The following is a 72,089-nucleotide window of genomic DNA, read 5'->3' on the forward strand; positions in this document are numbered from 1 at the left end:
TGTTTTGACAACAAAATGGAGCAGTTGGATTATTGGTGCTGAGGAGTTTATGATGACGACAATGAACAGTTTGATTATTAGTGCTGATTACTTTATCAGAAAAAAATGAGTAGTTTGGCTATTAGTGATGATTTATTTATGAGAACAAACATGAGTGGTTTGATTATTAATGCTGATTACTTTAAGAAACCAAAAATTAGTAGTTTGATAACTTTTTGATAACAAAAATGTGTAGTTTGGCTATTAGTGCTAATGACTTTTTGATAACAAAAATGAGTAGTTTGGTTATGGTGCTGATTCCTTTTTGATAATAAAAACTAGTAGTTCTGATTATTGGTGCTAAGCCGTTTCTGAAGGCAACAATGAACAGTTTAGTGTCAGCAGTAATTACATCATAAGAATAAATATGATTAGTTGCCTTGCCTTCTAGAGCACAGTAGGTATATTTATCACTCATATAGAATTGCTATTCAAAAAACAGAGATATAATATCACACCGAAAACGGGAAACGGTAAGTTGTTTCCCATGGCTAGAACAAAGATGAGTAGTTTACTGAGCACTTTTGCAATTAGTGATGATAATAATATGACTACTTATAGTAAGCCTACTTGTAGGGTATTATTTATTTTATAAAATAGTATTCTAAAATCGTACACGCAACTTGGGTACAACTTCCCTTGCAATTGATGAATGAATGAACAAAATGGAGAATGCAGACCATCCTTGTTGTTGTTTTTTTTTTTTTTTGCTATAAACTTTAGTTTTGATTTTGTGTGTAATATATTTTACGCCTGCTAATACAAAAATCTAAGACTTTTTGTACAATGTTACATAATGGATTTTGTTTTGGAAATTCTATGAAGTTTGAAATTTTTACACAAATTTTCAGTGACATTCACTATACGTAAATGCTCAAGGTACAAGGTATCACGCAAAAGCTCCCAGATTGCTTTCTTATCTCAGTGGTGAAGGGCGTATGATACTACAACATAAATTGGGCTGCAACGTTTCATGAAATTTGGTTTAATAGAAGCTGAGTTCTTGCGTTTAATGTGACAGTAGTTTTGAATCGTCGCTGGAAAAATAAATTTCGAACAAAGAAAAGCACAAGAATGTAAGACAAAACTGAACAGTGTTGCAAAACACAACAAAGTTTGTCTTATTTGGGTATCTGGACATTGTGGTATTACAGGGAAGGAGTTAGCTGAAAACTGGCTAATGAAGTATGCCTCTAGGCCCTGAATCCTTTCTAGTTGTCAATTCTGCATCACTACAACTGCGGTTTGAGGACTTCATGAGGTCTACCCATAGAAGACATTGGCCTGAGTTAGGCTCCTGCAGAGTAGCCAAGTGCTTTGGGAAAGAACCCAACGGGAAGCTAGCGATCTTTCTCCTAAAACTTAGTAGGAAAGAGCTGAGAGTACTGGTGGGTGTAATTACAGAGCACAATGCCTGCATTCAGCATTTTGCTACCTTTGGAATCATTGACGAGCCAATATGCCTACCCTGCCGTGAGAATGAGGACATTGCAGAGTATTTTATCTGTAGCTGTACGACGTTTTCTAGAATCAGATTTAGGCTATTGGGGTGCAATATACTGAGTATGAATAAAGTGCTTCTCTTTCGGAATAGGAAGAGTTCCGGACCTCTTAACCTCTTGCCATGCTTTAACGAGTCTGACTCGTGATGAAAATTTTGGCCCAAACATGAATATGACGAGCCAGGCTCGTGAATAGATCGTCGGGCTAAATTTGTATATCACGAGCCGAGGTTGTGATTAAATGTTAGTTTCTATCTGTACGCCACCAGAGTTAGTCACGAATCTCATAATTGCTGTTACACCATCTCACGCATCAGTCTGTTCTGTTTACCACTCGTTGACGCGTAACACTTGGGTCCGAGTTTCGTCGAGCAAAATGGCACGGCAAGGGGTTAAGATACATCAATGAATCCAAAAGATTCGAGGCAGAGTGACCTCAAACCAAGTTTTCCGTTTTCTCATCCATACTTTAACTATCCTGTAGCTCTATTCCTTCCGGGTGTAGTAAAATGGTGTTACTGACTGAGCGCTTGGACTTTTGTCCAAGACACCCACAAATCTAATCTAATCTAAGAGTTTTACCCCAATTTTTATTGTATTTGGAAAACGAGCTCCAAAAATTAGCAGTCATACAAACTTTCAGATTTTTAGCTTCAACGGCTGGTTTTCTTTTTTCTTTTGGTACTGCAAGCGTTAATTTTGCATCAGTTCGGGAACTCTTGCGCTAAACCTTGACAAGTATGCACAGATGAAAAGAAAATATCGCAAAATCAAAACAGAAATAGAGAAAAGAATAAAAAGCACTTTTACATTTAATTTCTTCTAATTTCAGTTTATATTATTTATGAGTAGTCGAAAGTAATAGTGACGAGCTCCTTTCCCCAGTCTGTATGCATGTGTGCGCTCGTATGTTTTTATTGTGTGTGTGTGTGTGCCGTTAGGTATTAAGGAGAATTTTATATAATTGCGCTCATACATAGTAAATGGTGGATTTTCTATACTTTCGGCATTTCATAGGTAAACCTTTCAATTGTCAACAGTTTATGGCCTAAGCCGAACTACATTTATACAAATAATCGATTAGTGTGTTAGCGTTTTTTTTTGTTTTGTTTTAAAAACCATTCTCTCTACATTACTAAATATTACAACATATTCTACGAATTATTTATTGTCTTCAGTACATTGTCTTTTGTTTTGTTTCATCAGTTTTTTTTTGAACTCTATTTTATTGTCTTACTCTTATACATATATATGTATATACATACTTGTGGGTATATGTATGTGTATTTCAACATGCATAGTTAACATATACATATATGTGTCTGTGTATATGTGATCGGATAGGTATATTTATACACAGGCTAATCTTCTTTTTCTACTTTAGCTTACTTGCATTATATTTGAACATCTGCTCACACAACAACATTACAGTCATTAACTACATACTTTTCATCTATTTCACTTGTCTTAATTTAACTAATTGAACTTTTTATGTTTTTATCTTTTCGTGTGTGTTTCTTGTTTTTGGTTTTTGTTTTTGCATTTTGCATTTCGCAGGGGATAATAGTTTTATATATGTAGCTCTATATATCGCATAGCATTTATACGTATACACATATAAAAATTAACTCATTTCATTTGTGTATATAAAAATATTTTCTTATATTTAGTTATATTTATATATATATGTATATATATATGCATATGTGTATGTATTTATGCAAGTGCTGTGCCTCTTTTGCATTAATTTTATACATCTGAATGCACATAGTTAAATATTTTATTTATTGTATACTCGTATTTGTGTGGGTATGCATACAAGCATTTAATTAGAATTATGGTTTCGCTTTTATTGTCGTTTTTGTTATACAAGTATGTATGTATGGACACGCCAACACATACATACATGCATACATACTACGAAACTAAGGAAAACTAAGGAAACTAAATTACTACCAAGGAAAGAAATTATTTGTGAAATTTTTTGGCAAAATTTGCATCGAAATCGAAAAAAAATTTTCTTGCACAATCGACTTGGGAAATTATTGTATTTGAAAAATTTGTTGGCAAAATGTGAATTGAAATCGTCAATCCATAAAACAAATATGTTTGTAATGTACTGAGCGCAGTTGCAAGGGAGACTGAACACTGGGCCTTTCAAGTTTTCTTCATACAATTCCATACCCCCAAAAAACAAAATACCTTCGCACACAATCGTCATGAAGGACAACGGAAGCTTTAAGGGAGACTGAGAACTGGGTCTCTCAGGCTCCCAGTTACGCAAAATCGTAGACTGGAAATTCACCCTTTTCGGCTCCCTTCAGCCATATCTATCACATCCGAAAAACAATCTTGCACAATCGCCTTGAGAAATTATTTGTGAAATTTGTAGGCAAAATTTGTATCGAAATCGTCAATCAATAAAACAAAAAGGGTGTAATGTAACCGAGGGCAGTTGCAAGGGAGACTGAACACTGGGCCTTTCAGGCTTTCTTCATACAATTCTATAATATCAAAAAAAAAAAAAAACACATGCGCATACAATCGTCGTGAAGTACAACGGAAGCTTAAAGGGAGACTGAGAACTAGGCCTTTCCGTCCATTTATTTCAAATTATTATTATTAAAAAAAATATTATATTGTAAATAAAATAAAGAAAAAAAAATAAAAAAATAGTTTAAAGAAAATAAAGAAAAACAATTATTTTATTAAAAAAATATATATATTTATTTTAAATTATTATTATTGAAACAAAATTTATTGCAAACAAAATAAAGAAAAAAAAAAACTAAAAAAATATTTTATTAAAAGAAAATATATATTTATTTTAAATTATTATTATTAAAACAAAATTTATTTCAAATAAAATAAAGAAAAAAAAAAACTAAAAAAATATTTTAAATAAAATAAAAACAAAAAAAAATTAATTAATTGTTTTTCTTTATTTTATTTAAAATCATTTTTTTTCTTTATTTTATTTTAAATATTGTTTTATTTATTATATTTTATTTAAAATAAAGTTTTTTTAATAATACAATAATAATTTAAAATAAATATTTTTCCTGTCTACGTGTCTCTCGTGTTACTGCTAGTATCTAGAATATTAGTCAAAAAAAAAAAATATTCAGTACTCTCTGTAGTTTGAGTAGTAACAGGAAGTTTGGAATCGGCTGGATCCCTACTTAGGAAATTATTCATGGGTACTCCAGCTAGCGCTACTAATCTCTCTTTTGAACGCGCTACTACTACTACTCCCATAGCTGCTACCTGAGTGTTCGCTTTTTTTTTGTTAGATGGGTTTTGTATGCGGTTTTGCGTTGTTACACTGAAAATATAACCGACAGATTCGGTATGTCCGTATACTGCATGTTTTGTTAGTTGCTGATTTTTTTCTTTCGCCGTATCCATGTGGCTGTCAGCCAAGAATGATAGAGAAGAAGATTTCGCCTTCCGAATTCGCCGTGTCGTAAGAGTCCATAAATAAACCAACAAAAGGAAGGGAAACTACTTGTTTGTGAAGAAGAGAAGTAGGCGAATGCAATGAAAACAACCAAACACAGGAAATTATACGCACACATACATACTTTCCAGCCACGGGGTTTTCCGCTTAAAAACGTGAAAAACTGCATTTGGAGACTTGATATTCATTTGTGCTTTAACAATTTAACACGCGCCACTTCGTTTGTATTAGTTTGTTTAGTTGCAATCTCACAAATCACAATATTACTAAGTTATTCATTGAATTTTCACAAACATGGAATTTTATTGTATTGCGAAGGGAGCGACGTCAGTCATGCCAAAATCGCGAAAAATAAAGTAACTGTTTTTAATGGCACCACCTTACATACTCAATTCGCCTTGGTTGAATACGACTTAAAATTAAATTTTGTTTCTTGCTGATTTGTTTTTTTTTATTTCGCCGTATCCAAGTGGCTGTCAGCACAGAATGAAACAAGGCAAATTCATTTTTTGTTTTCTACTTTTCCAATATTAAGCTTTTACAATCAAACGTACAAAATATTGTTGTTGGTCTAAAACAATCACCTTTAATGAATGCGCCTTGGTTTAGTGTCATCATTTTTAATGAGTGCGCCTTGATTATGATTAGATTTTATCAAGGCGAATCTATTAAAGGTGGTGTTGGTAAATCAGCTGAGTTGTTTTTTTTTCTTTCGTCGTGTCCATGTCGCTGTCAGCTCAGAATGGAACAAGGCGAATTCATTGTTTGTTTTCTAGTTTCTCAATACTTTGCTTTGACAGTGAAACGTACAGAACAGTGTTGTTGGTACAGTATCGCCCCTTCAATGAAAGCGCTTTAGATTTTATAGAATTTATGGAAATTATAGTCAAATCAGAAATGAAAAATGAAATGAAAACTAAATGAAATGCAGAAAAAAAACGAAAGACAACTGTTTTTGGTTCATTCTAGTATGTAAATATCTATAAGTAAACGCTTAAGAGTTAACAACAAATTAAGCAAAACTCACATGTATATGTATGTATGCATGTATGCGTGCATTTACGTACCATTACCGTTTTAGGATTGTTCTAAACATTTTTTAGTTCTTTCATTGCATTCAGAATGTTGCAATCTTTGTGTCAAATTGACATTTAAATTCGGGAATTGACTCGTTTGGCTAATATGTATGTATGTATGTATGTATCTTTGTGGTACCTTTTCTCAACCCCCTTTGTATTTGATAAAAAATAAATTGTTAGCACAAGTGAAGTGTTACACATTCTTTGACTAAACTAGTTTTTGTATGTAAACATATTCCATTTTTCAAATGGCAATATGCCACAAGGATATGATTGATTTTATTTGTTGTTTGCCAAATACATATAAACAAATTGCATCTAATATTGTCTAATTTTGTGTAGAAATTTAACTTTTAGTAAGTTATTTTTTATAATATTTTATATATATATTATTATCTAAAAATTGTCCATATATTCGTATGTATGTATGTATCTTCACACTCTGAATTATTATTATTGTCTTTCTTTCTTTCTAGTCTTTGTCACTATTCGTATTCATTTCAATACTTTAGCCTTCATACACTTTAAATTTCTCATATGTTTGCCAGTTGAACTTAGGTTTTTTTATAATTTTCATAGTAATCAACATCCATTGGACTACGATTTTGATTGTGATATGGTTTTTTGCTACGCACTGGTCCAGTTGCTATATTTGACAGAATATCTGGCCCACCCGGATGTGCGTCATATTTGGAGAACTTTTCTTCGCTCACAGGTTTCGAATACTTTGCCATTTGTTCCTGTATCCATGGCACATACTTGATCACATTCGCATATACGCCGGGTAATTTCGGATGTGCACACATTATGCCCCATGATACGATTCCACCAACAAACCAGCGATCTTTTTCGCCCGGATAGGGGCATAGTAAAGGTCCGCCCGAGTCGCCCTAAGTCGACATGAGAATCGGTTATTAAATCTTACTTATTACTTTTATTTTCACATTGGATTATTGAAAATTTGAAGGAAATTTGATATGATTGAACTTGGGGAAAATTCTTGCTTTGACTCATACCTGACACGCATCCTTTCCGCCTTCTTCATAGCCGGCGCATATCATACCATCAGATACTGTTAAATTGTCTAGCCACAGATCACATTGCTGACGACCAATAATGGGCACTTGCACTTCATTGACAATTGGTTCGTAAGTAGATTTGGCTGTAAAGCGAATTGGGATGATTAAAATACGTCTCATTGACAAAAAAAAGTTTAATATACGTGTAATGTAAATAACGGTATTAGATTATATTATATATGAGAGGGGTGAACAAGTGCAGGCACTCAGTCAAGAAGACTATTTTACTACAGCCAGATAGATTACAGCAGAAAGAATAGAGAGACAGGATAGATGGGATATGAGAAAATACTCTGCAGTGTCCTCATTCTCACAGCAGGTTAGGTATATTGGGCCACCAATGACTCTTATTGTATCCATATGCGTTGTACCCTTTGATTCACCCACCAGTACTCTCAGGTTCTTCCTACTAAGTTTTAGAAGAAATGTCGCTAATTTTCTGTTTGATTCTATTTACGGTGTCCACTATTAAAGTAAAGAATTGTGGGCAGGGTAGGCATATTGGGTCGTCAATGACTCCAACGGTAGCAAAATGCTGACCACAGGGATTGTACCCTCTCATTACACCCACCAGTTCTCTTAGCCTACCCTTCCTACCCACCAGTACTCTTCCTACTAAGTTTTAAGAGAAAGCTCGCTAATTTTCTGTTTGATTCTTTCCCACAGCACTTGGCAACTCAGATCAAGCGTTTTTATGAGGGGACCACATGAAGTCGTCAATCCATAGTTGAATCGATTCAGATTTGGTACCTAGAAATGGTTCATGTCCGACCGACTGTCACATATCCTGCTTTCATTAAGCAGAAGGGTCTGTAGACAGCTGGTTGAACGCCCATTTTCTATGGGCGAAGCACTCGGAAAAGATAGACATCGCAGGCACGGATCACTTTTTGCGCGTCTGTCCGGCCTTCGTTCAAATCAGGCTTGAGGTCTTTGACACTGATGTGTTAAGCACACGATCTATTCAGATTTCTTCGGAAGTGGAGTAGAAAATGAAAAAGGGAAACCGAGTTCAGTACAATGGACTTAATGTTGTCTAAGTGGCGTACTTCTAGTTGTCCCGACAAAAAAGAAGGAGCCTCGTAGTATGCTTTCAGAGCCTTCAGTAGCTAGTTTGTCAGCCAACTTGTTCACTGCAATACCATAATGTCCATGCACGCAAATAAGACAAACTTCGTGGTATTTTCCAACACTGTTCAGTTTTGTTTTACATTCACTGTCTAATTGCGAAGAGTTGCGTGGGTTAGCAAGAGCTTTTATTGCAGCTTGACTGTCACTACAAATTCCAATACTACTACCCCTTTTTACCACTTTTTCTCAATTAGCCAGTGTGCTACACTCAAGATGGCATAGACTACCTGTCCTGCAGCGTAGGAGTACTTAGTGTCTTCGTCTAAGTACCATCCAGATCTGCTACCATCACTGCTTTTGGATCCGTCGGTGTAGAAAGTATGCTGACATCCCATTGATATCTATCTGGGATCAGGACATTATTCTTCCTACCAAAGCTAATATAAGGCACACGATTTCCCGCTGGTATCGAGAACTGTGTGCACTGCTCCGACAACTGGTGGCATATATGACAGTAACCTCATTTCCCCAGAATTCGTTTAACTTGAGCCTGGACGCCATCTTCATCGCTTTCTTTCGAATTTGAAAATCTAGAGGTTGCAAGTTGATAATGGCATTAAGGGCATCGCCATATGTCATATTAATAGTACCTGTGATACACAAGCACACAGAGTTTTACTCTAGAATTAACTATAGTATATGTGTATGTAATAATGGGCCTAAACAGGGTGATGTACAACCAGTGTACTATCGCCGGTCTTAGACCCCATGTCTTGCCAAAGGTTCTCTTACATTGTCAAAAAACTTTTAGTGCTCGAGAGGTTGTCTATTCGCCGTGCATCTTCCAGGTCAGCTTACTATCTAGAAGATGATTACTTCTTTCCATATTGCGTTTCCTAGTGAGAAGTGCCAAGGTACTTTTTATATGATTCACCGAAACACCATGCGAATCGCGTCAATTCTCAATCTTGTTTAGAGCATTTTATTGCATATAGGTATGTAGCTTCTAGTGATCGTCCTGAGATTAGTATGCAGACATCGTCCGCACAAGCTTTGATGTATCCAATTTCCTGCAGATCGTTAAGAAGGGAATCCACAACAAAGGACTAAAGTAGGGGAGAAATTATACCCCCTGGTGGGCAGCTTTTCTTAGCTTCAACATTGAGTCCTTCAACGTTTTCTCCATCTGTGATAAGCAGTATCTTGGATAGCATAGAGTGAATCCATCTGACATTGATTTCTTATACTCCATGCCTTCTGATAGAGGAACACAAAGAGTCGAAGGTAGTATTGTCAAAGCTTCTTCGATGTCTACAAAAACCCCAATACTGTACTCTCTTGTTTCCAACCCTTTTTTGATTAGTCTAAAGCATTCGTGCAGAGCCGATTCACCAGATGACGGTATAGCCCAAATACTAGTTTATTTTTGAGTCCGTAAGTATTACCACATTTCTCCCTCCAAGGAATGAAATTATTGGCTTTATGCTACTCGTAGAACAATGAGTGGGAATATTACAACAACAACCCAAGGCGAGTGCTGCTGTTTCTGTCATTGCTCGATGTTGGCCAACGAAAATGTCTTTGAGAGTTTAAAACCATATTTTCATTTACGGGAAATGACCGCCTGGATTTTGATCTTATGGAGTCAATATCTCCAATTACTTTCAATTACTCTTTGTGGGTTGAGATTGAAAACATAGCATCGACGATCTTGGTTTCAATTGCATGCCATGCCATGCTACGCATCTCATAAAATTTTCGTGTAAGCCGTTGGAACTCTCGGAGCTTCCATTTCACCGCATGGGAGTTCAGTGGCAATTTTAAAGCGTTGGCGGCAGGTAGAAATATAAAATAAAAAAATAAATAAAAAATTAGGTGCCTCATTTTTTTGGCCATAAAGAAAATGTAGACGTCTCTTGGTGTGTTTGAGAGAAAGATTATACGGAAGATTTTTGGACCTTTGCACGTTGGCGACGGCGAGTATCGTAGGCGATGGAACAATGAGTTGTATGAGCTTTATGATGGCATATGCATAGCGCAGCGAATAAAGATCCAGCGGCTACGTTGGCTGGGTCATGTCGTCCGAATGGATACAAACGCTCTGGCTCTTAAGGTATTCGATGCGGTACTAGCTGGTGCTAGCAGAGGGAGAGGAAGGCCTCCTCTACGTTGGAAAGATCAGGTGGAGAAGAATTTGGTTTCACTGTCCAACTGGCGCCGGTTAGCACGAGAGAGAAACAAAACCCGACCAAAATCGCTTCAGCAGTGCAGTTATCGCGTCAATCAAGAAGATGAAGAGAAAATGTAGGTGCTAAAATGAGCGAATTTTTTCTTGTGGGACAATCTAATGCGCATATACAGTCATATATTAGATTGGGATGCAAAAATAAGTTTGCAATTATTATTAGGTGTTTTGGCTGAGCTTGGAGAACAACTGAAGTGACAGATTTCCCATTGACTCCCTATCTCCGACCGATTTGATGTTTCATAGCCGTAATAGATCTTAAATTTTGCATGAAATCCCACTGAGTGATAGTCACGCAAAATACAACTCGGCTGCGGCGGTTGGGAAAATTGCGTTTCCTTTCAAAAAAAAAACGTATACGAATGTGAGATGTGAGGTGTATGGAGGTTAACGAGATGTTATACAAATTATAAGCACATAGGTAGATAAATGTTAAGAAACTTACGATCTTTATTTTCCCGTTTTCCCCAGCCGATTACCGTGCACATTTGATCTGGCTTCAGTTTGATGCCGGGCGGTGGCAGACAAACCGGCAATAAATGCTCGTGAAAAGCGACCCTTGTGGCAAGCTGTAAAATAATATACATGTTGACATGGCCATACAAATCACAATCTTAGCTTTGTATGTGTGACTCACTTGAAATAGCGCTATGTCATTGTCATGAGTGATTAGAGTATTATAATGAGGATGCGGTACAACCGTTTTGACTTTAACCTTTTGGCCTGTATACGTAAAAGAATTTCTGCGCGTAACGCCAAGTTGTATGGTCCAATCTTCCAAGTCAATCACAGTGTGGCTAAAAAGCAAAAGATCCAGGCATATTAGAAAAATACTCACAGTTATTTATTTGATAAAAATCCACTTTTTTTGTTATCCAGGAAAAAGGAGTTTCAAGTTTCAAAGGACTAAATTTTCAGGATAAATAGCTATTTTTTATAGCATCCGTGGCAAACGCTTTATTGTAGGAGGAAAGTTCACCTTTTTTCTCAAGAGGGTATGGGAATAAGTTTCCGTCCTTTCTTAGCCAAAGTTTCGAATTATTTCAACTATTATTTATAATATTAACATATGTGAAGTATGTGCTATTGGAAGTTACAATTTTACTCCATTTTTCAGGCAGCATACGGATTCCTCTGACGAAAAATTCGAGTTCTTTTGAATTGATCCATTCGTTGAGCCAGTTTGCGATGCTCTCGTAAGAAGTGAACCGCTCTCCTATAAGGGCTGACTGCATTGATCGGAACAGATGGTAATCCAACGGTGCAAAATCTGGGGACTACGGCGGGTGGGGCAAGATTTCCCAATTCAGTCCCTCTAAATATTTCTGGACCGATTTAGCAACGTAAGGCCTGGCGTTGTCATGCAGAAAAAACAGTTTGCCATGTCTACCGTCCCATTCCGGTCGCTTTGCTATGAGAGCTCGATTCAAACGCATTAGCTGCAGTTGGTAACGATCGCCAGTGATGGTTTCTGATGGTTTAAGCATGAATATTTTTCTTCGCTGTCGATGGACCTGGCAGGCTCCAACATTTTCGGTGCTTAGGGCTATCATAATAGATCCATTTATCATCAACAGTGACGATGCGATGCATAAAACTTTTCTCTTTTCTGCCGTTTAAGAAGCATCTCACAGGTCACCAAACGTCTCTCGATATCCTTCTCCCTCAATTGATGTGGCACCCAGTTACCTGTTTTCTGGACCATTCCTATCGTCTGCAAACGTTTTCCGACGGTTGATCTGTCACCATCCAACTCTTTAGACATATCACCAAGGGTTCGGCATGAGTCTTCAACCAATAATTGTTGTAGTTGAGTATCTTCGAATTTTTTCGGTGCCCATTCGCGATCTTTATCACTCTCGTCGGAATTGCCACTTTGGAAGCGTCGAAACCACTCTTTCCAAGTTGTATTTGATGGAGGGTGATTACCGTAAATATTGATCCATATACGGACACGTTTCAGCTGCACTTTTCTTTAAAAGGTAATAATGAAGCAAGACTTCCCGCAAATGCTGCTTTTTCGAGACGAACGTAGACATTTTTGACGTCAAATAAAAAGGGATCGTTACAGTTGAAACGAATGTCAACTACTGCGATCGAGATTTCACATATACACCTTCAAATCACCAGTATATTACTACAGCGAACACAAAAATAGTATCAGCAGTGACACCTCTTTTACGAGAGCGAACACTTATTCCCATACCCAATATAATAATTTTGTATCTGTAGTGTGCCCAATGGTCGACATTTCGACCTAAAAGATCTTTTGTGTCTTATTACATATTTTAGAAGTAGTTAATACTAGTCCTGTTGACTGGCACTTCTACCATTAAATATTTTACATCAGGTTTTATTTAACCCATTTTGTCATTGCCTCAGGCTAGGAATTGGTTGAAAGCCAAATTCTTGCAGTAAATTCAGTAAATTTTCCGTCTTGAAACAAGAGCGTTCTTGATTTCATTCGAATCCATTTGATCTCCCTGAAAGATGTGCAGTCTTGTCTTTGCCAAGGCAATAGTAATGATAATGGTTGTACGGGTTAGGCTAAGGCCTTTATGCACTGCGACCAGATTGATCTATTGCGTTCCCCTAATTACTTAATTATAATAATTTAGTAGACCGGGCAATCGAACCAGATCCTTAGGAGTGAGCGAGTATAGGTCTTCCTCCTCTAGTAGGTACGAGCCCAGGATTCTGTGTCTCCTGTGGCCTAATGCCTCACAGTTGGTGATTAAGTGTTCCATAGACTCCTCTTCATCACAGCAGAACCTACATAATCTTGGGGGTATTGCCAAGACAACTGACAATCGGCTGCCGACCACGCCCTAGCGAGTTTATCAGAAATTTCATTGCCTTTTATTCCAGAATGGCCCGAAACCCAACAAAGTACAATTTAGTGGATTGCACTAAGTTGGCTCAGGTTGTTAAGGCATTCGTACACTGGTTTCAATTCCACAGAATGTGAAGCTAGTGCTTTTAATGCCGCTTGACTCTCCGAGTATTTATATACTACAGCTATGTGTGCACCCTTGTTGCTCCTCATATGAATTATTCTCGCACAGATTGAAATTACTCGAATATTTCAGCCTGAAAGACGCTAGGCCATTTGGCCATTGGTTCGGAGATTTTCGTGTTTGGTTCATAGATTCACGTTCAGATTCACGTTAGTATTTGTTTTCGAGCCGTCTGTGAACCATTCAAGACTTTCGAGGGTACGACCCAAGGTCCTTCCAGTTTCTATTTATCTCGGTCCACATTTTGGCATCATACAATCAGTTAATGAACAAATTATATTCTCCTCTGGTATCTCTGTTGTAATATTTGTATGACCAAAGTCACGAAGATCTTTCAAAAGTAAGATTTGAATTTTTAATGCCACTTCTGGCTGCAAATTTTTTGGTCCCTACTATAGCCACAGTGGGACAGCTGTTCATTGCACCGGTTATTGCCAAACAGGCTTGCCTTTGAAAACTACCTCCGATAGGCCCCCATGGCTGTAGTAGCTTTTTCTATCACCGCTTCGAGGTGAGTGTTCCAATTGAGATAAGATAAAGAAATTAACTAAAGAATTGGCGCGTACACTTCTGTTAGGTTTTTGGCCGAGCTCCTCCCCCTATTTGTGGTTTGCCTAGATATTTTACTTCAATTTTTATACCAATGTCCAACTTTAATTTTTGTGTACTGATTGTCTTGCTTGGATTAATAGATGAACCTTCAGCACGATCCCATTCTGATACGAGGATCAGCGCTTGGTTCATGATGTTCGAAATTGTACCTCCAAATGTGTCTGACACAATGACCGTAAAATCAATAAGATTTTAAGATTTACTTAAGCCCATTTTTCGGAAATACAGTCCTTTGAAACTTTAAAGATCTTCTTAAAGAATTAAATTGTTAAGCAAATGAAAAACTGAGTATGCAATATTGCGATATAAAAGCTATAGTTTGACGTGCATATGAAATTTCTCCTGGGTAACTTTTATGCTCGGACAGCGGTAACAACAACAACAAATTAAGAAGAAAGCTTACTTTCCTATACAATGCGATGCTGTGAGCACCCATTGGTCGGAAATTAACACGCCTGCACAGTAAAAGATCTTTTCGGGTCCACCCAAAATGGCGGCTAAAAATGGCCAAGATCCTGGATTTGCCTGATCGCCACCAATGATGCGGCGAGATGGCTTATGACGTCCTCGCTTCACCTTGCCGCATTCTAAAAACCGATTTAAGTTGTTTATAAAAAAGTATAAAAGCGAGCATGAATTTGGCTGTAATTGTTTGTAAAAGTAATAGCAGATAGTCACCATAGTTTGCACACGTCAACTCGGCAATGGGATAGTCCTCACTGGGTGTACAATTGGCGAACTCTTGCATCAAATTTGAATGCTTCTTCGCATACATCTTCCATATGTCAGTGGATACATTGATGGACGTCATTAGAGGTCGATGTGTTTTCAGTGTTACGACGCTGGTCGCATTGACCGCACTGTAGCCCAGCATGGAGCATACGGCTGAAGGAGATACCGCACGATCCCAGTTTTTCACACAGGCTGGTGCCCATTTTTGTGACTTTATACGATAGATTTCCAGCACACCTTTCCCTAAATCGCCATTGCGCTCACTAAGGCGAACTGTGACGTTGAGGAAATGGAAATTTTCAATTAAAATTATACCGATATTTTAAATTTATAAAGTCATCAGGTAATCCATACTCAATCTTGAAGTACTTACTGCAATTACGCTCATCTTGCCCGTATGGACAGTCGATTACACCATCGCATATGTGCTTCATACCTATACAACGATTATCGCCACAATAGATTTCGTCCTTTTGACAACGTTCACATTTCGCTTCATCTGCCTGATCCATGCAATCCAAATGTCCATCGCATACATACTCCTTGGGCAAGCAACGATTTTGGTCACACTGGAATCCATCACATTTGGGGTTCGTTGATGCTATCATCACCTCACGCACCTGGTCCAGTCCAACACAATCTTCGGGATTTTCAAAATCTTTAAACAGTTTACAATTGAGATATTCGGGTAAGGTGAGGCCGAATACATCAAAAAAGAAACCACAACGTCGCATGGTTTCGGTACATAGCGTCTTGCAGGGGGGTACTGTTGCGCCAGTCGCACCACATTTGGGTACAAATAGTGTACAGAGGAAAAGTGAGACTAATTCGTAACATCGCACATCTACCAATGCATCGTATGCATCCAGATCCTGTAGATAATTTTTAAGTAAAAGTAAATGGCAATAAGTAATTGAAGCTTTTACCACTTGAGTTTCCAGTTGACCGAAATGTCCGATATAATTGGGGAACACGGTGTAGTTGTAGGGGATTTGTGGCCCCTGACAAAACTTCACTATGATGGGCAAACAAGTACCGGGCGCAGGATTCTTACCATAGCTTGAAGCATCTTCCACATGGACGGTGTTTATAATAGTTTTGTTGACGAACTTGATGGTCGGATAGGCATTGAAGTATGCCGCTAAACCTCCAGCTATAGCCAATAGCGCAAAAGCATTTATTAATATTTGAAAGAGGCGAAATTTCAAACGACCATTGGTGATGTAAGGATTCGAGCTTTTACGACGATTTATAATCTGCTAATATATAAAAGAAAGGAAAAGAGCTGTAGACTAATAAACACGAAAACTATATAACAAAATGTGTCTATCATACAGGAATATTAAAAATTTTTTGCTAGCTGCTGGGGTGTTCAATAACTTTTGCACTTCGAAAAACACAATTTTATTATTTGAAGTACACTTTATTATTCCGTATAGTCTCCCTAGTATAGTGTAGCCACCCTGCCGGCCGTCGTAGCCGAATGGGTTGGTGCGTGACTTTTTTTTTCCTTGTTCACTCCTCTTGGGAGGATTGGGCCTCGGCAAGACTCAGTCTTGCGTTGGTTTCGTTACTTTATTTTGATTTCTGACAGGGTAGGTAATTAGCCTGCCGCTAACAGTCCTAAGTAGCGGGAATGCCCATCTGCCGTTGCTTAGGAACAACGTCTTCTTACCGCTTTGAGCGCCATCTGTGTTTTACATTTTCCTGGCAGAAGGATCACACAGATGGTTGAGGACTTCACTAAATTTGGTGTGTCTGCGCTATTACCGCGATTGCCCGCTTCCTCTTGCTGGCGCCACTGATACAATGTTTTAGACTCTTAAATAAATAAATAAATAAACTGTCTGTTTTTCTATGTTTTTGCTTGTTTTAGCAGCCACAAAGCAAATAATGCGCTGACTATTGTGCGGGAGTAAGGATTTAAGGGATGGAAAGGATAAGGTTTTGGGGTTGAGGAATGGGATTTTTTGTTTTAGAAACAGGGAAAGTAGGTAAATTTGAAAAAGTGCGAGGACCGTGCTTTACGTGTCATTCGAACCCACAACCTCTGGGATGGCAGGCTAGTGCACTTACGCTAGACTACCGAGGGCGCGTGATTACCATTCGGAATTCGGAGACAACGTAGGTTCGAGTCTCCGTGAAACTCCAAAATGAAGAAAAAGTTTTCTCTATTAGCGGCCACGCTTCGGCAGGCAATGGAAAATCTCCGAGTGTTTTTCTGCCATGAAAAAGCTCTTAATAAAAAAGCCATTTGCCGTGCGGAGTCGGCCTAAAACTGTGGGTGCCTTCATTTGTGAAACTATATCAAGAAGCAGGCCACAAATATGAATTCCATTCCTGAAGTGAGAATCTGGAAGGGCTGCAAAATATGTTTCCACGCATGAACTTTTTTTGGTCTGAAAATAGATGGAAGTTGCTATGGGCCAAATACGGTGATTACGGTGGATGCTTCAACAATTCGAACTTTAATTCATGCATTTTAGCCATTGTCAAAATGCTCTTGTGACAAGGTGCATTGTCCTGATGAAAAAGACTTCTTTTCTTCTTCAGCTAATCGAAAAGGTTACAAAAATATTCCGAATTTATTGTTTCACCAGTTTGCTAGTAATCAACAAATAAAATTATTAAATTTCTCATCCCAAAAATCTGATGATAACACCGTGTTGGCCGATTTCTGGTTCCCACCACTCTTTAGCCTCCCGTTTTGATTTAGGATCATCGTGAAGGACCAAAGTATCATCCATAGTGATGAATCGTTGCACAAAATCCACGTTATTCTTTCGCAAACGCTCTAAAAGTTTTTGAGAAAGTCGCATTCGAATGTGTTTTTGTTTCATTGTTAGCGAATGCGGCACACCCATTGAGCACACAGCTTTCTGAAACCCAATACTTCAGTGAAAATATTGCTTCCACTGCCCACTGAGATGCCTAGGGCTTGTACTAAATTTTTTTCAGCCACTCGATGATTTTCCAATACGATTTCGTGTATTTTTTCTACGATTTCTGGTGTTTTGGACCCCCTGCACGTGGATCGTCATTAAGGCTTCTACGACCACATTTAAACTCAGCAATCCATCTTTTTACTGTACGAATTGATGGCGAAGAGTTCTTATTCACTTTAGACATTCGTTCAAAAATTTCTTTTGCTTTTAAATCTTCCAAAAATAAAAATTCAATCACCGCACGATACTTGATTTTTTCCATTGTGACTCGTCGATACTAAATGACTTGTAACCAAAGAATGAATTGAATGATTGAAATGAAACTTCACATACGTTCATGTGAACAAAACTACACACAAATAAAAAAAAATTTGGCTCCTAGCAACGCTCTCAATTATCGAACCGCAAAACTTATTGAACAACCTAGTATTTAATAATATCTTTACCGCAGAATTCTTCAAACTTTCTGGCACTTGTGTCATTGATATTGCACGGGAAAATGCATACAAAAAATAGTTTTTTTTACCTGATGCTGCAGTGACATCGTGTTGGGCGCCCCATTTTGAAATCGCACAATCGTTTGCAGGCTAGCTGGAGTGGATACGCATTTAGTAAGTGGTGACATAGGAACCGATTGTTCCATCTCTTCGATGGTTTCATTTTGCAGTTTTTGTTTATAGACAATTGGCGCTGGAACTGAAATGGGATTGAGGTTTACATCAGTGTTAAAACATCTATAATTCATTTCACATACTGAATAATGCCAATTAGACATATCACATAATAGACGAAGAAAATGAAATGTAAAAATTTCAAAGAAATCAGAGGAAAACTGAGGGAGTTGTTCAACTGCGACTGATAGAATTTAGCCAGGACAGCTTGGTACAAGAGAGGTTTTAGGCTCAATTGACCGATTTTATTTTAAGAGCGATTTCTTTCACATATTTTATGAAACTTAAAATTACTTAATACCACTTAAAAAAATATATTCAGTTACTAACTACAAATTAAAAAAAAAATTGGTACACTTTGGTTCAAAAGAAAATATAATACTAAAAAAAAGAGAGAGAAAGAGAGAGAGACAGCACAAGTTTCCGATATATTAAATTTTAGAAGTCTCTTTCATATCAAATATTTTTTATCGTTGTATTTTCTGTGCAGGTATACAGATTGTCTCCAATATGGACCTTCTTCTGCTTACTAAAAGCTGCCCAACTAATTCCGAAATAGAAATACTCTCCGTAGAGCAGACGATAATGTTGCCAAAATGGCTTTTCAATAGAATCCGCAAGGAAGTCAACGTCAACCACCCACGAGAGTTCTTCCACCAGGAGTCATTGGAGAACATTTGTTTCCACCCTATGCTTCGACTAGGAGGGATAGGTATAACATGCATTATAAAAAAATTATTCTACAAATGTCAACTTTAAAATTTGCTTGGACTAAGGTACTCATCACAGTACTTGATCCAAACGAGTTCTTTCAGTAAACCTAGGATGCAGCTGGGTTGGGCTAAACATATGCGACTCGCTTCTGGCTGTTCCTCTTCTTTCCCGTTATGGCATCGTATTCTTCTCAAATACGTGTTCTGTTGCAGTTTCTGGGGACTGGTCGCAGCAACAAAATCTGTCGGTGGACCATATTCCAAGCCTGTGAAGATGGCTGCAGTGACTATTGAGTGGCAGTGAGCACTCCCCCCGTGTATTTTTAGGAAGGCTTATGAAACGCTTTTGGTTATACATTGCCAGTAGACGCTTTGCTGGGCGAAGCTTCGCAGTTTGGTGGCTGCTTACAACTTACAGACTTAGCTTTTGTTTAGTAGTGTATTTATATATGTATTTCTGCATGGCAAGGAAGGGATTGGGTTCTATTAGTAATGAGGCCACAGCCTCTCTCTAGGCAATGCATCCGCTGCTTTGTTCCTAGTGATACCCTTGCATCGTGAGATCTTTGTGAGCTGGATGCGATTGTACGTTCTTAATAAATTTGCATTCCATGTAAAATTAATCCAAAGGACTAATGAGGACTTAATCTCGAAGGATGGCAAAGGCTTTGAGTGTAGCCTGACTGTCGCTTAGAATGGTAATTCGATCATCCTGGAGGTTTCTTCCTAAATTGATTTCTGTACACTTCCATTTGGAAAATAAATTACCCTTCGGCTCAGAAAACCCGTTTGGTATTTTTGATTTTAGACACCTGTGAGCCCCGGAATCCGTTTCGCCAACGGCATACGTATTTTTGGAAGACCATTATTTGAAGGCTGATAACTTTTTGAACGATCCTCGTATGGCCAAAAAAAATTTTTGTTTTTAAAAAATAGATCAAAAAATAAACTACTGAAAACAAAAATACAAATACAGTAGGTTCTGTTTTTATGCGGCTTTTTTTATGCGGTTTTGAAATAGTGCGGTTTTTTTTAAATTACAAATTGCATGTCGACCTATCGGGAATTGTACATATAAACAAGATTCTAAGCCAGCTAAGCAAAAACTCATCACAGATTACACCAGAAATGCTAACCCTACAAGTATGAAACCGCCTGCATCACCATCCAGATCAGACGTGTACATTTCCTCAAGAAGTGATTTTACGCCAAATCCTAAACGAATGCGCAACATGCGGGTATTGTCTGAATTTATTTCTGACGAGGTAAATTTATTTTGCGATTCTGACGTTTCTTAAATAAAGATATAATTTTCAAAAATACAATATTTTGTTTATGCGATTTTATTTAATTATTTCAGATTCATGCGGTCTATGGAACGTATCTATAGTTATAATATGGGACTAGTGCCCTTTTTTATGCGATTTTATTACATTATTTCAGATTTATGCGGTTTTAGCACTTTGAAACGTATCTATAATTTTACTATAGAACTAGTAGCTTTTTTTATGCTGTTTTTTTTTTATGCTGTTTCTTGGGGAACGTATCTACCGCATAAAAACAGAACCTACTGTACAAATAAAGAAACACCCTCAAAAACACCATTTCAAATGAGGCGAGGGCCTAAATATCCGTATATAAATATATTTAATTTAATTGTAAGTTTTGGATAGGTGACGCTATAACAAATGAATCAGGAAGAAAGCTTTCTCAAACAGATTTCACTTGAAAGTTGATAATTTGTTTAAATTTTGTTAAGTGCTGGGAACCCTTTCTAAAAATCTTTTGTATGTTACCAATATTTTAATATTTTTATTCTCTTGCCTTTATAACCCAGATATTATCTAAAAATGCTTTATATTCGCTAACCGACTTGTTGATGTTTTGTAGGGAAATAAACTCGTCGGGGTTATGGGCATATGAGTTCCAGGACACTCCGGTGTTCAAGGAAACGAAATTGCCTATAAATTGGCCAACCGTGGATCAGCGGTTCCCCCACAAGGGCCAGAGCCAATAATGGGAATCATCGGAATAGGATCAGCGATTATGTATGCAATTTTCATAAAAAGTTATGGTCCGGTCTAGAACGCTGCAGAACTGCAGGGTGTTTTGTGACAAGTCCGAAAAGAAACGGGCGAACTTTCTTCTAAAACTTGGAAGGAAAGACGTTTGGTTGATGGTCGGTATTATTACAGGGCCCAACCTATGGGGTCAGCATATGACCACCATTGGAATCATTGATGTCCCGATGTGCTTGTCTTGCTTGAAGGAGGCGGATAGCACTGAGCATTTTCTCTGTGAGTGTCCTGCTATAGCAATGCTACGAGTTTTGGGTACCGTTGTCGTGAGAGTGAGTAATATTCATTCTTTAAAACTGGAGGATATTTACAGATTTTCCAAAGAATCGGGAAAATTCTCACAGGACTAACTACCTTTATCTCTGTCTCTGTTCTTTCCTATCTATTTCTCTGATACTTTTCTCCCTTCCTCCTTTACTATCTAGCCTCTTTCTAGAGCTCTAAATAAAATGGGCTTTTTCGATTGAGTGTTTTAGGAGCCCCCAAATCTCTTGGTGCTCTTTGGCTCGACCTATTCAAATTTCAATTTTTTCAAGCTCATCGGCTTATCTGGATATCTAATTTTAGCTGTTCTTCCTTGTAGAACAGATTCAAAAACACCGATATGTATACGTATTTGAAAGCTTTCTCAACTTTTCGAAAACATCTTTCGTTCAATAAAATAAAGTTTCAAGTCAATCGGCGCAAAATTTCCGCAAAATTTTTGCACATTATTTCAGTTGTTTTAATAATTATCAATCTAACAATAATAAATGAGCCCATATTTTGGGTGTAAATCGGTTTTTTTGGCTTAAAAGTGCTATGAAAAATTTAAAAATTGAAAAGAGAAACTTCCCAACGATAATTTGAGAAAAATCTTTTTTAACAAATACATTTAATTTTGCTCGTAGTTTTGATTTTGTGGATAGTAATTCTGATTACGAGATAATTCTTGTGCGAGTTATGATGTACACCGTAAAAAAATCTTTTTTTCGAGACACCTTCGTAGATTAACTGCCTCTCGTCTGATTTTCAATATTTTGCAATGAAAATTTAGGATAATATTATTCAAATGTTGTTAAAATAAAATCTTGCCAACATTGGGCCGGAATAAAAATTTCTGGCCTATTTAAATGATATCATTAAACAGCTCAAATATTGCTCTCTCTGACTTTCATCTGTTGCCATGGCAGCGCCAGGCTGAGCAACGCCTGCTTACTTAAGAAGAGAGCGAAAGTTCGGTAGCTTTGTGGATCGTTTCAGAAGACGATAAGTTTTCCCGATGCGGAATCCACGTGCCACCAAAAGAATGGAAAATGTGTACAATATTTTCAAGAATAAGGGCGCAATCCGTTTCCCTTTATAAAGTTTGAAACTTTAAGAAAAATACATCTACCTGTCTAACCCACATTTGCGGCTCGGAGCAAAAATGCACAATAGATCATTTAGTCGCCATGCAATATGGCCCGATTATAATAATTATAATATCCCACATTTTTTTTCTGATCACCAAACCAACTTACCGCCGCACAACCTTTTGACAGAGAGCGAGGGTAAGAGGGGAGCTTCCATTAGTTTTGTATTGTAACCGGGGCTGGAAGTTTGACTGAAACTATCACTTGAAATATTGGAATCTTGGCGGCAGCTGTATTTGTTGCGTGGCGGTGGTACCACTGGTATCCCCATACTACCCGATGTTATGGCCGCAAATCGTGATCCATTCAAATTAAAACTATCCGCAGAGTCCTGATGTCGAACGCCCATACCCGGGCCGCTTTTGTTGATACGTGCTGCATTTTGCAGCAACGGTACATCCATTAGGTTCTTTGTATTATACCCAGGACTGGAAGTGACGGAAAAACTATCACTAGACAAATTAGAGTCTTGCCGCTGATGTAGCTTCGGATAAACGATTGGTGGAGGTTTACTCTTTCCCAGCTTGTTGCGAATGGTCACCGGTGGCGGTAGCTTTGATGATGGTGGTGATTCAATTTGTGCGCCATTGTTGAGGCTGTGGTCAAAACTAATTTGGCCGCGGGTCGGCGGTACCGGCGGTACTGGACGTTTCGATTGTTGATAAATAATGCCTGAATTTTGTGTGAGTGGTGAAATAGCGGCATTCGATGTGCCACCTGAACCGGACAACAACGAACCGGTGGAAGTACCTGAACCAGCAGATACTGTGGAGGATGTGGACGTGGATGCCGAGACCGAGGAGGCTGCCTTACTACTACCGACACTACCACTGCCGCTGCCACAACCACTGATTTGTAATGACTGTTGCGAACTATTTTGACTACCAGGAGGCGCCATTTTTGGTGGTGCATCTCCATATTGTTTGCGCGTTGGAACTTCGGGTGGCTTTTGTTGGACCAGGCCGTTGAAAGTTTGAGAGTTGGCATTTTTAGACTGACGACTACCAAATGTGTTATTATTATTGGCAATTACATTACTACAACCAATGTGAGTGCGAGTCTCGTTATTATTCAAATTATTATAATCATTCAAGGCATCACTGATCATTGCACGGTCCATTTTGAATGAGTCCTTCGAGAGTGAAGAGTCACTTGTTTTCTCGGTTAGGCAGCTATCCATTGATGATTGAGTGTCAACTGATGAGAAACGACTGCGAAAGTCAGCACTCGTGGAGGAGGAGGCGAAACGCTCACTATGACCGGATCCGTAGCCAGATGAATTTGTAATTGTTGAATCAGCTGTGCTGCTCGATGAACGATTGGCACGCTTTGTGGCGTTACTCAATTCTCCAGTAAATGCACCCAATGTTTTTGCTGTGAAAGCTGTACCAGCTAATTTAACACCCGCAGTGCTTTCGCCAGCAGCTTTGCCGCCGACCTTGACAGGTGTTGATGTCAACGACTCATCAAATACAGAATTCTCCAAACTCATACGATCATCATCTGAAATGCCACCGGCATCCAGACCGCCATCCATATAAAGCGGACGTGTGGACAGCTCAACAAGCAGAGACTGTGATTGCGATTGTGATTGAAATTGACTTTGTAGCTGTGTTGATTCCAATGGGTTAGCGCCGCTTGTATTGTAATAAACTGTGTAACTCTGTTGCTGCAGCAGCCGATGTCCGGATGAGAGCGTTTGTGTTTGCGGCGGATAAACAAATGCGGTGCCTGCACTGATATGTTGTTTATCCTTGGTTGGTGTTTGATTTGCGGATGGGGGTGTGGGCGAGTCAACTGCTGCGTTCCACGCGTAATTGCCACGAAATGTGCGTTTCGGCACGGGTGGGGGTGGTGTATCTAGTACTGAGTTTGCAGCTGCTGCCAATGTTATTGTGGTACCTGTGGTGTTAGATATGTTTGGAGGTTGATTTTTGGTGGTGGAACTATTGGTCACTGTGTTATATGTGAAATTCTTTTTCTCTTTGCCATTCACCTGTAATCAAACAAATAAAACAAAAAAATGGTTGAATATGTGTGTGTATATGTGGATATATACGTATATATGGTTATATGCATATATAAATGTGTGTGAGTACATCACGCGCATTTACTTGAGTCTCTTTACTCATATACGAAAGAATTTGCATGTATGTATCTGTGTAATATGGATGTACACTTGCTTTCATAATAATAGCAGCGCGACATATTGCAAGGGTTCACAATTTTTTTTATTATATTTTTTAATTATTTAAATATAAATATATTTGGCGCTTACACCTTCCTCGTATTTGTGGTGTGCGCCTTGATGCTTTCCCACAAATGTAGGAAACAGTTTTTATGCCACCTCCGAATGTCAGAAAGTGTAAATTTTTTTATTTATTATATTTATTTCATAATCTATATTGCAAATTAGGTACCTTACAACCTAGAAAAAAATCTATTCGGCTACGGCGACCTCATGTATATGTAATCATATTTTACTACTACAACAACAACTATTTAAATAAAAGATTTTCTGTACAATTTTTTGAAAATTCAACAAATTTCCACCAACACTTCAAACCTTTTAATCAGAGATTTCAAAAATATTTTAAGTATGATATTGTTGTTGTTGTAACAGTAATACAATCCCTATCAGTGTAGTGTATATCACCGGCGAGCTTCGACTAACTCGTCTAAAGGTAGGCAGGAAAAGGAAACATGCCTTGGGTCCAGAGGGAGAGGAGTACAACCAGCTGACTACAGTTCCTTCTGCTTTATGGTAGGAGGATCTGCGACAGTCGGTAACATCAATTTTGTCAATCTGCAGCCTCTTTCAGCCTGCCAAGCTCGCTTGTGGGTTGAAGTAACCCGTTTGCAAATCGTGGCTCTGATTGCTGCAGAAAGGAGTGACAGAACGGGCTCCGGGCGAAAGGAGTTTGCCTCAGAGCCCATTCTATCTAAGGAGTCAGAGGTCTCGTTACCAGCGATACCCACATGTCCTGGGACCCATATTATATATATATATAATTGGCGCGTACACCCTTTTTGGATGCTTGGCCGAGCTCCTCCTCCTATTTGTGGTGTGCGTCCATATTAGCAACAGGATATTATGTCTACCGACATAGATTAGCCAGATTTTACAGGACTCAACTACCCTTGAAGTGGTTGGACGGCTGTCTAAGTCCACGATGTCATGTGTGCTGTCGCTGCAGACAGTCAATAAAGAATATTATTTATCCGCTTTGAAGCGTTTGAGAGATGCTGTACGTCGCAAACGGCCGGAAATGTGGGCAAACAATTCTTGGATTTTGCATAATGATAACGCGCCATCGCACCGAGCCCAATTTGTGCTGGATTATTTGACCAAACACCAAGTACATAGATAAATACCATTGTGCAAGCACCGTTTTCACTTGATATGGCCCCGTGCGACTTCTTTTTGTTTCCCAAGTTGAAATTACCATTTCATGGAAGAGGATTTCAGTCGATAGAGGAGATCAAAGAGAATGCGACGAAGGAGCTGAAGGCCCACCCTTCGTCCGCCTACCCGGGCTGCATAAAGGACTGGGTTAAATGTTGACACATGTGTGTTGCTTCAGACGGGTCATATTTTAAAGGAGATAAAATAAATTTGCCTGAAATTTACCTCTGTTTTGTTTTATTTAAACATTCCCGGAACTTTCTGATCATAGGGTACAGCTCCACTTACACAGATGCATGCATTCCAAGAGCAAAGTGCAGTTTTGTCCCGCTGGACTCCACGTAGATGGTCCTGGAGCCATCCGAGAAAATGCGAAAACATTGTTTGCCGGGCTCATTTTCAGAGTTTGGTCACAAATGAGCCTTTGGCAGCCCCTCACTGTATCTCCTTTCAAGTACGACCCCTGAGGGTATAGAGTTAAGAGGCATTGTTGGATCGAAGTACATGCCTTCTCTGTAGTCCAATACCGGATAGGGGCCTTACCAATTCCAATTGTGTTTCAGCCTGCAGATGGCCTTCAAGGCCTCAACATCAAGTAGTGGTAGACTAACCTGAGAATCTAATGTCGAGTCTGAAGTAATCGGAAAAGCTGTGCGTTGTAGTCTCTTTTCTTGATATTTTTCTCTGTAAGAGCGAATTTTCGGAAATGAAGTTCCTGGCAAGTAACTAGACTATTTTTACAAGAAAGCACCTAAAATATTTAATCAAATTTTAATGGGCTATAAAACGGCATGTCTAGAACTTGTCTAAAGATTCTGGCTAAATATTTTTAAATTTTTATGAAAATTTGTTGAATTTTTTTTAAGTTTTGTACGAGGGTTTTGTTGTGGTATCAGCTAGAAAATAAAATAACTAAATAGTCAAAAGTTAGTAAAATGCCGCGCTGCAAGTATTCTGCACACAGGTGTACATATATATGCATGTTTATGTGTATTTATTTCAGCTGAATGTGATTAATGGCTTTGGGGGCATTATTGATTTGAGTTTCGACCGTTGAATGTGCTTATTGGCTCAATGTTTATATTGACTAGAATTTTCGGGAAGATTATTTAAACATACATATATACGCAAATGAGGAAAGATAAAAAGGTAACTTTTATTGTTTGCATTCAATTTACTCACACCATTGCATTTGCTAATTATTATTACTTTTTAATTCTGCCTAATCTACAGTAAATGTGTGGGATGAAAGATTTTCTTGTATATGGAATGTGTATAATTAATGCTTCGAATTAAGCATTGTAATGAGATTTTGGGAAAAGATTTTCGTATCTATATTCTGACTTTTGTGCCGGAAACGTCATTGAACTTGTATGTATGTATGTGTGAGTGTACCGATGTAGGTGCCTCTAAGCCATACGAAACTCTACAAATTCGCTTCACATTACACAGGAGGAGTTAAATTTCAGCTGTTGGTATGGGCTAAAGTTAAGAAAATTTTTAAGTTAGAATTCCAGGGGGTCAATTCGTTCTGTCTAAATGTGAAGTGAAAACAAAGTTGTAAACTCCCAAAAGAATAGGGTTTATTTGATCGACCGTTCATATGAGAATTTGAGTCATCGCTTGGCCACCAGGAGGGCAGCACCCGCCACAGCTAATGGTTTGGGCCACTGTAGCCAGAGATGAGCGCTCTCCAATCGTTTTCATCGAACCTGCCATCCAGTTAAATGCGAAATATTATCGGGAAAGTATTCTGGAGGTTGCTTTGAAGCTGTGGGCAGACAAACATTTTCGCTGGCAGACCATGGACGTTTCAACAGGACTCAGCACCATCTCACAAAGCTCGAGGGAACCAAAAATGGCTAAAACACAACGTTCCTAATTTCATAACGTCCACATAACGGCTCTCAAATTCACCAGACGCGAATCCGATGGATTATTCTCTTTGGGCCATTTTGGAGAGCAAAGTCCGAACTAAAAGATTCACCAGTCGCGAGGCGCTGTAAACAGCCATTATCCAGGAGTGGACCAAAATACCTGCAAGTCACATTCGGGCGCTTTGCGATTCGTTTGTGGACCGTTTTAAGGTCATAGATAAGGCAAAACGTGGTCATAGCGAGCAAAAGTAAATTGTTTCTTAATTTTGAACTATTTGCACACATTTTTTACTTAGAGTTGAATAAAAGTAATTTTCCAAACTAAACTTATTGCCTTTTTAATTGGTTACACTTCGAGTGCCAGACCATGTGTAAAAACCTGAAAAACTGTTCAAATAAACACAGAAAAATAATTTTAATTCAATTTACGTAATGAAAAAAGCTGAATTAATAAATTAAAAAAAGGCAGTTTATTTTAACAACTTAAAAATCACGTCACAAACACAATTAGGTTAAGGATTCGAGGATTTATAAAAGTAGAGTTAATTCTGCATACAATTTTTAGAAACTTTTCGGGTACATCGCTTGCCACGAACCTCCTTTTCTCCATTTTTCCACACACATTTGTCTCTTCCATATGAAAATACTCTGACGTTATAATAAACGTTATAAAAAGCAGGAAAATGGGAAAAGGCTTTTCATTTCGCCTTTACACAGAACGAGAATCGACCCTCAGACAAAGTTTCCACGAAGTTGCGATTTCATACAAATCTTATAGCTATATGAAACACTGAAAGCCATAGCGCTTGGAACTCAAAGTGTGCAAAGCCAACTTACTTTACAGCCTACAAATGTGTGAATATGAAAATCAATCAAAAGTGGCGCAAGTTTGATTGGTGACACAGCATTTCAGTAAGTCGTCTGTAGTCTCTTATACAAAAAATATGTATTGTAATTAGAAGCAATGTTAGATAAAACTAAATTTAAATAGTTAATGAATTATGAAAAATTAATTTTTCAATGAGTCAACTTTTTACTATGAGTCGGTGACTAAATGCGTCGGCATAAATATATTTTCCAATCGACAAGCTGCGATCTAGGCCCTGTCATCGCCATGTTGCGGCTCTTTTCTGGTCAACTCCTGTAAGGAAGAGATCGAACGTCTGTAATGTGCAGGAAACACTTCTCTTATCAGGAAATATTTCACAGAACCAGTTTCAGTTGTCCCTATCTCAGACAACGATGACCCCTTGACTGTTTTTTAAGAGAAACTGTACAATTTATTTAAAAAAAAGCGCAAGACATACAAATATGAAGTTTTATCTTATCGTGTGCTATCTCAAAAACACTTGGACTTCAGTACGTCAGCAGCAAGACGCTTAAAGTACTGAGGATGCCTCGCCATTCAATTTCCAAACTCATAGCGGTGTTCACCGCTCACTAGGTAATCGAAACTCATGCGGAGAAGCTTGGACTTCCGTAGAACCCCCATTGCAGAAGCTGTGGGGATCCCGCAGAGAAAGAGACTGTTGAACCATTTCTTTGCACATGTTTTGGGGAATATGCGCTTGAGGTTCCTTAGTGCTCCTTTCGGGCGTGGTAGGTGGTTTTTCTTCCTTTAAGCTTTGTAATTTTTGCAGGTATCAAAACGGTACTTCCGTGCTACTTGTAGTCTACCCTTGCCATCTAACCTACCGTTCTAGATTCGTCGTATGTAGATTTCAAATCTGGGAAATTGTTATGTTATTTCATGTAGCTTCCATTTCATTTTTTCACTTTTTTTTTTGTCGGGACAGTAAGTACAGCACTCAGACACAATTAAGTCCATTGTACTGCACTCGGATTCCCTTTTTAGCTTTCTCTAAATCTACCCGACCTCCGAAGAAATGTGAGTAGATCTTGTGGTGCCAAGGAGCCAAGGAGGTCGTTTCTTAACACGTTAGTGCCAAAGGTCTTAAGCCTGATTCGAGCGAAGGCAGGGCAGACGCACAGAAAGTGGTCCGCCGTTCTCCTCCTCCTCTTCACAAGCTGGGCAGAGTACACTGTCTGAGATGTCTACCTTTTCTATGTGCTTCGCCCACAGAAAGTGGCCTATTATCAGTCCAACCAGCTGACTGCAGTCCCTTCTGCTTAATGACAGAAGGATTTGCGACAGTCGGTCCGACATGACAGGTAAGATCAGTTTAGTCCATCTGCAGTCTCTCTCAGCCTGCCAAGCTCGCTTGTGGGTTGTAGTGGCAGAACGGGCTCCGAGCGAAAGAAGTTTGCCTCAGAGCCCATCCTATCTAAGGAGTCAGAGGTCTCGCTACTAGTGATACCCACATGTCCTGGGATATTATATATATATATATAATTGGCGCGTACACCCTTTTTGGGTGTTTGGCCGAGCTCCTCCTCCTATTTGTGGTGTGCGTCCATATTAGCATCAGGATATTATATCTACCGACATAGATCAACCTGATTTTACAGGACTCAACTACCCTTGAAGTGGTTGGAGGGCTGTCTAAGACTATGAAGTCATGTGTGCTGTCGCTGCAGACACATACAGATCTGCCTCTCCATCTGTTTTCCACAACAAAGTTCATCGCTTCTTGAACAGCATACACCTCCGCTTGAAAAACAGGTGCGTACATTCCAAGAGCAAAGTCCCGCTGGATTCCACCTAGACCCCAGAGCGATGGGCTACTTTTAAATTAGGTTAGGTTGTGGCGCGGAACCACTTGGACGATAAGTCAAAGAACGTCCTTGCTTATACCATTGCTAAGGGCAAAATTTTTGCGCAAGCAGGCGTTGACGAGGGCATCAAGTGCAATGATACCTACAGCAACTTCGGCAGTAGCGTAGCGGCTCGCTATATAAACGTGCATCAATGGCAAGATCAAAAAGTAGCTGTATGCAATCAAAGGTAGCAGCTCTACCGTTGGGCTAGAAAACCTGGGCTAATCCCCCATCTTGCCGAAATAATTGATTACTGCAACCAAAAGCAAAGTAAAGAGAAATAAATCGAGCCCAGCGTTGACGAACATTTTTAATACGAAACAGGCTAGTCGAATTGGGTACTGGGTTGTACAAACTTTATACGAACCAGGCAATGGTTGGGTTAAGACTAGGGTCGCGGAAAATTTTCAAAATTGAGAGGATGAGCTGCGGCGCAACCAGGCAAAATAGTCTCATGAATGAAATAAATCATGAAATCTTTAGCTCTTTCTTAAAAAATGGCTACCTATTTTATTTTTTAAATAAGCGCAGGTGTCATCCTTTACTAATGCATATTTAACTTTTCACTCCACTCCAGGATAAACTGTTTAAGTAAATTTTATATTTCGGTCTTTTGCTTTTCTTCGTAGTTAGTATCCTGATTCTCAAAGCTCTCATAAGCATAAATGAATGTACGTTTAAGTATATGTGCATATGTATGTGTATATGTATGAGTATACACGCGTATATGTGTTTGTAAATTAGTGCAATGTATGTTCATATACGAGCATGAATGTGTTCGTAATTCGTGGTGTTATCATCAAATGGGCGATCGGGGATCAATTGTGTTTATGTATGTATGTATGTAAGTGTGTGTGGCAGCTTCCATTGCGATTGGCAAATTGCATTCATTGTACTTACGAGGCTTGAAAGCGGCAATGATGCCATCGATTGGATGTCTGGCATCGCCAATTGACCAGCTTTATTATGATTATAATTGTATTGTGGCAACTCGGGAATGGCAACGGTCAATGTTGGTAGTGCGCCTCCAGTTGTAGTCATTGCAGTCAATTGCCGTGACTGCATTTGCATTTGCGAAAGTGTTTTTAATGGCTGTTGTTGTTGCTGCTGCTGTTGTTGCTGCTGTTGTTGTTGATGTTTTTGCTGCTTCTCCTCTAACATGGGATAGTAGTGCGATGAATGTCGTCGCACTACAACATTTACGTTCATCGGCAACAATGCCACTGAGCTGCATTGTTCTTGCTCCTTGTCATAGAAATCCAAGAGCGAGTTGTGTGGCAGTGCCAAACTGGAAGCACGTTCCGATCTACGCACACCATTACATTCAGGCAGCCATTCATTGATGTTAAAACCGACGATGATGATGTTTTTGGTTTTTTTGTTATTGGTTAATGAGAGTAATTAGTACGAATTAATGAGAGAAATATTAAATAGGCAAAAATACCGGCAATTGTTTTTTATTTTTTTATTTTGGTATCGCAATGTTAATATGTGCCTATGTACAAGTATATATACGTATAGTGATAGCATATTCTATAGTAACTTACCGCGAACGATTTCGCTCTCCTACATTTCCAAAATGCTGGTCATTAACGCTCAAATGCTTTTGATTCACTGATAGTGTGGCACTCATGTTTTTCAAAATCGTCATCAATAATGTTTAAAGTCTATGTAAATGAGATTAAAGGTATAATTTTACATTAGTAATTTAAATATTTTTAATAATATTGCTGTTTAAATTTATAGTGAATAATAAGTAAAAAAATGTAAAACTAGATCAGCGGATTTGGACGGAAAGCAAGTATCCGACTATTTTGAAAACTGCACTGGTGTGAAACAACGATGTCTGTTGTCGCCATTACTCTTCACTTTGTAGACTACTGGTGGAGGGCATGAATATAACCACCTTCTTTTTTATGCCGATGATATTGTTCTCCTTTCATATAACCCTAAGGTCAAGCAATCCATGATTAACAACCTGGGGAAATGCAACGCTGAGAGGAATATGGAAGTAAACCGAAATAAATCGGAGATTATAGTCTTTAGAAGAGGTGGAAGACTTTACCACGCAGAAAATTGGCAGTGCCAAGGTGAAAAGATTAAAGTGGTGGCAGAATTTAATTGCCTTGGTGTCATCCTCACACCCAAAATGGCATTCCGCAAGCTCTTACACATGGAGCGATTTCTTAGCGAATCCACTAAAATCAAATTGGAAGCTGTTCCAAGCAGTGTGCAGAGTTATACAAACTTACGCCGCTCTAGTTAGGGATTATACCTTTTTGGATCAAGTAGATGCAATTCAACGTTACTTCACTAAAAGAATCCTTTAAGGGTTAATATACAGCTAGAATTTTTTTTTTTTTCTTAATTTACAATAGATATATTCAAGAATACATACACACAGAAAATTTAATATAGTTCCGATGAATAACATACTTTCGAAGTTACACGCAAATTTAAAAAGGCGTTTCAGAGTGCTTTAAAGTACAAGGCCGGAACTTTAAACGCGTTTTTCTCAAAGTCGGTGACCAACATTCCTCAAAAATGGCTAAACCGATTAGTCTCAAATTTTAAAGCGAGCTCAGATAAATATTTCTCACAGATAAATATTTTTTTTATAAACAATATAAGCCCGAAATTTTGGTCCAAAAATAGATTTTTTTTAGAGACCGCCATTTTGTCAAAAAAAATATTTAGCTTATTTCTTCGATTAATTACTAGATTTAACATTATTTTAACGAAATCTGTTTGGTTTTTTTAATTTCAGCGGATTCAGTTCAGAGATATAGTGGTCACCGAAAAACGTCTCTTTTCATTCGTTTTATTGATAACATCTCGTTCATATTTGAGCAGAAGGTACAAACACATGACTTCTGCAGAAGTTGTCTAGATGAGGAAAAGACGATCCCGCACCTTCTGTGTCACTATCCTGCTCTATCCAGACGTAGACTCGCCATTTTGGATAGACAATCCTTTAATGAATTGGAAGATCTCGGCTCTGTCGGAATTAAGGGTGTTACAACATTTTTGAATAAATACACACTGGTTTTAGGAGGCATAAGGGCAAGTTCCCCAAGCGGCATCACAATGGTACATGAACCTGAGTGTGTCCCACAGTGGACAACCGCTTCAACCTAACCTAACCTAACATCGAACCAGCCAAGAGATAGACAGAAAATTCTCTCTTAGGCATTGAAAAACTTAGCAAATCAGAATTGGAGATATCATTAAAATCACGAAGAGCACGTTCAATAGGAGCATTGCGAGCACAATTTTAAAAGAAGTTATTTAAATTGAATGGAAGAGCATTAGAAGAATTCTAGAAGGTGTAAGAAAGTTAATACTTTGAAGCAAAGATGGGCAATCAATGTCGCCTTTAAGTGGTTATATACAGTTAGAAGGCTAAAAAAAGCGATTTTTTTAGATTTTTCCTCAGAAAACTTTTAAATTTATTGATCTAATATAAAAATTCCTACACATATTACGTTATCTTTTAACTGTATTTTAAGACTTAGTATTATTATTATTAGTATTTATTAGAAAATATAAAATATTCAACTAACTTAAAAAAAAAAGAGCACACTAGCTGCTTGGGCCTTCGGGGCTTGGTATTATGGGGCTTTATTTACATCTACAAAGCCAAGGTAGGGTGGGTATGGAGCAGCTACACGACATACACATGCGCTGCCAGGCTTAAGGATTCCTAGGCCTTTTAGGACTGTAGGTGGAAGTTACGTATGTTGGCAGTTTTTTTTAATTTTCTTCGTGTGCAATTTATTTAGTTTATCTCGTGAGGCGATAGTTATGATGGTAGCTTGGCTCTGCTGCTGCGTTTCCGAACCCACATACTGAAGCTCCGGGACACAAGCGAGTGCACACGGCGCAGTGACAGACCATCATTTCATTTCATTTATTGCCCAAAATCATTTTAACATAGGAGTTTACAAAGTTATGATAAAATTAGATTATTTAGCATTATCCTAACATACATTTGTATTTATCTAGGAGCTTAAAACTTATTTTTCTTTTGATTATACAATAGGTTATCATTATTATTTGGAATGTCTTTGGCATAATTTTAAAACTTATTTATATTCTCCCAAAAAGGGCTTAAAAAGGAGATAACGTATAATAAACTTCTATAATTTATTTGGCTATAAATTGATCAATGTTATAAACTAAATTTTCATCGTTGAAGTTGTAAGTATTGTATTGTAACAGACCATCACCACAAGCAAGCCTACCAGAAATCACCTATGGTCACATAACAGATAAAAGACGTTTTGAATGAATTTCCATCGTTAAATTCGAAGAACACACTCGAGCTTGACTTGTTTACAGTAGCACAGAAAACAAACTATGTGACATATCACGCTGAAATTTGCCATGTAAGCTTATAACAGTCCTACCAAAAAAGAAAAAATTTATTTTTGCCATATGCCATCCGCGGACCGTTTTATTGATAACGTCTCGTTCATATTTGAGCAGAAGGTACACCCATTCTCCGGGCGATGTTAATTTGTAATTAAAATATGTATATTTTTTTATTATTCTTTAGTTTTAATGGCCAGTCTGAATAAATAAATAAATTAAAAAATCGACGAAAAAGTATAAAGTTAGGTCAGGTTGAAGTGTACTCTAGGACATACTCAGGCGCATAGCCTATTGTGATGCAGCGTGGGGAACTTGTCCTTATCCCTCCTAAAACTAATGTGTACTTTCCAACAATTTTTGAAGATCGTTGATTTTTACAGTACTGAGAGTTTCCAATTCACTAAAAAATTGCCTATCTAAAATAGTAAATCTACATTTGGATAGAGCAGGTGTGAGATCGTCTCTTCTTCTTCCTCATTTAGGCAGCTTATTTTTTCTCTGGGATAAGGCCCGTGAAGAGGAAATTTTTATGAGTACTGCTATACCAGCATGGCCTTACAGCTACACCTATGGACGAAACTACTCTACAAAATCTACCACTCTCCCCGCGGAACTACCACAAAGGCATTAACGCACGGGGATGGTTAGCTCGAAGGCTTCCAAATTCCGCGCGTCTTGGATCATTATGAATATGTTTTGCATACACACAGATTTCTTTTCAATTATCAGCTGACTTCAGCATAAAGTCTCCGTTTTTTTTTCTCCGTTTAAGATTTTAAAGGTTTCGGGAGCATAGCGTGGGCATTGACACATTGGCAGCTTTTGCAGAAGACATTTGTCTAGGTGTGCCTACTTATTTCCCATTATAACGGGCATAAGTGTGCTGAGACTATGCTTATTGTCAGCCGATTCTCTAGTGGCTTTGTTACGCCAACTTTCATTTGCTGTTTTAAATTTTTTTCAAAAATAAGCTGCTTACAAGTCTGTGAAGTTATGCTCATGTCATTGTCTGTGTGGTCATCAGTCAACTTGGCCAGGAGCCCACGTAACTCAGCCATCTCGTTAAGAGATGTGCGACATTTCATGGCTACCACTGGAGGTAGTCGACTACTTTGTGAGGGAATTTAACGCCGTCTGGCTACCAGTGAAAATGTAGTATCACATCACACTGCAGCAGGGTAACGCCTTTTATTATTGGCATCAGTCACCAGCCTGAAACACACTGCAGCAGCCGGTAGGCCGAAAACTTAAAAAAAGCCTCAGATGTTCGGAATATACGCCTTCGCCTACCCTGGGCAAGCAAAAGGTATTAACTGTAAATGTAAGACTCCTGGTAGTCAAAATGAAATATATCTGCGTAAAAAAATATACTTTGGTGAATCATTTATAATTGTATATTACTTACGACATACACATATACCAATACATACTAACATATTTGTGCTGAAAATATTTTAATGTAAAAGTAAATTCCTTGCCGTAGTTACCTACATTCATACAGTGTGTGTGTGTGTATGTACATATTCTTATACCACGGCATGTTTGTACCTATAAAAAATAAATAAATAATTGTCGCGTACACTTCTGTTAGGTGTTTTGCCGAGCTTCGCCTCCTATTTGTGGCCTGCGTCTTGATGTTGTGCCACAAATGTAGGGACCTACAGTTTTAAGTCAACTCTGAAAGGCAAATGGTTTTTCATGAGGAGCTCTTCGCATGACAGAAATAAGCCCGGAGGTTTGTTATTGCTTCCCGAGGTGCGACCGGTATTAGAAAAAAACAACTTTTTTATTTTGCTGTTTCATGTACGGAGATTCGAACCTACGCACTCCCGAATGGAAATCACACACCAACCCACTCGACTACGGCGGTCGCCTCTAACTTAGTATTAAAAATTATAAAAATAATGGTAAGCATTTAACGATAAATTACACTATTAGGAAGCCTAGAGAATGCAAATAAACAACCTTTGAAGTTTTAATGGGCAAGAGGGTGTGGCCACTGTTGCATGACATTAAATGGTCACAGTGACAGGCGTTAAAATGTGCTACTACACATACCTACGCACATATACACTGCGTGGAAATATACGCCTTCATATGAATATATATGTGTGTGTATGTATGTAAGTACATATATTAACAGCAAATGCTTTAAACACAAACGCATGTCTGTGGATGCATAAGACACATAGAAATAAAGGAAGCCTGTAAGGAAATCCACTGGTTCCAGCGATTGCAGAATGCTCCTACTCTCTTATGCACTCGGAATACTTGGAACGAGGTAGAGAGGAAAGTCAATTTCCCTAAGTACTGTTGTTGTTGTTTTTGAAGTGGTTGCGTATTTCTATTGAAATAATCCTAATTAGCGACTAGCGCCGTTATACAGTCACTTTGGTGGTGTTTCTGTTTTTGTTTTTTGGTTTTTTGAGTCAAATCCATTACGTGGGATCCAAGTATAGCAGCAAACTTACCGCAAGAGCGAAGTCTTGCCCTAGCTGGACCTAGACATTCACATAAGTAGTGAAAAAGACTTTTTTCACCCCCTGCGCCTGGGATTGTAAGGAAGGTTGAGTCTGGCTGCATGATCCCCTACCTTCCAGTGACCTGAAAGCGTTGCAGTGAGACGTGAGATGCTTGGGCGAGAGCATCCTTATAGGTTATTCGTCCTCTGGTTGTTGTACGACGGCCATGTTTTTCTTGTTGTAGTGCTTGTAGCGGATTGCTTTTACCTTCTTTCAGCTAAAGCATAGTAGTCTGAATGTTTTTATTGCCTTGAATGGGGTAGCAACTGCCACCGCTTCTGTTATGTCTAGAGCCGAACCTTTTCTTGCTAACTCATCCGCTATCTATATATCAGAGTTTTTTTTTTTTTTTTGTTTTTTTTTGGGAAGGGGAGGATAAAAATGTCAGAAACATTTCGATTGACGTTGGGCCAATGATATGTGGGGCATGCTCCCACTAAAACCAACCTCCTCTCTTCGGCTGACTTCCACCTCAGAACCGCATTTGCGCTACATAGAGGATGGAGCCATGATTGTGGCTATCAACCAAAAAAAAAGCCTGCGCGCAGGCTCTCTACCTCTGATGTATGGAGGTTATACGTCGCTGACAATCTCCATCACTCTCGTTCTGAAGCAGACGGAACTTCGATTTATCTGGGTAGGTAGGACAGTGTGGTGAAGCGGAGAGACCAAACCTATGCAGATAATACTAGAAGCAGCCGTGTCCATTCAGTATCTGAGAGAGGAAGTAGTCCACTTATTTGCTTCTTCGTCCTAACCACGTAGCAAGGTAGAGATGAGTGCGTGTATCCAGCGGCCTTTAGCGGAAAGATCCCAACTTCGCTGCCATTCGGTAAATGATGCAATTCGCTGTTCCAACTCTTGGTGCCTTGTTGGTTTTGCACCTTGCCTTGGATAGAGACGGTTTTGTTCACATGCTCGGATATCCAGTGGAATTTTTCCCACAATTACGCAAATTGCATTTTCCGGTGAGCATAGGCTTCTTGCAAAGCACTCACCCTATAAACCAGCCTATCCCTTCGTAGGTGTGCCTCTCGGATGTGATACGAGTACCAAATAGCAAGCAATTCTGGTTCCTCTCTACACTGTGAAACTAGTTTGGATGGAATGTAATTGGAATCTAAGGCGTTGATAGCTGCTTGACTGTCTGATAGGATAGCTACTCTTGCACCAATTTCTTTGTAATGTGATATTTTAGTGATTTGCAAGCTTCTCTGATTGCTAATAGTTCTGCCTGGAACACGCCGGCATAGTCAGGAAAACGAATTGATTCAGATAATTTGAGTGGGTTCGTTGTACTAATTCATGTACTTTTTTCATATAAAAAAATCATGGGTTTCAAATAAGTATCCTTCAAATAGATCCGAAAACATAAGAAATCAAGTACCACTTGGTTTCTATATAAGCAATCAGTCATCATCATCATCGGTTTCTGTTTATCCCACTGGAGCATATCGTTCCAAGTTTTTTTCTGACGTCTCAACTTACTTCTGGATAGTTCTCCTCCAAGATATTTTTGGACGGCCAACCTTGCGAGCACCTTGTGGATTCCAATCCAATGCTTGAAGACAGATTCCCTTTGCGTCCTTGCGAAGCGTATGCCCAATCAACATCCATTTTCATAGTTTTATCATGTGAGCTACCGACTGAATTTTGCACCTCTCGTATAGATCGTCGTTATTTATGGTGTTGGGCCCCCACATCTTCAATATCCTGCTTAAACATCTGCTCACACAGCTTTGAATTTTGTTTTCGATCCAATTATTTGTGAGCCAGGTTTTCAACCCATACAAGAGTACTGATAGAACATTTGTCTTAAAGGTCCGTAATTTTGTATGTACGCTGAGGATGCTCGAAGACCAGATAGCTCGCAGCTGTGCATATGCGCCGTTTGGCTAATTTATTCTGGCGATAACGTCTAGTTTCGCTCTATCTTCAGCGGCAATGATGCTACCCAAGCAGGTAAAGGTGTCAACGTTCTCAATTTGATCCCAATTTAAGAGGAACGGACGGCTAATCGTGGATCGAATTTTCATGGCTTTCGTTTTCTCGTGATTTATTTTTAGCCCTGCATTCAATGAGGTTAAGGACAGATCGTGAATTTTGTTCTGCATGTCGGTGTGTTTGACGGAGAGAAGGCATATATCACAGCGTAGGCAAGGTCTTCGAGATGTTCATAGAAGTTCTAATAAATACCTCTTCTTTTCCCCTCCTCTTTCTTTTTAGTATATCATCAATAACAATTAAAAATAATGAAGGGGACAGCAGGCAGCCTTGCCGTACGCCATCATTGGTGGGAATGCAATCAGTGAATACAAGCAAATGCCTTCAAGGCTTAAAGCATCTAACAAGTTGCGAATGACAGCCAGAATTTACACCTGCTTCAGGAGCTGAACTATCAAATTATGGATGTGATTTTTACCGCAACTACGACTTAGCCCTAGCTGATAACAGGATTTCCAATAAAGGCAGTTGTGTAGGATCTGGCGACGTTTTACACCTCCACTCACTGAGAGTAGCTTACAAACTTCTAGACGACTCTGTGTGCTGAAATCAAGATCACTCTTCTTCATCACAGCAGGTTCTTACGATAAATCGGTAAGAACTAAGTCGACGTGAATTTAAAAATGTTGAAGATCTTGCAAGTATAATAACATTCCCTTCGCAGAGCGATATTTTTTGGTTGCATACAAACTTTTCCTACAGAGTTCTTTTTCATTTTCAACAATTTATTACAGGGTACCTACTTTGCGTATATGTACGAGACTTTCACACATACATACATACGCACATATACGAATACGCATTTCGTATACTGACAAAGCCGCTTGCATGTGTGATTGTGTTGGCCATGGGACAACGGGATGGCACATAACAATAGATAAATTTATTGAATCCGTGAAATTAAGGGGCAAACTGACAATGTCAGCCGTGTCAGCAACAACAAATTGTGTATTCACAATATCACTTTGGCCACGTTGTTCCAACGTACATCTGTAGCCTGGCATTCCTCTTAGCGTCTCAAATACACAGCCATTGTACGTACACGCACACACACGTACCACATACATGCATGAATGCACTGAATCAAATGGTGTTTGCATGCCTTCAGTACGCACGTGTGTGTATATTAGTGTGAGTATGTATGTATGTGCTACTGGTAAGTGTAGTATTTGCACTTGGTGCGCTCTAATGGATTTGATAAGCGCACAGGAAGCTCATGAATTACATTACTATACAAATCTACACGACTCCTTTACCACAGTTTACTTTCATGTGCTTACATAAATATCGCTTTGTTCATATGTAAGTGTTGGAAAATATATTAGAAAGAGGCCTTTTTATTTAAATATTTAATATAATTTGTTTTATCCATAACAATTTTTCCATATACATATACAAATTTCTCATATTTTTTTAATTTCAATATTAAGTTTAGTTATTTTCCATTTTCTTGAAATAAACCAGCTGTTAAGGCTTCGCTTGTATATAAAATTAAATACTTAATATATTCAACACTGCACAACATTCAATTTTTCAAAGGGAAAGGTAACTATTTTTTGGTTTTAGCGCTTAAAAATAATGCTTACAATTTGCTTCAAAGTTTCTTCGAGACAACGTTGGAGCGGAGGCAACACTATCTTTTGGAGTGATGAAGTTCATTTGTCACCTAAAGGACAGAACCCTCTTTTAAAACATCAACAGCTGATTCATAGAATAACGGAATGACGTTCAAGGATTAGTGTGCGACAGTGAGCAAAACAGCGCAGCTAGCACACGGTGCGCTTTCAGGACTTATCCCAAATATAGGAGGGCCGAGGGAAGAAAAACGACAGCTGCTTTCACTTATTACCGCAAGCGCGATTACATTAGCAGCGCCGATGTAGGCAAATGCGAAAGAATCGCATATGAAGGAAATAGCAACCACACGTAGATTAAGCGGGCTTAGAGTTGCTAGCGCTTATCGCACGGTTTCAGATGATACCATAGCAATGACTGCTATCGAGGAAAATCCCTATAGATCTCACGGTCGAAGAGCTGCAGAGGCTGCATAATCTAGTAAGAGACATTCCGCTTGGTGTTATTAAAGAAGAAGAAAGGTACAGTCTTGTAACTTCAAGATATATTTCGTTCTGCTTTTTTCTGCGTAATAGTCCCACTTAAAGGCTATGACGCCAGTGCTAACTGAGGTTATTGTCGTTCGAAACTTTCCCGTAAACGCAACCTAACAAAAATGAGTGAGAAGGACGCTAAACGTTTCGAGGCGGTATTCTTATGCACGCATCCGAAAGGGCCTAAATTATCTTAAGTAAAAGTGATTAAAAAATCAAAAAGTTTGTTGTGATATGAAATCAGCGTTACAAAGTGTACAAAAATGTTGATAACTTTTCCGAGCGCGGCTTGAGGCGAGTGGCGACAAAAAATCAGGATAAACTGATCGTCCAACTTTTTAAGCGGGACCCTTCTTTGCGACAAGGCAAAAACGCACACTTCTTGCTAAAAAGGGAATAGATGTGAGTATCAACACCATCGAACGTCGACTGAAGGGGGCGAACATATCCTACCGTCCGTCCCATATCATCATCTCAGAAAAACACATTGAAAAACAACAAAACAAGAAAATGGCGTCACAGTATTGGACTGACCTTCCCAGTCCCCAGACGCCAAAACCATTGAAAATGTGTGGGAAATTTTGAAAACGCATCCTACTGGGGGGCCAGTCCATGATTTAAGGAAACTCTTGCGTCAAGTTCGCAAAATCTAATAGGACTATGAATAAGTTCGTGCGGGTTTTTTCGAAATTTGAAACTTTATTGACGTAAAATGGTTACAAATTTAATATTCAAAATATTGTCCATCGCTTACTACTACTTTTTCCCATCTTTCTGGCAATTCACGGATTCCCTTTGTGAAAAATTCGGTCGGTTTTGCCGCAATCCACGAATCGATCCATTTTTTGACTTCATCGTAATTACGGAAGTGCTGGTCAGCCAGGCCATGTTGCATCGATCGGAAGAGATAGTAATCGGATGGCGCAAGGTCTGGACTATACGGCGGGTGGGGTAGGACATCCCATTTGAGCGTTTCTAAGTATGTTTTGACCACTTGTGCAACATGTGGCCGAGCATTGTCATGTTGCAAAATAACTTTGTCGTGTCTATCGGCGTATTGCGGCCGTTTTTCTCGCAGTGCTCGGCTCAAACGCATCAATTGTCGTCGGTAGACATCCCCCGTAATCGTTTCATTCGGTTTCAGTAGCTCATAATACACAACACCCAGCTGGTCCCACCAGATACACAGCATAACCTTCAGGCCATGAATATTCTGCGCCGACGTCGATGTTGAAGCATGGCCAGGGTATCCATACGTTGCCCGACGTTTTGGATTGTCGTAATGGACCCACTTTTCATCGCCAGTCACAATTCGATGCAAAAAATCCTTTCTTTTGTGCCGTTGAAGCAGTTGTTCGCATGCCATAAAACGGCGTTCAACGTCTCTTGGCTTCAATTCATACGGCACCCAATGGCCTACCTTTCGGATCATTCCCATGGCTTTTAAACGTTTGGAAATGGTTGATTGATCAACTCCCAAAGTTTTTGCAACCTCTTCTTGCGTTTGAGCCGGATCTTGATCGAGCAATTCCTCCAATTCGGTATCCATGAACTTTGGCGGCGCACCCTCGCGTTCTTCGTCTTCCAAGCCAAAATCACCACTTTTAAAGCGTGCAAACCACTTCTGGCACGTTCGCTCAGATAGAGCATGCTCACCATAAACTTCCACCAAGATACGATGACTTTCGGCTGCTTTTTTCTTCATATTAAAATAATGAAGAAGAATTCCCCGCAAAAACACATTATTTGGCACGAAATTCGACATTTTCAAGTGTGGTAAAAATATTGTTGTTTACGCTTCAAATAAAAAACTTATACTGACGTTTGTGCCTTACGACAGTAGCTCTCCAATGAATGTTTGGAAATGTGGATCGATGGAATAATAATCAAGTTACGCCATCTGTTGTAAAACCGCACGAACTTATAAATAGACCATTAGTCCTGTTCGTCGACGAGCTACGCAGAATGCCGGTTCAAAGCATGAAGAAGATGCCAGGTTATACTCGACAACGATGAAGACTACACGGCTTATTGAGTAACTCCAACTTGTAGTTTTGTACATACTTTCATGTAAAACAAAATTTTAAATATAGTTCAAGGCATGTGCTATTCTGTGCCCGTATTTCGACACCGGTAGAGAGGAGCTTCGGAGGGTTTTTTGCGAGCTTCTTACGGAGCCAAACCTTACGACGCAAATGAGCGATAAACCCGGAAAATTAAGAACTTTAAGTGGTGTTGCTTGAACTTATAAGAGTGCTGAAGAGTCGTTGCAAGACGAACACCGGACAGAGTCTAGTACAGGCAAGTTTCCGGAAGGGGTAACCGTTCAGACAAGAAAAAAAGCCTCTTCAAAGTCCCAAAGGGTAGGTTCAGTGTGCATTATCAAGCATATAATAATTTGACCAAATGTTTTTGAAAATCATCGAGGACAAGCAATTAGTCTTATCAGCGCATGCTGAACGATTATTTTCTGGCAATAATGAGCACACATCCTTCCTTCAGTACACAAATGGTTTCAGCAAGATGGCACCAAGCCGCACATGGCGAGATAAAACATGGCGATACAGCGTGATTCCTTCCCTAACAAACTATGGACTTTTCCTCTGTGAGTACCTCAATAGTAAAGTCTATGAAGGCTATGAAACAAACCCAGCGACTATATCAGCACTAAAAGAAAATATAGTTTGCGAGTGGCACGGAGCACGAAGGCCAGAATCCAAGAGTGTATTCGAAGAAATGGTCAACATTCCTTACTGGTTCTTAAAATAAACTTTTATCATTAGAAGTTTTTTTTTTGAGGGTGACTCTCTGTTTTGTGACTTCTTTAACCTGATGCTGGAAAGGATCATACGAGCCCCAGAACTTAATTTTTATAATTAATTTTTATAATTAATTAATTAATAAATTTAATTTTTATAAGAGCGTACAATTCTAGGCATATACCGATGATATTGACATCATCGGTCTTAACAACCACGCTGTTAGTTCTGCTTTTTCCAAACTAGGTAAAAAAGCAAAGGGAACGAGTACAAATTGAAGTAGCTCCTTTAAACAAACAAACAAACTCGCGTATCGGCACTCACGTCACTGTTGACAGTTATGATTTCGAGGTTGTAAAAAGCTTCGTTTATTTAGGAACCAGCATTAATACAGATAACAATGTCAGCCTTGAAATCCAATGTAGAATCTTTCTTACCAACAAGTGCTACTTTGGACTAAGCAAGCAATTGAGTAGTAAAGTCCTCCCTCGACGAACAAAACTAACAAAACTGGCGCAGAAGCTTGGAGGATAACAACATCCGATGAGGCGCCTCTTGGGGTGTTTGAGAGAAAGATTCTGCGGAAGATATTTGGATCTTTGCACATTGGCGACGGCGAGTATCGTTGGTGATAGAACAATGAACTGTATGAGCTTTACGATGACATAAACATAGCGCAATGAATAAAGATCCACGACTTGACCAAAATCGCTTGAGCGGTTATCGCTCCAATCAACAAGAAAAAGAAGAAATCTTTTTTTTTATTTAGCTTTTAACTAGCTATTTTTTATAATTAATATATTTTTGTTATCACTTTCTTGATTTCCAAAAAGGTTGCCACCGGCCAAAAAAATTGTTTTGTTAAAACCTGTTTACACACTTTCCATTTGGTAACTATATAAATTACTTTTTTTGTAATAAAATGCAACTGGCAACTCTATTAAAAATTGTTTTTTGAATGATATGCCTTTCCCTGGATGCCTGTTTTTTAATATTTGGATTTTTTATGAACTAAATTCTTTACAAAAATGATATAATTATATAATATTCAAAAATATTCGTCACGATGATTCTGTTAATTTTCTCAAAACTGTTCTTTAAAGCATGCAAGTGCACTAGTTCCGAACTGAACTGAAAGAGTTCAAAGCAAAATACGCATGTCTCCCACCTTATCTAAGTATATCAGTTCATTTAAGGTGGTAAACGCAGAACATTAATCAATATAATTATAGATACATAAGCCTTGGCTTAGCTACTTAGTTCTTTCGATTAAATTTACTATTGTATATAAACAGACATAAAGACATTTAATGATACATTGTAAAAATGAAATATTGAATAGCAACGCATTTATTTTATAAGAAATTTAGGGCATTTATTTTGCCATTTGACAAAGTTTGGCATCATGGTCTTTTATACAAATTGAAAAAAATTTCCCCTCACAGATATATTTAATTCTAAAATCGTATCTTACTGAAAGATCATTTTACGTGAAAGTGAAAGATGAAACATCTAGCATTGCATACATCAAAGCTGGGGCACCTCAAGGAAGCGTACTCGGTTCAGTTCTTTATACTATTTTCACATCAGATATGCCAGTAACTGAAAATATACTTATTGCAACATATGCTGATGATACCGCTTTTCTTGCATCAAGTTATTCTCCAACCGAATCTACCTCACTGGTACAAATTGCATTGAATTACTTGCAGGTCTGGTTAGACTGCTGGAAGATTAAAGTTAATACCAACAAATCTGTACATGTTCTATTTACACTACGGCGAAATGACTGTCCTGACTTGCAGATCAATGGAAACATTATTCCTAAATGGAAACATTATTCCTATGAAGTGTCATATACAAGCTAAAGCTAACCAATTCAAAATTAAAACAAGAAAACTTTATTGGCTACTTGGACCTAAGACACCACTTTACCTTGAAACCAAATTATTATTATACAAAGCCTTATTGGAGCCAGTATGGGCATATGGCGTACAACTTTGGGGAACAGCCTCTAATTCTAATATAGAAATCTTACAAAGATATCAGTCGAAAACCCTTCGATTGATAACGAGTACACCCTGGTTCATTACCAATAAAGCCATCCATTCAGACTTACATATTCCTTTCATAAAAACTGAGATTAAAAGATTCAGTACAGCATATTTGCAAAGGATCAGCTATCATGAAAACCCGCTTGCAATAACTCTCTTAGATGAAACCAATGAAATAATAAGACTGAAAAGACAACATGTTTTAGATCTCCCATTTCGTACCTAATCCCTATTTATTAATAAGTTTACAACATATTCATATAACGTTATCACATGTATAGCCTTAACTTGGTATAAATATATGTATCACTGGAGATCAATAATACATGTCAAATAACCGCAATGTTATATAATTTGCTTATTGTTCTTAGAATAGATTGCAAATAAAAGTATTAATAAAAAAAAAAAAAAATTTTGCTTAGTTTATCTATAGTCACTTTTTTTTTGTTTTGCTAAGTGCCAGTGAGTTCATAATTATGTTACTTATACGCCGTGACATCAAATTTATAAGGCCAGTAAAAATTCAAAATTTAAAACCGAACAAACAACGTAAATGTATGGACGCATTAACCCCCAATGAATAAAAACCGAACTTCAGTTTCCAAATAAACAGCACTATTTCCTCAATGGAACGGTATCCTGTAATGAATGTCACAAAATCACATCTGCTAAGCTTCAAAACCCCCTTAATACCTCTTATCATATTAATTATACATATCTTGCTTCGTTTAATGGGATTTAAAGATTTATGCCATTTTCAATTCACTTGCTATGCTTGCTTTTGTAAGACGTCACTCATCCAACTTCACTCACTCTTACGATATTATGCCCTGCGTTTGCTTGGTCCAATTTGGATTACTCTGCTTTTATTTGGAGAACTTATCATGCAGTCCGTGTAAATCGAGTGCGGATGGTTCAAACATATCTGTGCCTTTCGCACTGCATTCACTTAATTTCTCTCAGACCCGAAACCTTCATTTGGATCCGATTAGTCTTTTTACAATAAGTGACAGAGGTATTTTTCAGGCAGCATCATTTAACTTTGATCTCGTTAAGGGCGAAATTGACGGCCCGGTCCTACTAGAAATAATACAGTTTATTGTTCCTTGCAGAGATTTTCGCCGTTGCCAGATTCTTCGCGTTGGCTTTAGTAGGACATTATATAAGTATAGTACCAATGCGCCACTCGTTAGAACGTTGTCTGACTTAAACTATCTCTCAACTTTTTTGGATTTGAACATTTCTGGGGCCAAACTGGTATTCCCAATGAAAGTAAAAAACTACTTTCTGTGTAACAAATCAAAATCAATTGGATAGGCTCCGGCGCCGCAAATCGTTTTCCTTTCATGGCCAAATGCAATTTTTCGAATAGGTAGAATTCACAGGGAATCATATCAGGCGAAGAAAGTGAGTGATTGATGGATTTTTTTGCTCTAATTTTGAACCCGACCTAGACTCCGATTCTAGTTTGCCCTCTAATAGTTTTTCACCTCTAAATTTTGGGACTTTGTACCTATCTGTTACTGATGTCGTCAAGGGTATTACGAAGCTTAAGTCTACAACGAAAACTGACTCGGATGGCCTTTCGGGCATTTTGCTGAAGAATTGCTTGTGTCTCGCTGAGCCTCTTACAATTATATTCAATAAATCGTTGTCCTCTGGTAGCTTTGTTGACGACTGGAAATTTACTTCCATTACGCCTATATTTAAGAGTGGAAATAAAAACGATGTTAGCAATTACAGACCGATTTCGAAGCTTTCGTCTGTCTCAAAACTTTTTGAAATAACAGTGAATGATAAGTTATATTTTGCTGTCAAAGACCTAATATCTACCAACCAGCATGGTTTCGTTGCAAGTCGCTCCACTATCACTAATTTGTCTATTTTCAATGATTACTGCATTTCAGTATTCCAGAACAGATCTCAAGTTGATACAATTTATACAGACTTCTCTAAAGCGTTTGACAAAGTATCGCACCGAATACTCTTGTCGAAGCTTGCATCATTGGGTATACACTCCACTTTTTTGTCTTGGATCAAATCATATTTGTCCAACAGACACTGCGTTGTAGCCGTCGATAATACGACATCCCGTGCATTTATTGCATCCTCCGGTGTCCCACAGGGAAGTATTCTAGGACCCCTCCTCTTTATACTCTTTATTAACGATATTGGTTCTTGCTTTTCATTTGCAGAACACTTGTTGTATGCTGATGATCTTAAAATATTTGCGGTGATTAACAGTGTTAGGGACTCTGAAAAGTTGCAAACCGACTTGCACAATGTCCGGAACTGGTGCTATTTAAACCATCTGTCACTAAATATTAGCAAATGCTTTCACGTAAAATATGCTAAATCAAACAACACTTTGCATACTTCGTATAATATTGCTGGCTTACCTTTGCAATCCGTTGAGGAAATTAAAGACTTAGGCGTTATTTTCGACTCTAAGCTGAATTTCACCAGCCATGTTAACCACGTCATAAGACGATCATATGCGATGCTAGCATTCGTTCGCCGAAATTGTTCTGCATTTACCAACCCACACACTCTCAAAACATTGTATTGTGCTTTTGTTAGATCAAGATTAGAGTATGCCGCTATTATTTGGAGACCGTACCAAATAGGTCTGTCTAATCGGATTGAGAGAGTGCAGAAAGTCTTTCTTCGTTTTGCGCTCCGATCTTTAAACTTTTCTGAACCTGTACCATCGTACCGCTCTCGATGTTTACTAATTGACTTAAAACCACTTGATAGCAGACGGTCTATTCTATCGTGCTCATTTATTATTCGTATTATTTCTGGATCTATTGATTGTCCTTCCCTCTTAAGTAAAATTCAATTTAATATACCCAATATGAGGCTCCGACAGTACGAAACCTTTAAAATTGGCTTCTCGAGAACCAACTATGGGATGAATGCTCCGATTCCTAGGGCATGTTCAGATTTAAATATGTTTTTCAATTCTTCTGGTGCTGATTTTACATGGCCGTATGGCATCTTAGTCAATCATCTTAAATCGTTCTTTTCTTAGTAACTAATAAACTATTGTACATTAGCTTAATATAGTCTGTAAGAATGTATCCATTCAAAGACAATAAATAAATAAATAAATAAATAAATAAATAAATAAATAAATAAATAAAATGCGATTTCTAGTCACAAAATCAGTCACAAAATTGAACTGATAAGATGGTGCATTATCATGCACCATTCCTCCTTCGAGGTATTCAGGGCGAGTTCGTCGAATGCGATGCAACAAACGCTTCAGAACGCCAAGATAGAAAATTGCATTGGCGGTTTGGCCCATTGCCACGAGTACCTTGTGGACAATTCCCTTAGAATCGTAAAAATAAATGAGCATCGACTTGATTTTTGACTTCTCCAAACGCGATTTTTTGGGTGATGACTCGTCTGCGGCCTTCTTTTCGGCACTTTGACGCTTAGTTTCAGGTTCACGTTGGAAACACCACGTTTCACCACCAGTTACAATGTTGTAAAGGAAGTTGTCGTATTTTTTCGCCTCTTTAATGAGGTTATTCAAATGTTGAGTTCTAAGCAATTTTTGGTCCTCAGTTGACTTGTGCGGAATGAAATGTGCACAGACCTTTCGTAAGCCCAAATGATCAGTTAAAATAGGATAAATGAATGTTTTGGAGATATTTAACTCCGATTCCATGAATTTCAACTCTGAAACGTGTAAGCCACTCATGAACTCTGGCACGAGATAGACAATCATCGCCATAAACTTTTTTCATCAATTCAATTTTTTCGGTAAACGTTTTACCGATTTTAAAACAAAATTTGATATTAGCTCTTTGTTCGAAACTCATTTTTGTACCGATAACACAAACATACAGGCACTTTAGACGCAATAACTTCGCTTCCACTGAACCGAATGTCACCAAGCTTTTACTGGAAGTCAGCTAGAGATATAACTTCCAACGCACTAACTTATTAAAAAGATGGCGCCATGAAAAACATTTTTATGTCGCCAGTCTTGTTTATTTTGGATTTCACCTTGTGTTTTTAGCAATTTCATGTTTTTTTTGCAGATCATCTAATTGTACTACATTTTTTGATCTTAAATACTCCAAAATACTTGTATTGTAGTTTCGCATTAATCTCTTAAATGTCTGTTCAGAATTTTGTCAGATATTAGAGAATAAATAAATGAATAAATAATTCTGCGTTAGAATAAATAGCCAAAATAACGAAAATATGTCGCATTGTTGAATTTGAATTTATGTTTCGGTTGGTGAATAAATTGTCTTGAAAGGGACTTAAAACTCTTATTCTCGATCGTTCGTAAGAATCACTCTGTATGAAATTGACATCAAATAATTTTCTTCCACAAATTTTTCAAATATAGGAAATTGAATTAAAATTAAATTAAAAAATGTGTAAAACGACGAAAAGCAATACGAGTAGACGATTTAGATGCTAACAATGATATGTCGGATGAATTGAGCGCGTACAGCTCGGAGGAAGACGAGGTGACATCACGAAAATCGCGAAAAATACAGCCAACTGATGCTGCGGATTACGAGGATGGGGGCGGAATGTAAAAATGTAAATTAATTTGTGTGCAAGTAAATTACAAGTGATATTTTCATATTTGAGCCGTAAGCCCTGGTAGCTAGTGCTCCTTTTTTTTATTGTAAAATAATAATTTATTGTTATTTTCCATATATTAAATTAAATTAAATTAATTTTCTTCCAATTCAATACAAAAAATATTTACACGAAACATAGCTCCAGTATGATAAAAGGGATACTCCATTTAAAAAAAAAAACTAAAAAAAATTATAAATATATAAATAATAATAAAAAAATAATAAAGTAATAATATGATGTATCTTGCGCTCAATGTCTATGCAAGCCAATTCCTTGAAGCTATTCATATTCGACCTCCTATTTTATTACATACCTATTAGCCTCCTCTATCAATTACTAAAAAACCATTAATGCGCTTGAGGGCATTTCTAATGAGCTTGACAAATTTTTGTGTGAAATTCTGTGCGTTATTGAACTTTCTATCACCAAAACTTTCTATTGGTGGTCAGCCTATTTTATTTCACAAACACACACACACGCACGTTTTACACGCTCACTGCTCGTTTGGCAAATACATCTCAAATATTTAGTTATGCGATAATTTGTTAGCCAGACATTTGCCACAAAGAATGATTATGGAAATAGAATTGATGGTTGTATATCTAAGTAGGCATACATTTACACTTGTATGATTACACTCATACCATGTCAGAGTATTTCCGCTGAGATTTCGGCTTCGTTAAGCCAATTAGGGAGTCTATTACAGGCAAATAAGAATTTTTGTGAATAACTGCCAATACGTGGATGTGGAGTTATAAGTACTTTATGTGGTTGTTGCTTAATTATGTTGTTTGCATGGGTCTTTATAGGCAACCAATTACTACAATAATAAAAGTAAGTATACATACCACTACATATGTAATACGTACAGAGACTAATGAAAATTTTCTAAGCAACAAAAATGTGATTGCTCTTTTAAAGACTTTGTGTTGGACTTTATTGGCAAAGCTTCGTTTTGGGTATGACTTGACTTTAAGGGCAAGAATGATAGAATCAGAAATTCCGCAGATTGAACTAGAATTACGGTCGATAGAAAGATATCGATGATATAATGACATTTTTTGAATTAAACCAGGCGAATGAATTGAGGGAAAGTACCGTCTAATTCATTTGCTGACGAAGAGGCAGTTTTGCGTTAACAAAGAGAAAATTTACGCTGCTTGCAATAAAAGAAAAGGCTGATATTTTCAATAAATTAAATGCGGGAATTTCCATTAACGTATTAGCTAAAAACTTTCATGTTCATAGAGCAACAATACTTCCTATGGAAAAAAATTAACAGTCGATAAAGAAGTTTGTTACGCGATTTGAATCCCGTCCAGGTAATAGGAAAACTCTAATATATTTCTGAGTTTCCAAAAATGGAAAAGGGAAAGAGAAAGCCAAGTTATTACATGCCAAAGTTCAGGAAAAGCCTGGATGCTTCCAGCTAGCAATGGTTGGGTTGCAAACCTTAAAAAGAGGCATGGAATACGATGACCAAAAATTTATACAGAAAAATTATAAAATAAGAGCGACTCCATCGCTCCATTGCTGTAGGTAAGGCTGCAGAAATAGCATTCGCAAAGACATCAAGCAACGTCAAAATAAATATATACGTTGACAGCCAAGCGGCGATAAAAGCAATAAACTCATATGAAATTTCATCTAAAATTGTTCTAAAGAGCAGGAAAGCCATTGAGAGACTAGCCGCTGACGGACGGTTGCACATCTATTGCGACATAAGGGCATTGCAGGAAACGAAATTGTAGATGAGATTGCCAAGAGCGCTGTTAACATACAATTTAAACAAGAAAACGACCTACTGAAACCTTTAAATGCGGCATACGTAGACATCGTAGCGGGCATGAAAACACGGATAGACAGAAGGTGGAATAATCTAGCCACTTACAAAACCGCGAAAATCATGTGTACACAGAATGCAGATAACTACGGACGATTCGTACTGGCTCTGTCCAGAAAAAAAGCAGAACTGTGGTAGGTAAGCTGATAGGCCACAATTTGCTAGCGGCACACGCATACGAGATAGGAATTACAAACAACGATAGATGCAGATTTTGCATGAACTGGAAGAGAGGGAAACGCTAGAACACCTTCTAGGTTCTTGCCCTGCTTTACCTAGATTAAAGTGCTTAGGAGCTTTACAATATGAGAAGTTAGAATGCCTCTCGGGGTTAGAGCTTCAGAGTTTACTTAGATTCGCAAAAAACGCAGACGTATTGCAAGATGTGTGCTACAAAGAAAAGTAAAGGTCTAGCTCCATCTTGTAACACTAAGGACCAATAGGGCTATGTGATGGCTTTCAGCCAGCCAGGTCAACCTAACCTAACCTGACTCCATCAACACATTTCAAGACAATTTTAAGGGCGAACGTCACTGTGGAGGGTCGAAAAATAGTCGATTTTTGGGAATTTTTTTTTGTAAGTAGGAATGATTATTCGAGGATCAAACAAAAGGCAATTTACTGTATATGTATTAAACTATGTTGATGTAAATTTTTATTAAAAAATTTTTAAAATTGACAAATTTAGGTAAATAAACGTAACGAGTTAAAAGAAAAATGATGTCATTTGGTGGCAGCGATACAGCAATGAATAATCATCTGAAATCAAAAACCCAAAAATTTTATTTTTATTCTACACAATAGTGGCTATCTTTGTACGTAGCCGTGTTTTTTTTTTTTTTTTTTTGACAAAATGGTGGTGATTTGAATTTCGATGTGTGTTTTTCACCATTTGTTTGATTTTCAACAGGTCCAAAAAAATAGTTATTTCAAATTTGGAAATTCGGCTACGTTCAACGATAGCCAATGCGATAACAAAAATTTTGAAAAGAAGAAAATTAAAATCGGTTTATTAGTCTTCGAGAAATCGTTGCCACCGTATCGAGAAAAACGCGTTTGAAAGCATCGTATCGTATGCGCTATGGGGCCGAACCGACGGGCGCTCACTTAAGTACACATAGAATCGGGAATAAAGCCAATTTCGCTTTAAAGTTTTTACCACATTTTCTTGAGTAGTTATACTAACAATTTATGTAAAAAAAAGAAATCGAGTTTTTTGAATTTTTACAGTGGCGTTCCCCCAAAAAATTATAGATTTAAGTTTGGCAAAAGAGCAGACATACAATGCCGATGAGTCTGGCTTATTTTGAAAGCTCTTACGCGATAAAAATCTTGAGCGCTCAAATGAAACCTGCGGCTGCGGGGCATAAAAGAGGTGAGAATAACGTTCCTCATTTGCATGGAGGCTGCTAGAAATCATAAAGTAAAAATATAAGTTATTGGGAAATCGGCGAATCCGCGCTAATTAATTTATTTTACTGATATGCCTTTTGTCTACTAAGGAAATAAAAGTGCCTGGATGACCTTAGCTTTATATGAAGAATGGTTTCACAGAACAGTTGTTGCAGAGGTATCTCCACTTTTTGTCAAAACAAAGAATCCTGTTTTAATCAAAAATTTTTTAAATAAACAGATAAAAGAGTTCCTTCGTGGGCAAAACCTTCCGGAAAGAGCCCTTTTTCCTATTGATAAGGCTTCATGCCATCCCAAAAACGGCGAGTTAAAGAGCTATGACGGCCAAATATCAGGGATGTGCGCCCGGCTCTAATACCTCCCATGGATCAAAATGTTTAAAAGCTTACTAAATTAAACAACAAAAAATCGCTCTTAAGTCAAGAATGTGAGAGAAAACTATCTATGGAGAAACAATCAATGCGTCACTGCGAAATATTGCCCTGAAAAATGTTATAAGCTGTTTAGCTAACGCTTGGGATGCCTTATTGCAACTTCAATTCAGTCATCGTTTCAAAAACTGTATGAAAAAGCGTCTGACTTGATGATTGTGACGATATGATTCCACTTTCGCAGTAAAGATTGCAGATAGCTGATGAAGCATCCAATATTCAATTCATTGCAACTTTGCTTCAAGTCTCCCAATTTGAAATCGATCATTGGATTGTTGAACCTCATTCGAAACCCGTGGCTTTAAATGAAGAATACTTTAATGAAGACGACGAAGCAGTCGTTGAAGGAACTTATGACGTGATGTTAAATACGAATAAAATTACATCGGAGGCGGCAACATCAGCATTCAATATATGCTTGGATTGAGCAGAGCAAAAGAATGCTCGCTTAAACGAATTTATGACGCTGCAGGGGCTCAGAAGCAGGGTAGAACAGATCCAACGAGTGTGCACAAAACAAACAAAAATCGAAAATTTCTTGAATTTCAAATGAAACTTATCGCTTTAAAGTGTATTTAATTACTTTTTTAGTTCATAATAAAACAAAATTTTAATTAATATGACGCCAATGACAACATCTACATACAAACTGATTCAGAAAAAGGGATCGTTCTTGTTTTTTGAGGTTTTTATCGTCTCATAAGTATTGGGGTCTCATGCGAAGTGTAGCAAATTTGATCTCAGGCGCAGTACGATCTTACGTGGGTGTAGAAGACGAATAGAGTATGAGCGAACATGGTCATATATCGATGAGCTTAGATAACGAGGCGCTCACGCCCATGATGTGTAAACTCTGCTCGCTAGTAAGTCTTCGCATTGTACTCTCTGAGAGTGTACAGAATATAAATGAGAAAAACACACCTTTATCTGGAAAACTTGTTTGATATACAGTCACTCACAGTTTATTTTAAACAGATTTGATGTTTTTGCATAGTTTTCTATATTGCGTAACACAGGGTCCGGCACTCGAAGTGTAGTCAACTTCAGACCGCTCGGGCCCGCGCATCAGCTGTCTATTACTTGGCTAAATGACAGTCCAGAGTATTGTTTAGAAGCGCGCGAAAGTATTTTACCGAGAGTGAACGCGAAAAAAAAATCAGTGATGGATTTCAAACGTAATAGTGTGATTGCATTATATTTGGCTTGAAAATTACAACCAGCGATTGTTCGTGAGCTCGAGCACCTGAAAGTAAATAAAGTTTTTATTTATCACGCCATTACTCGTTACAATGATACCGATAGCATCGCGAAACGTCATGGAGGTGGTCATCAAAAGACTGAGCGCCACGTGAAGTGGTTCAAAAAGTGAAAAAACCACTTGAGCGAAATCCCCGACGAAGTGCAAATTAAAGGGCGAAAGAACTGAAAATACCTGACCGTAGCAACCGTCGTATACTGAAAAATGATCTCAAAGTCAAACCTTATAAGATTCAAACGGCGCACGGTCTCACACCAAAGCAGCAACAAGTCAGACTTGAGCGAGCGAAGGAGAAAAGCGGTAAATTTCCGAGCATTTAGTTTTCTGACGAGAAAATTTTTCAAATTGAGCAATTCGCAAACTCACGAAACGATAGGGTTTATATGATCGATCGTTAATATGAGAATTTGAGTCCTCCATTGGCTACCAGGAGGCAGCAGCCACCACAGGTAATGGTTTGGGCCACTGTAACCACAGATGGGCGCTCTCCAATCGTTTTCATCGAGTCTGCCGTCAAGTTAAATGCCAAATATTATCAGAAAAGTATTCTGGAGGTTGCTTTGAAGCCGTGGAATACATTTCGGTGGCAGACCATGGACGGAGTCGGCACGATCTCACAAAGCGCGAGGGAAGCAAGTATGGCTGAAACACAACGTTCCGAATTTCATAACGTCCACACAATGGCTCTCAAATTCACCAGACGCGAATCCGATGGATTATTCTCTTTGGGCCATTTTGGAGAGCAAGGTCCGAAGTAAAAGATTCACCAGTGTCGAGACGCTGAAAAAAGCCATTGTCCGCAAGCAGGCCAAAATACCTGCAAGTCACATTCTGGCAGCTTGCGATTCATTTATGGACCATCTCAAGTCTATAGTCACGGGAAAAGGTGGGTATATCGAGCAAAAGTAAATTGATTCTTAATTTTGTATTATTTTCACACATTTTTCACTTTGAATTGAATAAAAGTAATTTTCCTAACAAAATGTATAGCCTTTTTAATTGGTTACACTTCGAGTGCCGGACCCTGTAGGTACAGTTCAAAAACTATGTATTTCTAATTTTTGAAATTTTAAGGTATTTTGTATTTTCTTGAGTATCCTTTATTATCGATTACAGCTTGAAGTCTACGTTGCATGGAGACCACTCTTCAAGTATCGCCTTTTTAAGAACAGATTTGGTATGGATGCCATTTTTTCTTATATTTGTCTTCAGAAACGACTACAAATTAGTATATTAACTGGCCTTTAACTAGAGCTCCATGCAAGCGAAAAAAACCACCCGTTATTTATATATTTCTACTTGTATAATTTCATTTGCACTTTCAATTGAAAATCCTCACCATCACTAAGCTTTGTTTGATGAACAAATTGTCCGAATTTTGGCCTATGCTGTAGTCAGTGAAAATTCAAACAGTAAATTAATCCTCTTGCCGCGAAGGTTCTAGAGGATACCAAGAATATATATGTATATGCATGTATGAGGGAAAAAATGTTGAAAGTGAATAAATGCAAGGACATGTGTTCACCGACTGACAAAATGTTGCTTGTAAATGCATAAAATAGGACAAAAACCAGCAACGGGATGAAGACAAAAAATAGCATTACATGTACGTATGTATGTGTCCATATATAAGTACATATAGTAAAATTGACGTGAATATGTTTTTCTTAGATGTTTGGCCGAGCTGTTCCACCAATTTGTGGTGTGCATCTTGAGGCTGGAGGGCACTACGGTTTTGATATCGGGATTTTATAAAAAACTTCTTCAATGGCAGAGATAAACTCCACATGTCTGTCACTGCCTGGTGAGAGTGATGACTTTAGAGCGTACATTTTTATTCTTTGATGCTTAATGCCCTTAGTCATGCATTGAACCCGCGGCCAATCATACACAATCCACGCACAAATTCACTTATCTACGGCGTCCGTCAGAGCGAAATAACATGGCTGACTAACAAATATATAAATAGACAAAAGTGGACATGTATTCTTGTACGTATATACAATAAGTATGTAGATACAAAGCGGCCGTATGCAAAATTCTTAGCAGACACTTTAGGATAGACTTAAGCTTTCATTTAAAATTCTTGTCATGTCTCAGCTGCCACTTGCAATCGGCCACATTTTTCATACACTATGGCGACACTTACACTTCAGCGCACACACACTTACACTGCGCCCGCTCAGCATGCCCGTCGTAAATGTTGCTGCCGTTTGTAATGCTCGAGGTAGATATTTTTTTGAACTTCAAACATTTATTAGGTACTTTTTAAAGTATTGCCTGATTTTTTAGTGCCCGAATGCCCATATACATGTGCTTATATATAATTATACGGTATATCTCTAAGCACTGAGGGTTGGCGTTCGAATGTTGTTATGGTGTTTGATTGCCCATAGACAATTCCCAAATTGTTCCCACTCTAAATAAATACTTCTAAATAAGCACTTCAATTTCCTCTCATATATTCTTGCATTCAATGGCTGGTCCAAGGGAAAAATATAAATTGCCATTTGGTGCGCCAATGATATGGACTAAGCCAACGAATCATGCCGTCGAGTGCCACAATGCGTTTAATAAGCACATAGAAGAGGGACTTATTGATAAGTTTGCCAATTTATTTGCTTCATATTCATGTTTATAAATTTCTATATACATATAGTTTATTCTCCTACAAAAACCACCTACAAAACTATGTAAATTCAAGTTTCAAATTTTGTGCGAATTCCAAAACAAACAAAATTTAAGTTACAACTTTTTAATTAGAACTTTAGAAAAAAATTCGAGCATGCAGTTTTGCAGCACAATCGAAAATCGCGTTTATCCTCGGAATCATTTTTTTCGCTGACGGGTTGCGTATTTTCTTCTATATAAAAAAATAATGCCAATCCTTTTATATCTAAGTTCCCTTTCTATTGCCTCACATTTAAAGAGGTTTTCTGAGAAATCGAAATGAGGTATTAGCACATGGGTTGAAAAGTCCTGGGCCTAACACATAGATGATACTAGTTTTACTGCGTTCAGATCTTTTTCAGTTAGTACTAATCTTAAAAAGACGGCCGTTGTAATTTCATGACATTCTATTCCTTGGCTCGTGAGTTATGAGTGCCGCTACTTTTGTTATTTTCAAAATAATGCATCAAAAAGAATTTTATGTTTTAATTTCACACTGCTTCTTGATGGGCACCAAAATACCGTTCAAGCGAAGCAATGGCTTGAAAAGTGTTATGGGGACTCCGCCCCATCAAAAAGAACAATAAAACGATAATTTGCTGGCTTCAAACGTCGTCGTAGGCACACCGATGACGCACAACGCAGTGGGCGTCCAAATGAGGCGGTAACACCAGAAAACATCAAAAAAATCCACAAAATCGTTTTGAATGATCGAAAAATGAAGTTGCGTGAGTTAGCTGACATCGTAAAGATATCAAAGGAATGGCTTGGCTTTTATTTGCATGAGCATTTGACTATGAGAAAGTTCTGCTCAAAGTGGGTGCCGTCTTTGCTCACAAGAACATCTTGATGATTCTGAGCCAATCGGAACAATGGCAAAACTACATCAATTGAACTTCGAATTGCTCCCACATTCACCGCATTCGCCAGATTTGGCACCCAGCGACTACTGACTGTTCGCGGACCTAAAAAAATGCTCGCCGGTAAGAAATTCCGCACGAATGCAGAGATTATCGCTGAAACTGAGGCCTATCTTGAGGCAAAAGATAAAACGTTCTACAAAAGTGGTATTGAAATGTTAGAGCAGCGCTGGAGTAATTGAGTTGTTTTTGGAATTTGAACAAAAAAAAAAACGTTTTTCCTTTGTTAGGCCTGGGACTTTTCAGCCCATGTGTTGTATGTATATCTTATACAGGGCCCGCCATCTATCGTTACGGATTTGAACTAGGTATTATTTGAAGAATGGTAACACTTAGCAGCCATCTGATTTGACTTCAAATTAGTTTTATTCTTCCGCTGAACGAAAATGGTTGTGTATACGCTCAAAGAACGCTGGGAAATATTGCGACATTACTTTGAAAATCATGGTAATGTTGCAGAATGTGTACGAAAATTACGTAAGGCAATGGGAAGAAGAAAAGCACCGAATGACGCGTATGTGCTTTACTTTGCGAAAAAAGTAAGAGAAACTGGGTTGCTTATTGACAAACCAACGCGTGACCGACCAAAAATCGTGCGTACACCCGAAAATATTGCTGCTGTGGCCGAGAATGTTCGTGAATCACCAGGAACATCAGTTCACCGTCGTTCTCAACAATACAATCGAAAATGTGTTGAAAAATTGGACCGATCGTATGGGTTGGTGCATGGCTAGCCGAGGCAGCCATATGAATGAAGTTGTGTTCCATCATTAACCGGAAGGATTGTACTTCAAAATAAAAAAAACAGTTTGGAAAAATATTGAATAGTTTCTTTTTTATAGCATTTTTAATTCCCTAAAGATATATGGCGGACCTTTTATATTATGACAAACGCTACTTTATGCTACTAGTTACATATGTAGCTGAAAAGAAAGTTGTATGAGTGGGAGAGTCATTTGTTAACAAGAGAATTTAGCTGTGTACACATACGAGTTCATACATATATATATAAAATGGTAGGTAGGTTGGTAGGTAAGATGGCAAGAGTACCCCAGGTACACTTCAAGTAGCATTTACGTGCCGTTTTGATACCATAATGTGGACCACGACCTGTGAAAAGATTTAGAGAAGAGAAAAACCGTCTACAGCCATCCAGTGCTGTTGATGTAGTGGAGGAGAGAAAAGGGATAAAATGGTATAAGAGACGAAAAATCTAACTAATATACATTTTGCGCAGTTTTCTAGAAATATAGAAAAATTACAAGGAAGCCCCAAAAGTTTGTATTTGATGCGTTTTTAACGCTTTACGTCACTGGGCCGCGTTTAACTATGGCTTTTAATAAAATTTTGACTTTGCGTTTTTATGGAATTTGACAGTTTTAGCGACTGATTCTCAAACAAGGTCGCATCTTTATAAAATAAAACAATTTTATTATTACATACAGGGTTGCCAATATTCAACGGAGCCATCTGGCAACCCTGTATCTTTTGACAGAGATTTCAGATCGCTTAATGACATACCGCGTTGGAAGCGTCAGTCCAAGCAGATTTTTATCATGGAACAGTAGACGCCACGCGAGCGCTCCCAAATTGTTGAAATTTACATTCAACAAAAGAAGTCAATTGTGAAAACTCAACGAGCGTATAAAAAATTAAATAATGTGACAAGTGCGCCTTCTAAGAACACCATTAAACGTTTGTATGAAAGGTTTTCGACTGGTGATGCTCTTTCTAATCCAAAGAGGCCAAACCAAAACCGATCAAGGCGACGTTGAGACGTATAAGATTCAATTGACGCAAAGATTGTTGCCTGCGACAAGCCTCGTCGATTGGAATGGGCCCAAAGAGTCAAAGGGTCCGTCGAATATGGGCAACCCTGTATGTATGTGTATATTAAGAAAAAATTCAGATCTAAGTAAAATAAATGGTGACCAACGAAATCCAGAAAGGATGTGAAAAAATTCATCTCTTGAATTGAAGAGCACTCATCGCGATTACATATGTAGAAGCTTTTATTTTCTCAATAATTCTGTTATCATATACATACGTACACACATACATATGTATGCATTTATAATATGCGTGCAGGATTGGTACACTCATACAAGCACGCGTTTGAATAGAATGCAGAAGTTTTGTCCATTTAGTGGATTATCTAATCGGTTACCAATGAATTTGCAGAATGAACTATTGAGTCCTGCCTCAGTAGAATTTGTTTGCATAACTGTGTTTGTAAGCAACTTATTGTGTGTTCGTGTGCGTGTGTGTGAGAGAGTACCTATGTGTATATGTGTTTTCAACCAGAGAATGTTGACTACTACCAGCAAACAGCAAACTGCAAAATTTCGGGCAGTTTCGTATAAACATCCAAAGAATTTCCACAACCATCTTTTCTATAAATATTTTAAATATATGTACTATAAACTTCTCCCTTCAATTGCATGACCACTTCATCTGAAATGTTGGTCAGCTTTGGTGCTTCTAAAACACACAAGGACTTTTAATCACATTAAAAGCCATTTATGATAATTAAAATCTATCCGAAAATTTCGTAAAATGATTCCATTTTGAGTTACCTTATGCGCATACACATTTTTATATTTTCTTCGAATCGACCGAATTGAACGAATTGGTGCATTGGTATTTGATCGCCTCAAGTATCACTTAATATCAATTCGGAGTTATGAAAGACGCTTGAGGACAATATTTCTGCTTTAGTTGTAAATAAGACATAAGATGGTGTAATAATTCTGCAAACGTATACTCTTTTAGAATCTAACTTTGTAGATAGTCTCCAAAGCATAAGTCTTAACCAAATTAGGAGAATTTTGAATCAGCTAAATAAACTTTTTTAATTAATAATTATTGTGTATCTTCAATATCCGATGGTGGTATTCATCATGTTCCTTTAGATATTAAGCTTAAATTTTCTGAATTTTAACCTTCATTGTATATTGATGAAACTATTGTCAATTATGAATCCTGTGCTTATCTAAGCTTAAGTACATTCTGTCGAAAAAACATCGAGAATTGTTCACTTAAAAAGCGCGCGTTACATATTTGTCTCATTTTTTTTTTTGCTGGAATGTTGGTACAACTGTCCTCTAGGCTGTCGCAGAGTTTGAGTGTCATTTGTCAATTAGCTTGTTTTTGGCATTTACTTATATCAGTCAACCGCAGGTGTGCTCTGCGATTTTCGCTATGGATAAAAATATCGAACAAAGAATTTGTCTTAAATTTTGGGTTTTGAACGGGATTTCGTGTGCCAAATCGTTGAAAGTGTTGCAGAAAGCCTATGGCGCATGTGTTTTATCAAAAACACAGGTCTACGAGTGATATAAGGCTTTTGCAGAGGGCATAGAAGTCGTGGAAGATTTGCCCCGATCTGGTTGCCCATCAACGTCTTCAACGGATAAAAACGACGTATCCACGACAGTCGGTTCTACGTTACCGAAACGACCCGGATTTATAGCCGGCCAAGGACTGCCACTCCAGCAGCATTGCCCGTATGTAAGTATGGGGAATATTTATGCTGCTACAACAACAACAACAACGGATGAAAACGAAGTCGTCGACAAAATCAAGGAAATGGTGTTGAAAAATCATCATTTAAGTTTGACGGAGGTAGCTCGTGACCTTAGTCTTTCAAGTGATTTCGGACCCAACATTTATCCAGCGCATCATAACAGGTGATGAGTGGGTGGGTATATGAGTTTGACATGCAAACCAGTCAACCAGTCAACAAGCGGCTGAATGGCGGTATCCACATGAGCCAAAACCCAAAAAACCACGTCAACATCAGTCAAAAGTGAAAGTCATGCTACTCGTTTTCTGTGATTATTATGATGTTGTGCACACGGAATTTATTCCAAAAGGTTCTACGATAAATAAAGAGTATTACAGTAGGTTCTGTTTTTATGCGGCTTTTTTTATGCGGTTTTGAAATAGTGCGGTTTTTTTTTAAATTACAAAATGCATGTCGACCTATCGGGAATTGTACATATAAACAAGATTCTAAACGAGCTAAGCAAAAACTCATCACAGATTACATCAGAAATGCTAACCCTACAAGTATGGAACCGCCTGCATAACTATCTAGATCAGACGTGTACATTTCCTAAAGTGGCGAAAGTGATTTTACGCCAAATCCTAAACGAACGCGCAACATGTGGGTATTGTCTGATTCTATTTCTGACTTAAATTTATTTTTCGATTCTGACGTTTCTTAATTAAAGATATAATTTTCAAAAATACAATATTTTATTTATGCGATTTTATTTAATTATTTCAGATTCATGCGGTCTATGGAACGTATCTATAGTTATAATATGGGACTAGTGCCCTTTTTTATGCGATTTCATTACATTATTTCAGATTTATGCGGTTTTAGCATTTGAAATGTATCTATAGTTTTACTATAGAACTAGAAGCTTTTTTTATGCTGTTTTTTTTGATGCTGTCTCTTGCGGAACGTATCTACCGCATAAAAACAGAACCTACTGTATTTGGAAGTTATGCGACGTTTGAGAAAGGAAACGGCTCAATTCGTGGAAAAAAACTCATGGGTCTTGGACCATGATAACACACCGCCTCACAAGGCTCATATTGTGAACACTTTTTTGACCAAAAAGTCGACAAATATTATCGAACAGCCACCGTATTCACCGAATTTAGTCCACTGTAACTTTTTTCTTTTCCCAAAACTTAAATTGCCACTACCCACATGCCGCTTTGAGTCGATAGAGGCCATTAAGGAGAATTTGCTGAAGGAGCTAAAGAAGATCTCTTCAAACACGTTTAAAAAGTGTTTTGATGACTGGAGTAATCGTTGGCATATACGAGTATGTATTGCTTCGAATGGAACCTATTTTGAAGGCGACAAAATTAATTTTGATGGCTACATATAATCGCAATTATTTTCCGTTTTATTGAACAATTCCCTGCACTTTTTTGACACAATGTAATACCCTTTTAGAATTTAATTGACATGAATTGTTGTCCGATCTGCGCATTCGCGGTTGTGTTGCTTATTTTAAACCAATAATTCATGAATTTTCCATTAATAAAATTTTTTTAAAAAAGGAGCGTTGTTATAAGTCAGCTTGGCATAATGAGCACATTAATAAATTAAGAAATCCTAAAAATAAATACCTCAAGAAATTTGAAGCAACTAGCAATCAGTCATTTAATGTAAAACACACCATTTTCAAAAGAAATTTAAACCCCTAGATAATCTGCTTTCCAAAAACTATTTTCTTTGTACCTAACCTAATCTGAATTCAGTTTAGAATTTTGTCAAATCTATAAAGTCGAGTTAAACTACAATATATCTGCTTCGATTACGTTGGATAAATTTGCAATTACACCAAAGTCCTGGCCTATTCATCTTCATTTCTTCATTTCTTAATTATTTCAATTTGCTCATCTCATCTGATGACATTTTCAGCTATTTTGCTCAAGAATTGTCTGGCGTTGAGACTATTTTTATCAAATCCTCATCTACATTCGCCTTCTTAAATCTCTCTTTCTTAAATTTCACAATATACTTTTTTGAGAATTTTTTTTTTGCAAGAGTTGAAATTTATCTGTCTGATCTGCTTCTTAGTCGTTGTTTATACATTTTTTAATAACACTTCAATTTAAAGTGTTGACAGGGCGTATGAGTAACATAATAATACAACGGTCGTCGTAGCAGAATGAAAGTGCGCGAGTCCGAATCTCCGGGCATGAAACATCAAATGATAGAAAGAGTTATTTCTAACAGCGGTCGCATCTCGACAGACAATTGTAGATCCCTTCATTTGTGGAACAACATTAGGACGCATACCACAAATCCAAATTTGTACCATGTAAAGATCGTGATGTCAAGAAAACTGGTCTTTGCAGATAAGGAGGGGTTTTAATAGCTGTTCAACGGAAGTACCGCTCATCACTAGTATCACTGAAGAACAATGATACACTTCTGGGTCAGCTGTGCGCTCTGTGAATGTTGCTTCAAATATCTTGATTTGTGTGATTTTGAAATTTTGAAGTAGACTCTGATTTAATTCATGAATTCCTCAATCAATATTGGTTCGTTAACGCTTTCTGATGTTAAAGATGGAGATCGGCAACTCAAAACATCAACAAAATCTGATGTAGACGGGCGCTCATCGTATCTTCTTCAAAACTGCTCTGCAACCGCCTATCCACTTTTATTAATGTTTAACAAATCCCTTGAACGAGGACAGTTCATAGACGCCTGGAAAGCAGCAACCATTAATCCAGAATTCAAAAGTGGTAATAAAAACAGTATTGCCAATTATAAACCAATTGCCAAATTATCCACGGTTTCAAAATTATTTGAATTAATAGTGAAAGAAAAAAATTATTTTGCAGTTAATCGTTATATTTCAGCAGACCAATACGGCTTCATGGAAGGTAGATTTACTGTATCAAATCTTGTAGTGTTCTCTGAATATTGTATATCAGCTTTAAAAAAAAAAAGTTGACACTTTTCAAAACCCTATGATAAGGTTAATCACAGGGTTTTTATTTCCAAATTGAGTGCTATAGGTTTCCATTCCACTCTTTTGAAATGGATTAAATCCTATCTCTCCTCTCGGAAATGTGTTGTTAATGTTGATGGAGCGTCACCTATTTCTTTCATTGCGTCCTCTGGTGTACCCCAGGGTAGTATACTGGGCCGTCTACTTTTTATAATTTTTGTTAATGACATTTCTAGTTGTTTTAATAACGAAAATTTATCTTCACTCCTGCAATTCATTAAATTTGTAATCCATGCACGTAAACTATGGAATAATGCTGGTCGACCGACTTATCTCTGCGAATTATGTATTGAAAAATGTTGTGGCTGCTGAAATATTTGAAGTATGCCAGCACAACTAGTACAAATTTTAAGACAACAATGGTATATTTCACATTAAAGCAAGCGCTTGAATTTGTGCGAAATTTCAGTTTGGTGTAAATACTTTTTCGACTATGCGTCCATGTACTTAATCTTAACATAAACTTCCGTGTTAGTCACAGCTTGCTGAAATGCAGTTGCCCTTGCACGACGACTGTCGTCCCTGCATTTAGAAGTATGGGCCAATTAAACGGGCTTGGAATGTACCAAACTCGCTTAACAATTATTTCTTCTACTTGTCCAAATATACTTTGTTAATATAATATTTACTTCATTCAATTCATTACTGTTGGTTAATAAACATTCAGATCTCAGCAAATATTTTGCAATTTTTGGCATCCCAACATTTTAGAGTAACTGACGGAATGTTCATTTTATCGCATTCGATGGGAAAGTACGCAAAAATACTGCAAAAATGAGCGACAGGTATGAGTGGCCGAGAGCGGTAAGAGGGTGAACTGTGTTTTCAGGCAAAGTGTAAAGTGGTGGTCAATTAAAAACTAACAGCAAATACATTCAATAGTAGGAAAAATCAAATGTGTGCCGGTATTGATGGCATTACTTTTGCGCTGTGGGGCTGAATATGTACTATATATTTACCTCCATACATACATATATGTATGAACAGAACAAAAAAAGCTACAAGTGTAAGAATAATCATAACAATAATAATTGGCGCTTACACCCTTTTTGGCTGTTTGGCCGAGCTCCTCCTCCTCTTTGTGATATGTGGCTTGTTGTTTTCCACAATTGGAGGTACCTACAATTTTAAGTCGATTACGAACGGCAAATGGTTTGCTATGAGGAGCGTTTTCACCCGGAGGCTTGCCATTGCCTGCAGATGGGTAACCGCTTTTAGGAAAATTTTTTCTATCATTTGGTGTTTCAAGCACGAAGGTTCGAACCTGCGCACCCCCGAATGGTAGTCAGGCACCAACCCACTCGGCTAGGGCGGCTGTCACTACAAGTATACTAAACTTAAATCTTAAGTATAAACATATTTTAAGAGCCTGGAGTGCTTTATGCACACCATATACAGTTTTGCTCATATAATTAAGTCACTTCATCTTTTTACAACATACAGAGTTTGATTGAAAAGTAATGAGCCTTATTTTTTTAAGCAGTTTTATTAAACCTTTTGGCTTATACAACTAATATTCTTCAAAATAGGACCCTTGAGCGTCAATACACCGCTGGTAGCGGTCCTTCCACTGTAGGAAACATTTTTTAAACTCATCCACCGGAATCGCGTTCAATTCGGCTGTCACAGTTTTTTGGATCGCCTCGATGGAGTCGAAACGCCTCCCCTTCAGCTTTCTTTTCAGGCGCGGGAACAAGAAGAAGTCCGGACGGAAAAGGTCTGGGCTGTAGGGAGGGTGGGGAAGCACCGGAACCCCCATCTTGGCCAATGCAGAGGTGCAGAGGACGGCGGTGTGCGCCGGCGCATTGTCGTGATGAAGGGTCAAATTGTTGACGAGGTCTGGCCGAACCCGAACGACGCGGTATTTCAACCGAAGGAGCACTCCTTGGTAAACTGTTGCGTTTACAGTGTTTCTTGGAGGTACAAACTCCTTGTGGACGATGCCTCGAGAGTCGAAGAAAAATTTGATCGAGTAACGTTGCTCCAACGATCGCTGCATTTTCGCCATTGCAAAATCCTAACACACTTTTAAAACAGCTTTCACGCGCGGAGCGATGTTACCTGCATTGCTGTTGCCAGCGAACTGGGACCGGTTTCTAGTGGAAGGGGAAGGTCCAACGATCATTTTCCCTCACCAGCCGATTCGGTGATCGCTTGGCAGACGCTCCGCTCGGGAAGGCTCATAACTTTTCAATCAAACCCTGTACGCAATATATTTCCTGCCAATTTTCTTAACGCAAATTTTTTACAAAAACGTAGTTTGTTATTTAACAAAAATCTTGCTAGTCAAAGTTCTAAAATTGGTACAATATTCGCAAAAATTCAACATATTTCAAAAAATTATCAACTTTTTAATCACAATTTTTAGAAAACTGCTGAGTACAGGAAACAGCGGGTAACGGATTGACTGGTGGTGATCAGCTAATCCACTTCTGTCAGAAAATTTGAACGGTTACATACGGAATGGTTTTTAGCTGGCATTTTTTCATCATCATCGTCCTGGTTGGCTGGACAACTGTAGCATATGCTTTCAATTGTTTTGGTTTCGCGCCTGTGTCCTCCATGCCCGAAATGTTAATGAACCAGCGTCTTCTTCTACACCATCATTCCATCTAAGCGGCGGTGGCCCCTTCTTCTCTGTCTGTGGCATTTACCGAAGAGTATTTGTTGAGGTGGGTAATCCGTATAAGCCCGCAGTATGTGACCTGCTCATCTCAATCTGTTGATCATGATTGCGGTTATCACAGATGGGTGCGTATATAGTTTTTCGAGCTCTTGATTGTTGCGTTTCCGCCACTCGCTTTTAACGCATATCGCCCCAAAAATTTATCGCAGAACTCTCTCTCGAAAATAAGCAGTTTCTGTTTATCTGCATCTCTGAGTGTTCACGTTTCACTACCGTATAGCAAGACGGAAATTATAAATGGCGACTCTTTAGATGTTGACATAGCGAAAAATAGCGCGGTTGACCATTCGCATTCTGTGGCCGATTTTTTTGTCATGATTAATGATTACACCAAGCTATTTAAATTCCTTTACTACTTCGAAACCATAGTCACCGATGTTTAGTATTTGACGCACATTGTGCCTGACAGAGTCCGATGTAGTTGAAACTAGCGCTTTAGTTTCGGCTTCGTTTATTTCTAAAACCATACATTTTGCTGCTCTCTCAATGCTTGAGAAGGCTTCTTTTAAACTCGGCAGCGAGGGTGCGATGCTGACATTTTGTGGTTACAATGAAATAAATTTTGTAGTGAAATCTTTTCGTTTGTTATATTGGTGAAGCAACTTGTTCAAGCACTTTGTTACAAAATACAGTTTTTAGTGATCAGAAAAATAACTCTGCGCCTTCAAGCCGTCGGAGAATAATTATTTTTCCGCCGTAAAAATAAGCAACGGCAAGAAATCCGTCTCCGCCGAAATTCTGTGCAATTTCATGTTATTAAATATGCCCTAATTTTAATCCCGTGTACCCGTCAAGCCGTCAACCCGTTACCCGCTGTTCACTGCAATTCTGTTTAAGGGGTTATAGCTCATTCAATTTTAATAAAACAAGGTGAGAGTACATTGCCACGCGATTAAAAAGAGAATTGATTTTAGGTTTTTTTTGAAGTGAAAACTTCTTTAGAATCGTTGGGAGTGATTTGAGAAAAAGTGAAACGAAAAAAGCGACACTCTTGGCTACGAATATTACATATACACGTAGCGACGAACTAAATAACTTTTAGGCCAGCGCCGACAGCATGGCGCCGAGCGGCTAGCAATGTGAGCTTCCGATCCAAAATCCTTGGTTCGAATCACAAGAAAAATTTTTTTTTTATACAGTTATTTTATTTTATTTTATGATATGTTTATGAGGAGCTTTTTTTCATGGCAGAAATACACTCGGTGTTTTGCCATTGCCTGCTGAAGGGTGAGCGCTATTAGAAAAATAGTTTTCCTTAATTTTGGTGTTTTCACCGAGATTCGAACTGACGTTCTCTCTGTGAATTCTGAATAGTGGTCACGCACCAACCCATTCGGCTACGGCGTTTGTTTAATTTTACTGATGCAAAAATGAAGAAAAATATATGAATAAAGTTTGCTTACTGTTTACACATTTTCCAAAGGTGACGGAACCAAAAAAAAGTCGATTTTCAAACAAATACGAGTGCATATGTGTAATTGTGTTAGAGTTTCGGTCACACCCCAGCAAAACCTGCGTGCATATGTGTTTGTAACATTCAAAAAAATGTAATTGTGTTAGAGTTTCGGTCACGCAGGTTTTGCTGGGGACGCTCATAATAGCAACCGCGTGTGTATTTTTATATTCGTAAATATTTTCATTTTTAAATATTTACCGCAATTATGCCGAAAAATAATGCAGAAAAGTGTCGTGAATATCGACAGAAAAAAAAATCAATAAATAGCACCACGGAATTCATTCACGAAAATTTAATAAAGTATACACCAGAAGTATCGCGGATACTTAGAAAAGATTACAATAAAGTTCCAATGATTTTAAGTGGCGATTTTAACGTAAATTTTGCATTGGACACAGCGGTTCCTTTAATTGACGTTCTCAATACAACATTCAATTTAAAAATGTGTAACAATCGCGCTGAATCGACAACACGATCAAAAACAACCATTGACGCGGTATTTCAAAGACATGTTGACAACATCGAAACCAAAGCATTTGTATCATATTTTAGCTATCATAAGCCACTCGTATCATTTCTTGAAACTGAAAACATTGAGGATGAATAATAATAAAATGAAGAAAATAAAATATGAACTTTATAGCAATATTATAATGAACCTATAATTATCTTGCTCCTAATGCTGCTTTCGTCTTATTCTCTCTCAGTTTGTTTTACGGAAGGTTTCACTTCTATCGCGTCTAACCGTTAGACTGGTGTTTTTTTTTTTTTTTTTTTTTTTTTTTTTTTTGTGAGAATTTGCTTCCATATAAAAGCACATGCTTTAATTTATTAGAATATTCATCTTCAAGCACCTGAACAATCGCAAAGAAATAATTGTAAGCCAAACAAATTTTCCTCGGTCACCACAATAGACATTTTTGACCGCTCTGAGATCAGCCCATCCTACCTAACTTTTCTTTATTTATCCTAAATGCAAAAGAGCTTTAATTTTGAATTATTAAAGAATTGAATTATTAAATTTAGTGTTATATTTTTCAAAATTACAATTAATAAAATCTCTAAATTTGTTCAGACAGATTTTTCATTTCCAAAAGATCGCCTGTGGAAATTTTGGAATATTTATTATAAATATATTAGTTTTATTGTACTTTCTTTATTTTAAATTTCAGTAACCTTAAAATATGGTTACTTAGACTTATAATAATCTATTACATTCATTGGCTTATTAAATAAAAAAAATATTCGTCAACATTGATTTGTATTTTAAAAAAGTGAAGAGAAATCGAGAAATTGAAAATTTCACAATATTCTTTACAAAATAATTCTCTGACCACGACTGTACGTGAATTAGGATGTATGCATAGAAATACACGGATATTTATGTATATATATATCTATACAGAAGTATGTGCAAACAGCAACACAAAAATTCCAAGCAAACGCAGAAGAAAGAGAGGTAGACTGTTGATGGGCAGTTGAAATATTTACAAAGCGTCTCAAATATCAAGCTGCTGCGGAATGCCTGAAGTAACTGGCAGAGTAGGATTGTTGCTATTGATTTTTAACTTCATTATGGCATTGGAAAATTTTGCTGCTACTATGCGAATGAACATTTACATGCATAAATATACACTTATAAGATATTCATGTGCTGTACACAGACTTATGCATGAAGCCAGACTCTCTACTATATTTTTGGGACACATACAAATATACTTGAATATTGCAAGATCTTGGTTTAGGGAGTCGAAAGTTTATTTGATTATAATAATAAGAGAATTGTAA

General features: G+C 37.9%; 1 protein-coding gene across 3 annotated transcripts; it reads right to left on the bottom strand.

The window, feature by feature from the left end:
- Window positions 1–4,657: 4,657 nt before the first annotated feature.
- On the bottom strand, window positions 4,658–32,299 carry LOC128868286 (uncharacterized). 3 transcript variants are annotated; one of them, XM_054110193.1, is made up of 12 exons: window positions 32,186–32,299; window positions 31,539–31,944; window positions 22,746–24,633; window positions 18,308–18,477; window positions 15,763–16,092; window positions 15,210–15,708; window positions 14,783–15,109; window positions 14,508–14,691; window positions 11,113–11,272; window positions 10,921–11,044; window positions 7,097–7,242; window positions 4,658–6,970 (listed from the first exon to the last, which is right to left on the bottom strand). In XM_054110193.1, the coding sequence occupies exons 1-12, from the start codon at window positions 32,287–32,289 to the stop codon at window positions 6,635–6,637; spliced, it is 4,674 nt and encodes a 1,557-aa protein (XP_053966168.1). In that variant the 5' UTR covers window positions 32,290–32,299; the 3' UTR covers window positions 4,658–6,634. The 3 variants fall into 3 exon arrangements, with proteins under 3 accessions (XP_053966168.1, XP_053966169.1, XP_053966167.1); XM_054110194.1 differs by having other exon boundaries at window positions 15,766–16,095; XM_054110192.1 differs by having other exon boundaries at window positions 15,763–16,095.
- Between the last annotated feature and the right edge of the window lie 39,790 nt (window positions 32,300–72,089).

The sequence above is a fragment of the Anastrepha ludens genome, chromosome 6 (genome assembly GCF_028408465.1).
Source record: "Anastrepha ludens isolate Willacy chromosome 6, idAnaLude1.1, whole genome shotgun sequence".
NCBI classification, from domain to species: Eukaryota; Metazoa; Arthropoda; class Insecta; order Diptera; family Tephritidae; genus Anastrepha; species Anastrepha ludens.

What these genes read in the sequence shown, in the direction of transcription:
- LOC128868286 (XM_054110192.1), bottom strand. Translation starts at nt 32,289, where the DNA reads ATGACGATTTTGAAAAACATGAGTGCCACACTATCAGTGAATCAAAAG. An exon ending in GCAAGATGAGCGTAATTGCA is followed by an intron (nt 15,110 to 15,209) that starts GTAAGTACTTCA and finishes TCAACGTCACAG; the next exon opens with TTCGCCTTAGTGAGCGCAAT. An exon ending in AAAACGGGAAAATAAAGATC is followed by an intron (nt 7,243 to 10,920) that starts GTAAGTTTCTTA and finishes TTCGCTTTACAG; the next exon opens with CCAAATCTACTTACGAACCA.